The sequence below is a fragment of the Peromyscus eremicus genome, chromosome 1 (genome assembly GCF_949786415.1).
Source record: "Peromyscus eremicus chromosome 1, PerEre_H2_v1, whole genome shotgun sequence".
In the NCBI taxonomy this organism is placed as follows: domain Eukaryota; kingdom Metazoa; phylum Chordata; class Mammalia; order Rodentia; family Cricetidae; genus Peromyscus; species Peromyscus eremicus.
In genome coordinates, this window is record NC_081416.1 from 74,260,406 (window position 1) to 74,332,178 (window position 71,773).

The following is a 71,773-nucleotide window of genomic DNA, read 5'->3' on the forward strand; positions in this document are numbered from 1 at the left end:
CTGCGACACAGTTTCAAGGTTAGCCTGGTCTACAGAGTGAATTCCAGGGCAGTCAGGGCTACATAGAGAGACCCTGTTTCAACAAAACAAAACAACAACAAAATGAGTGTACATGTCATGCCGTGAACGTGAAAGTCAGAGGGCAGCTTGTGGGAGTCGGTTCTCTCTTCCCCCCGTGTGGGTACCTGCTGAGTTATCTCACCCACCCTCACTAAAGTCCTAACATTCCTGGGTAGAGTAAGCCACACTGACCTACAAAGCTCAGCTCTCTGACATTCCAGTCTACCTGAAGAACTCCAGAGCCCCCGCCTCTGGTCTGATGTGATTGTCCTTTATCTGAAGATAAAGCCGGCAGAGGGAGGGATGGAACCTAACCTATTTGCCTTCTTGCCCCGTCAGCTGCCATCATTTCTTTTGAAGGCTTGATTGAGAGGAGCAGAGGGGCAAGACTTGGAGGAGTGATCTCTCTTGGAGGGGGAGAGTCTTCAGTTAGGATTCAGACTGTACCCATAACGCACCTGTGTGAGCACTGTGAGCCTGCGCTGACAGCTTGAGGCTTTTTATTTTTTATTTATTTATTTTTTTGCCTGTTTTATTCTGTTTGTTTTTGAGACAGGGTATCACTATGGAGCCTTGGCAGTCCTGGAATCTCTTTGTAGACCAGTCTGGCCTCGAACTCCTGGAGACCCACCAGCCTCTGCCTCTGCCTTAAGTGCTGGCATCAAAACTGTGTGCCAGCACAGGCTTTTTTACCTCTATTCTTGGTCTCTGTGTATTACACGTGAACACTGGCTCGTGGAGCTACATATATGAGGGTTTTGTCTGCATGTATGTATGTGCACCATATGTGTGCCTGGTGCTCAATGAAGCCAGAGGAGGACATCGGATCCCTGCAACTGGAGTTACTGATGGTTGTGAACTGTCCTGTGGGTGCTGGGAATCAAACCCTGATCCTTAACCTCTGAGCCATCTCTCCAGCCCCAGGCAGCAATTTTATGAGTCTCAAAACAAAAACAAACAACAACAAAAGAAAACCGAACTGTTTACTAACTTGTAAGCTCCAAGCTCACAGGACAGAGAAAAGGGTCTGAGCTGTTAACTTTCCCATTATCCCCCACTGCCTAAGCGTGGAGCACTTCGCTCAGCAGGGTCTCGGAGCACATCCTGGGCCACATCGGGCTTGTTGAGGGCATGGTGGGGTGGACCTGGCTGTTAGTGTTGGGTTTGGCTGGCTGTGCCTAACTTCTACTCTATTGTGTTAGTCTCCGCGTTTTGTTTCCTGTGTTAGCTTTGGCGTATTTATGATTAGCCTCTTGGGGAAGCTTTCAATGGAGGTCGGTCGGGAAAATTCTGTTATTCTTCTCAGAAAGCAGTGATCTTTTGGGATAGTTAAACTCTTCATCTATCTATCTATCTATCTATCTATCTATCTATCTATCTATCATCTATCTATCCATCTATCATGTATCTATCTACCTACCTATCTATCTATCTATCTATCTATCTATCATCTATCTATCTATATCTATCTATCTATCTATCTATCTATCTATCTATCTATCTATCTATCTATCTATCTATCATCTAGCTATCATGTATCTATTGAGAGAGACTCTCTATGTAGCCCTCGCTGTCCTGGAACTCGCTATGTAGACCAGCTGTCCTCTAATTCAAAGAGATCCTCCTGCTTTGCCTGCGGAGTCCTGGGACTGCTGGGATTAAAGGAATGCTACGCCACGCCTGTCGGTTTAGGTTCAACTCTTACAGAGTGCTTGCCTATTACCGAAGAGCCATTTCAATGGCCGGGAAGCCTGTCCCGGGAGTGAGCCAACAGCAGCCGGAAACACTCAGAAAGCCCGGCTTGGAAGCCAGGCTCTCTGATGGTGCTCACCTGCAAGCCGCAGCTGAGGACCTCTGCAGCCTTCAAGGAACGGAACATCCTCTTTGGGTAGCACAAAGGGCCATGTTTGGAAATGACGGAGCAGGAAAGGGTAGGGAGAATAACCACAGAGGACCAGAGCTGAGGTGGCGTTGGGACTGCAGGGTGGACAAAAAGGGAGCAAAATGGAGCAAAATGGGAAGCTCAGAATAGAAGATATAAAGGAAAGTGCCAACTAGTGAAAATCCTGCGAAAGAACGCGCAGGGGGGTGGGGTGGGGGGACTGGGGAATGGTTTAGAAAAATAGCAATTAGCACAGCTAAAAATAAAGACCAATTTCGAGACAAAGCCAGATCCAAAGGAGAAAAATAAAACTCGCCAGAAAGACAATTCCTTGCAAACCAAAATGCTCAAGAAAATGGGGCTAATGACACCCCCGTCTTGGGCTGTTTTGTAGAAGAAATGAGAAACTAGATGAGCGTGAAGCGCGGCGCTGAGCAGGTGACAGGCACCAGGAGAGGAGCGATGAGCCCGGCTCCGGGACCTACGGGATTCTGCTAGTTGAGCGTAAAGGTCCTCCTGAGACTGCACCCAAGTGTCGTCCAAGTTAAAAATGTGCCGGCGCGCTCCGATCTGCGCTGGAACCGCAGAGGCTCAGGCAGTGTTCTCTGAGGTCTGTCGGTTCCAGTGCCTCGAAGCCGGGACACAAGGCGTGGCGTGGGCTGGAGTGGGCACCCACACTTGTCTCCTGGTTTTGGCAACGCCTCCCGGGTATCCGCCGCGTGAGCAGGCGGTGCACCCACAGAGTCGGAGTCGGGTAGACCCGGGGGCGATCTGGAAGGTGACTACGGCCTGGCAGGGACAAGGAACGCTGTGCGTCTCCCAGGCCGCGAGGGGAGGGACCGGGATGCGCGCGGGAGCTGAGGGTCACCCGAGGCCACTTCACTCTACCCTGCGCGGGTAGCTGGAGGCTGGACCCAATGCCCACGGGTACGGGTGATCAGGGAGAGGGGAGCGCCGCGGAAAGAAGGCGGCGGGCGGGGCCTGGAGGGGCGGCGTCGCGCGGGCTCCACCTCCTCTTTGCCCTCCTCGGGTTCTGCCGCCGTGCCGCCCGGCTGCTCCGTCCTCGGGCGCCCGCGGCGATGTTCACCCGCGCCGTGAACCGACTGAGCAGGAAGCGGCCGCCGTCTGGTAAGTGACTGTGGGCGCTGGGGCGCGGGAAGGGTTGGGTCGTGGGTGTCCCCTGGCGCGGCTCGCGGTGCCGCCCGGACAGCAGCTGCGCTCCTCCCGGCTCGCTCTGTCCCAGCCGCGGCGGGAGCGCAGAGCCGGGGAGCCGCCCCGGGAGGAAGTTAAGCTTGAAGCTAGAGCCACAGCAGCTTTTTTTTTTCGGGAGAAGGTCTGAGAGCCACGGGAGACAGAACAGCCCCCTACTCTGAGGCAGCGTGGGAGCCAGGCTCCCCTCTTATGTGCAGCCTCCGCCACCGGCCGAGTGGGAAGGATGCTCCACCGGACCTCTGCATCCCCGGAGCGGCCGGCCCCGCGGCGCCAAAAAGTGGAGTCCCAAGGTGGCTGCACACCAGGGCGGGGGAGTCACTTTGTCTTTTCCCCAGGACCAGCCCGACCCACAGTTTGGGGCAACTTGGCAAGACAAAGAACCCACAGTGCAGAAATGGTGATTCGAATCCTGTCATCTTTTTTTTTGTTCATAATAACACCTAACATTCTTTGGTGGCTTATGTTGTGGCCAGGAGCTGTGTTGACATCTGAGCTTTTCTCTTTTCTTCACCCGTAGACTAGCCGCGCTGGAGGGGTGGGGTTCTGAAGCCAGGGTCTTGGGTGACCTGCTCTACTCCTAGTTGGTGGACCCTTCAAACCTACGTTTGTTGGCTTGCTAGACTCTGGTTTGGAGTTCACCGGCTTGCTTTCCTGTCGCCCAGAGATTCACTCTGTGTCAGCCGGTTTCCTCTTTTCACCTAAACATCAACTGTGGTTAAGCGACTGCAATCAGACAGATTGAATCCCACTGCCATCACTCACCAGCTGTGCAACTTCTTTGTAAGGGGTAGGGATGTGCAAAGTGTAGCTTTAAGTGCTTAATTGGAGCCTGCCCTCCCTCCACCCATCAACTCATGCAAATCATTTCATTAAATATTTAAGGCGACCCTACTAAAGTCAGATTTCGTGCAGTTATTTGTAAAGAGTTTGCACCGTTGCCTAATATGAATTAAAGTGCTCCATTAGTGTCGTCTGTGTGGCCAGATTCCCTTGTGAGTGTTGATGGCTGACGCAGGCAGGCTACGGAGAGGTGGTCAGATTCTAGGCACCGGAGTTAAACTTCCGATTCCAACCTTGACTCTGTCATTCGGCGACACTGAATAATGAATGTCCTTGGACCTTTCTGTGCCACAGAGCTGTGCTGGAGCTGGCTCAGTGTGGCTTGCAAGAGCCAATTGCTAAATACTCAGGGCATCAGGGAACGGGTTGCGCAGTCATAGGTGGGTTGAAATTAGCTGTGGTGGGACATATCAACATACGACAGACATCAGGGCTTGTGAACAGTGGATTTCAGATTTCAAAAAGCTGGAGACTTAACTACACACTTAATTTTTAAAAATTTTAAATTACATTTATCGTGTGTGTGTGTGTGTGTGTGTGTGTGTGTGTCTGTGTGTGTGTCTGTGTGTGTGTGTGTCTGTGTGTGTGTGTCTGTGTGTGTGTCTGTGTGTGTGTGTCTGTGTGTGTGTCTGTGTCTCTGTGTGTGTGTGTCTCTGTGTGTGTCTCTGTGTGTGTGTGTCTGTGTGTGTGTGTGTGTGTCTGTGTGTGTGTGTCTCTGTGTGTGTGTGTGTCTGTGTGTGTGTGTGTCTGTGTTTGTGTGTCTGTGTCTGTGTGTGTCTGTGTCTGTGTCTGTGTCTCTGTGTGTGTCTGTGTCTGTGTCTCTGTCTATCTGTCTACTGTCTGTCGTCTATCTGTTTTCCTGTTTGCCTGCCTCTCTGCCTGTGCACATGCCACAGCTTGCATGTGGAGGTCAGAAGACAATTGGAAATCAGTTCTCTCCTTCTACCGTACAGGTCCCAGTAATCAAACTCAGGCTATCAGGCTTGGATACAAACCTCTTTACCCACTGAGCCATCTTGCTGGCCCTTAACTACAGACTTTAATTCTGATAAATATGTGTTCAAGTTACTAATAGCAGGGCCAGCAGTTAAACATGAGAAGCTCCAAAATGCAGTGCTGGATACGTGATAAAGGCGTAGGAGTTACGAGCTTCCTTTTCTTTCTCTCCCTTGTTATAGAGAGCAGTTGTGAACAGCCCTGCAGAGGTTGCTTGTTGCTCTGAATTATATTTGGCCTGAATAGAATAGAAATAGAGCCACTGAATCATGACAGATGAATGGATTTTGGATGCTTTTGCATATGGCCACGTTGCATTCCCAAGCTGAATGGCAGTTTCAGAAACGTTGGTCGCATGTACCTGTTCCAGGGCAACAGACTTGAACACCGATGACGTTCGCCCACACTGCCGATAGAAAGGCCAGAAGTTAAATAGCAGGGCTTGGTGTTGGATGTCTGGAATGTAAGAGCTCAGGTTCCTTGAAATCTGTGGGTATAAGGTCTGCCACTCTTGTGAAAGGATATGTGCCCCTGCCAGTCTGGTCACTGACATCACCACCGAACAGCAGGAAAAGAAGGCGTCAAGTGAGAGAGGGAGGGTGGGCAGCCGGCAAGCTAGTCCCAGGATGCTTAAGGATTTGAGGGAGGGTAGTTTTGATTGTTTTTTTCTAGTGGTGCTAGGGGCACACCCGGGGCCTGGCACATGTAGGCAAGTGGTCTGCCACAGAGTGACATCCCACCTGATCTTTGCTTTTAAAGAGTTTTTTCCAAAATGTCCAACTCAGGCCCCACCCAAGCTGGAGGTACCTCTGCAAGAGCCTGACTTGGAGCTGACAGCAGCAAGCCTGTCTCCTCCAGAGCATTTTATGTGTGGCCGAAGAGCTAAATCTTATCAAAGATGGTATCCAGAAGCTGAGAGCTGTAAGCTCCACCCATTTCTAAGGTTTATAGTTTGAGGCCCCTTCATTTCTAAGGTCTCTCAAAATATGTTTTGCCTACCAGGTTGGGGAAATGGGGCTTGATAAAACTCAGACCCCGGTTCAATCTTAGGGACCCAGGGGAGCAAGAAGAGTTAACTGCATTTTTAGCAAGTACCCCAGTGGTTTTTTTGCTGAAATGTGAGGACTCCTCAGAGGGTCCTGTCCCCTGCCCACAACCTGCACTGTTAATAACTGGCAAGATCCAGCTACATGGCCTATCAGAGAAGTTCTCTTTACATTATCCCATTAAACCCTGGGAACATTGCAGAGTTATTGCTGGGCTTACGTTTTTATTTGAAGGTGACAATCTGCACAGAAATTTAACATATTTGTTTTTAACAACTTGACAGTGGAGCGTGTTGGTGGTTGGGCAAACTGACTCTTGTAGAGACTCATGGGCTGGGCCTTGGGGCTGCGGGAGAGCAAGGCTAGCCTGCAAGATAAGATGGCCTTTTTGTCTAGATGACATCAGCTCAGCCTGCTTGGGTCCCCCCAAGAGCAGCCCACAGACAAGATGGAGGCGGGCAGGAGGTGCAATGTGACAATATTTTGTTTGTCTTCTTTCCTCAGAACAGAGGACTTAGATGCCCAGGCAGGGTCTGGATTGGCTATTTCCTAGAGCTTTCGTGGGGAACCAGACACTTCCCTCCTCGAGCTGAGTGATCCCCCTGGCCCCCCGCATGCTGGGTTCTAAGAACTTGTTGTTTATACTGTACTAAATATATTCTGGTCGCTTCTGCTTCCCCCAGATAGCTAGCTGTCCACTGCAGCAGCCTGGGGGTGGCCGTCAGAGAAGAGGGGCCTCAGGCAGGCAATAACAGCAGCCCCTTGATAAGGGCCGTCAGGAGGCATCCACTATGGGAAACAGTCCCTCCAGACTTCCAGGGACAAATTTCTCTTTGCGTCTGGTTCCCATCTCTCCAAGGCCATGCATGCCTAGTTGTCCAGGTTTGCCTTGCTGCTTTCACCTGGTCGGTCCTTTTCACCCCCATCCTTCTGCCCCTCACTCTACCCAGAGAGGTATTGGGCATTCCTACCTCCTTAAGGGTGCCCTTCCTCCAAGCCTGACTGGTATTCGGCACCTGACAGTAGCCTGTCTCAGAAGAAGGGAAGTTGGGTCCCCAGGGGTGGGCACTACCTCAAGGCTGCTCCTCTGCAAAGAAGCCGACACCATAACCCGTCTCCGCCTCTGGGCCAGGGCTGCCTGCACACACGACCACTCAGCCGGCTTGTTAGCTATTTAGTGAGTAAGTACGGAGGTGATGGCCTCTGCTGTGTCTTCTCCCCTCCCATCTGAGAGGTCCTGGTCTTATTTTCTCAGTTCATAGTACATTGGTGACTGAAAGTCAGAGTTTCCCTTTGTTGCGTCCGTTACCTGACTTTCCTTCCCAGCTTCTTCCGCCAGCCATTCTGGAACAGACTCGGACCTCCTCCATCCTGCTGCTTGCTTCTTTGTAGTAAGTTGCTCCATTCACCTCCGCGGGCCTTATTTCCTGGTTGGGTACATGCTCAGAGACTGTCGTCTGTTTTCAGTGGCTGTTTTCTTCTCTCGGTGCCTCTGACCCCCTGATCAGTGCCCAGCTTTTAGCTCATTCCCCTGAAAGTATTGATCACTAGAAACTAGAGTCAGGAGTGCTAGATGTGGCGTTAACCCCTGAGGAACACAGCACCTTTGTTCTTAAGAAATGTGTGGGCTGGAGCCGGGAGAGAGAGCACAGTTGGTGAAACGCTGTTCGTTCAACATTAGGACCGCGGCTCGATCCCCAGGACCCCGAGGACGGCGCATGCTTGGAATCCCAGCACTGGGAAAGTGGAGTCGTGTGGATCCCAGGAACTCACTGGCCAGTGAGCCTAGCCTATTTAGTCGTCCTTGGCCAGTGAGAGACGCTGTGTCAAAAGAGAAGGTGGACAGTGCCTGCGGGAGACACCTGTGTCTCCACCTGCACGTGTGCACATGTCCACCGGCACACATGTCCACCTGCACACATGTCCACCAGCACACACAGGAACACACACACAAAAAGCAATATGTGGGCTGGGGCTGGGGGTGTAGCTCAGATAAAAGAGTGCTTATTCAGCAGGCCCAGAGCTCTGAATTCAATCCCCAGCACAACATGGTGGATTCTAACACCAGAGAGGTAGAGGTAGGAGGTTCAGAAATTCAAGATCATCCTTGGCTAAAGGCCAATCAGAGCTACACGATGTCCCCTCTCAACACACACACACACACACACACACACACACACACACACACACACAGACACACACACACACACACACGACACACACACACAGACACACACACACACAGACACACACACACACACAGACACACACACACAGACACACACACAGACACACACACACAGACACACACACAGACACACACACACACAGACACACACACACACAGACACACACACACACACACAGACACACACACACAGACACACACACACAGACACACACACACAGACACACACACACACACAGACACACACACAGACACACACACACACACACATACACATGCACACAGACACACATTCACAGCACACACACTCACAGACACAGACATACACATACACACACAGACATACATGCATGCACACACATACACACAGACGACACACACATATACTCACACATACACACATACATATACACACATGCACATACACACACAGACACACACACATATACACATACATACACACACATACACATATATACACACACACACATACACACACTCACAGACACAGACACATACATACACACACAGACACACATGCATACACACACATACACACAGATGACACACATGCATGCATGCACACACATACACAGACACACACACACATGTACTCTCACATACACACATACATACACACACATGTACTCTCACATACACACATACATACACACATACACATACACACATACACACACAGACACACATGCATACACACATACATACAGACACAGACACACACACATGCATGCACACACACAGACACACACATACTCACACACAAACAGACACACACACATATACACACATATACACACACATACACACACAGACACACATGCATACACACACATACACACAGACGACACACATGCATGCATGCACACACATACACAGACACACTCATGTACTCACACATACACACATACACACACAGACACACACTCACAGCACACACACACTCACAGACACACACACATGAATGCACACACACACATACTCACAGACACACATACACACACATACACATATATACACACAGACACACACACTCACAGACACACATAGACACACACAGACACATATACATATACACATACACATACATACACAGACACACACACATACACAGACACACATGCATACACACACATGCACACAGACACACATACTCACAGACACACACACACAGAGACACACACTCACAGACACACACACAGACACACACATGCATACACACACAGACACACACAGACACACACAGACACACACAGACATACACACATACACACACAGACACACTCACAGACACACACACATGCATACACAGACACACATACATACACACACATACATACACACACATACATACACACATAGACACACACAGACACACATATGCATACACACACAGACACAGAGATATGCGCATGCATGCACACACATACACACAGACACACACACAAACACACATATGCATATATACACATACACACAGACACACACACATATATACACAGACACACATACATACATACACACAGACACACACACATACATACACAGACACACATACATACATACACACATACACACACACATACATACACACGTAGACACACATATGCATACACACACATACACATAATACATACACATACATACACACAGACACACACACTCTCAGACACACACACACACATAGACACACACACAGACACATACATACACACACACACATACACAGGCACACACATACACACATAGACACACACATACACACACATATACACACATACATACACACACAGACACAGATATATACACACATAAACACACATACACACACATACATACACACGTAGACACACATATGCATACACACACATATACACAGACACATATACATACACATACATACACACAGACACACACACACTCTCAGACACATACACATACACACACATAGACACACACACAGACACATACATACACAGACACACACATACACACATAGACACACACACTGACACACACCCATACACACAGACACATACACACACAGACACACATACATACACAGACACACATACATACACAGACACACACATACACACACACGCAGACACATACATACACAGACACACACATATACACATAGACACACACACTGACACACACCCATACACACAGACACATACACACACAGACACACATACATACACAGACACACATACATACACATATACATACACACATATACACACATACATACACACACATACATACACATACATACACACACATACATACACACACACACACACCCAAAACCAACAAACTCAACCAATCAAGGAAGAATGGCTAATTCATGAATGGCGGTGTGCTTGGGAGTCTGAGGTTGCGGTTTGCTAGGAGTCTGAGACCAGCCAGAGCTGCAACGGAAGAGCTCGCCTTAGAACCGGCCACCCCCTCACACACAGAGAAAGATGACTGATTCTGACACACACTTTACAGGTTTGGGATGAACCCAGGGCCTTGTGCATGCTGGGTAAGGGCTCTACCACTGGGCCACACCCCTAGCCCAGAAGTCCCTTATCTTGAAGCGAGTTTGAGGCTGGGAAGAAAAAGTGTGGGGGAGGAAAGGCACACTTACACATAAATGTCGAGCCCCATTCTTGGAGACAAGGAGAGTCAGTGAAAGGGCTTTGGGGCCATTGCCGGGTTTTTTTTTCAAGGCCTCGGGGCCCTCGTTGTTTTTCTGGGCCTCTTGCCGCCTAGAAAGTGGGGATTCTTGGGAGGGCACAAACAACAGTGTGGCATCCTTATTTCCTTCCCTCTAGCTGATGCTAGAAACTGTGGCCATCTGTTGTTTAGTCCACCCAAAAGAGGATGTTGAGGAGTCTTTTCTCTTTGGACCGGAGGGTGTCAGGGAGCCCTGAGCCTCCTACAAAGCCACTTTGAGAAGGCAGCGTGGAACTTCTAGGTGGACCGGAGCATGGAACGTAAGGACTACCCCTTCAGAACACGTTCTTGGCTTGCCCAGGGATGGAGCAGGGCTTAGGGAGGTGGGTTTTATGCTGAGACAAGCGTCCCGGGGACTTCTGTGCACACTTGCCTTTCCTTGAGTCCCGAGCTCTCTGATCAAAGTGTCACAATGCGTGTTCAGAGCCTCGCCACCCTCTGCGGCCTGTTTTCCTGTTCTTACGGGCTGGTTCGTAGTAAACTTGTCTTAAAGCTTTTAAATTTCATCTTCTTCTTTTCTTTTTTTTGCTAACTGCAGTGCATGCCCACCTCCCCAGCTGGGGCCTGGCATGCCTCTAAGGTAGTTCTCACAGGCTAGATACCGGAGTGATAAATATGTAAAGTAATATTTAGATACAGGATTTCCATGACCCAGTTTCTGTGGAACCTTAAGCAGATCACCAGTTCAAACAAACAGATTCTCTGCTTCTATATTGGGATGTAACTTTTTTAAAAAAAAATGTATTATGCTTGATGTGGTGTAGGAGATAGGAACTTTTTGAATAAGTTTTCTGGGTATAGCCTTCCCCTGAAACTTCATGCGAAGGAGCTCATCTGCTTTTCTTCCTTTTTCTTTCTTTCTCATACCCCGTTCCCTTCCTTTTTGTTTTAATTTTATGGGCCAGAGTCTTTCGGAGTTCACACTGGTCTGGGGACTTTGCTGTGTAGCTGAGGCTGGCCTGGTGCTCCTACTTCTCAGCCTTCTAGATACTGGATTATAGATGAGAACGCTGGAATGGAAGTGGGGTGCTATGGCTAACAACTGCTTTGGAATTTGGGGCTAACATCCCTGCCTTTTCCTGGATGTGAATGTCTCCTTTGTCTCCTTCAACGTGCTGTTGAGTTTATGGGTACTAGAGCAGCTCCTGTGAGGATGTAAGTTGTCTCTGCTGTTGAGGAAGTTGGATGTTGAGAGCTTATTAAAATATTATTTGGATTTGGGAAATCGTCTACTCAGGGTCCTTACATGGCTCTCCCTGGGGAGTAATAGCAGAAATCTAAGCTGCAAGCGCTCAGGCCTGTTGAGTGCTGCAGATGCCGTTTGAGTATGGATTTCTAGGGAATTCCTGTCTGGAGAAAGTCTCGATTAGGCGTGACATCATAGCTACTATAAATAATGTATTACGAAATGGATCGCAAGCAACTCGCTCCAGCCATCTGCGTGGCCGTCCTGCACATGTCTTCGGAGACAGGCTTTCACCGAAGTCAGAAACCACACGGAGCAGCCAGCACTGATGGAAACGAAGCTGTCTGCTGCACATTCTGTGTGCTAGATGCTTCTCCCTCAATCTTACAGGACTCCCGCCCCCACCCCCGACTCCTCCAATGTGGAACTGACCTCAAGTTTCTCAACCTTTCCCCACACTGTGAGTGTTACTAGTCTCCCCCTGCTAACAATCTCCAGGATCTTACCACAGAGCTCTGGCTGAACTCTATATAGACCAGGCTGGCCTCGAACTCAGAGATGTGCCTGACTCTGCCTCTCAAATGCTGGGACTAAAGGTGTGTGCCACCACCGCCTGCTGTTGCCAGCCTCTTCAAAGCTGCTCTTTTCTGGCCTCTCAATATAAAGACGAGCAGAAGTCAGCATTAAACACAGCAATAGAGCCTTGTGGGAAGGAACAGGTGCCCTGAAGCCGGACTGTCCGCCTTTGGAGCAAGATTTTCATTTCCTCGATAGGTGACCCTAACAGGTCTCATATCTCAGCTTCTTCACCCATAAAATGGGGATGCTATAAATGTCACATGAGAGTGCTTTGCAAGGCCGAAATGATTCAACCCACATGAAAGTGTGGGGCGCAACCTCACACCTGGCAAGCAATTTGTAAGTGGTCTTGTTATCAGCTAAAGATAAATTTACTGAAAAATTAGGACCAGGCCTGCAAAAACTTGAAGATCTGAAAAGAGGTAGGAAAACAAAACAGAAAACGGTCGAGCAACCATAGAACCCCCTTTCTTCGCTGCAAAATGTAAACAGAAAAAATTGAGGCAAACTAATATTACTGCAAATTGCTTCTTATAGCTTGAGAAATCTTAAAGCTGCTAGAAAAGCACGTTTAATGTATTTTCCCCCCACCTGGGCGTTCTAAGCCTGCTTCCTTGCCTAATCATCTAAAATGGAAATTTGTCGATGAAAAAGGACGAGCAGGCTGGGGAGCGGCTCCGGCAGTCCAGTGCTTGCTCTGAGTGCACGAGGACCTGAGTGTGATCCCCAGGCCCGGGTAGAAGGAGCCAGTTTAGTTGGCGATTGTAATCCCAGTCCTGGGGAGGCAGAGGATCCCTGGGGCTCATGGCCAGCTAGCCTGGTAGAACCAGCCAGTTCTGGGTAAAAGTGGGAAACTCAGACTCAAAAACCAAGGTGTAGAGTGGCTGAGAAAGACACCAGGGACCTCTGGCCTGTTCACAGCACACACACACACACACACACACACACACACACACACACACACACATGCACGCACTCACGCACCCACCTACCTAACCACCCATGAGTATGAATGAGAGAGTACCTGAATTTTGTGGATTTTCAGGCAGTTGTGAAATCTTGGCATGGCGTTATTTTTTTCTGTTTTTATTGTCGTTATTAGTATCAGTCATTAGTATTAGTATTTTGAGAGGATCTCCCCATATAGCCGTGGGCTGATCTGGTGCTGCCTTGGTGAACAAGCCTGGCCTTGAGCTTCCAAGGATCCTCCTGACACTGCCTCTGGGTGTGGGATTACGGACCTGTGCCACCATGTCTTTAAGTTTAGAAGTAAGCTTGCTTGCTATTGAGGAAAGTCATTCTTTCTCTAGTATGTTACTAGGTAAAATATCCCATTTAAAGTGAACTGAGATAGCGTAGGGTCCCTTACTCAGGATATATCAAAAAGTAGATTAAGTCTCCTGAGCAGGGGACACTGAGTCACAGAAATGCCCTGAATTCAGGTGACTTCTATGCCAGATGGAGTGGGCTGGTGGTCCATCGTACCGGAACTTGGGGATGATGGCTTGCTGTGAGCTGGGTGCAGTTTGCATTTGTCTCCAAGTTCCTGTCTTGAAATGCAGTTCCTTTGTGAGGCATTAGGAGGGTGGAGGAAACACTTTCCAGGTATTCTGCTTAGATCTGGAGCCTCTGGCAGCTGAATCAATGAGCCAAAATAAACCTCTTGTTTTATGAAGTAGCCTGCCTCAGGTATGTTGTTATAGAAATGAAAAAAATAGACAAAATATAGATGCCATTAAGTGAATTGTGTTTGCTGATGTTGGAGATCTTTGTTGTAACAACAACAAAAATCTTTTTTGTTTGTTTGTTTGTTTTGGTTTTGGTTTTGGGTTTGGGTTTTTGAGACAGGGTTTCTCTGTGTAGGCCTGGCTGTCCTGGAACTCACTCTGTAGACCAGGCTGGCCTTGAACTCAGAGATCTGCCTGCCTCTGCCTCCCAAATGCTGGGATTAAAAGCGTGCACCACCACTGCCCATCCACAACAAAAATCTTAATCAGACTTGAAAGTCAGGCTGGATCTGATGGCATGGACCTGTAATCCCAGCAACTCAGGAGACTGAGGCAGGAGGATTTCCAAGATCAATACCTGTCTGGGCTACAGAGTGAGTTCAAGGCCAACCTGGGCAACCTTTTCTCAGAATGAAGAAGAGGAGAAGGGAGGGAAGAGCAGAAGAAGGGGGAGGAGGGGGAGGAGGGGGAGGAGGGGAGGAAGGAGACGTGGTGGGTGGGAACGTAGTTCAGTGGTAGAGCACTTGCCTAGCATGTGCGAGGTCCTGGAGTCAATCCCCAGTACTGAAAAACAAACAACAAAAACCCTTAAAGTCAATCTGAAGTCTTGGAAAAGATCCAAACCAGTGTCTAAGGAAAGTGAAAACACATGACAGGAGCTGGGAGAAGAATCCTGTGGGAAAGTTACAGTTGCAGAGATGGACAAAAGGGAAGGCTTTCTTTCAGTTAAGAGAACTGAAGTCCGAAAGAGGCCCAGCAGCTAAGAGTGCATACCACTCTGAAAAGACTTGAGCACTCTGGTTCCCAGCATGCTGACCCAGCAGCTCACAACTACCTGGAACACCAGGTCTGGTGCCCTCTTCTGGCTTCCTTGGGCACTGCACTCACATGTGCATACCCCTCCCATATATACACTTACACACACACACACACACACACACACACACACACACTCACGAGTTCTGAAGTTGAAACACCAGTAACCAGGACTTTTAAGAATACCTTTCTAAGCCTCTCCTGAAAAGCCTCACAGTATTATTGTTATTTCCTGATGTAAGGGATATGAGAGACTACCATTTTCTGTGTTCCAAGGACCCCGGAGTCCTATGGAGGCAATCCTGATGGGGACAGAGAGGTCCCACTGGTTCCATGTGATGATTCTTTAGACATGTCATCCAGGACAAGTCATTTTCTTGGATTTTTGTTTCTAGTCTAAGGAGGCAGTCTAAATAGTGAATCTGGAATTGTACAACACTGTGTGTATGTGTGTGCTTGTGCACATACATTCTGTGTATGTGTGCATGTGCATATGCATGAGCACAGCATGCATGTGGAAGCCAGAGATTGATGTCACATGTATTCCTCAATCACTTCCACCGTGTTATTTTGGGACATGATTTCTCACTGAACCTGGAATTCTGTGATTCAATTTGACTGCCTTGTCGGTGAGCCCCAGCGATCCCTCCTGTCTCTGCCTCCCTAGCACTGGGCTTCCGTAGGTACTGCTATGTACGGGTGTATGTGGGCTTTGTGTGTGGGTGCTAGGGATTGACCTCAGGGACCACAGGGGCCACCTCACTTTTTGTTCAACTGAAAGCTGCCGCAAAAAGCTAATCCACAAATTTGATTAACATCGGCAATAAAGGGGTGGTTTGCATTTCCTCAGCGGTAGAGCCAGCTTTCAACGGCCTGAGTGCAACCCACCAAGCACGTTTGTTTGCCAGAGAGCAAGGCGGTGAAGCCCCTAGCATGGTGTGGTTGATTTTTTAAGAGTGCCAAGAATTTTGGCATCCTTTCAGACCGTGGCTGAAAACGTGGAAGAGAGCGCGTGGCTGCCTGAGGTAGGTGGTCCCTAGAGCAGTGCACCTGTGTCCTGGTGGCTGCCTGAGGTGGTCCCTAGAGCAGTGCACCTGTGTCCTGCTGTTTATTTACTTCAGAGGGTCTGCTGGGGCAGTGGAGTAAATGGTCAAACTGTGTTCTCGAGGCAGAGGACAGAAGGTAAGTTAGAGGGATGCTTGGCGGAATGAGCCCTGCTTCGGGAAATCTCTTGTAATGATGATTTAAAATGATGATTGTAAATGATGATATGTGAGGAGAAACCGTGTCCAGGGATTGACGTTCCATGATGGATAGGAGCCAGGAACTCATTTCTTACCCATGAGTTGGAGAGAGTCACTTCGGGAAGTCAACAGGGTCGTCTGGTAAAGTGATCTAGGGAGTTTGCTCTGACAGAGGAATGGGGCTGCCGTAAATAATTTCTCACATTATTAGCAGTATCTGTCATGATGGTGAGCCTGAACACTGTCCCTAGGTTTCTGATGCTACTTTATGGAGGTGCAGGAGATGGAGCCCCAGAAAATTAAGAGGTCAAGGTGTGGATCTGCATGTGGTGGTACAGACAGGCAACTCCGGCCCTGGAAAGGCCAAGGCAGAAGACTGTGAGTTCTAGGCTAGCACAGGCTACATAGTGAGACCCTCTCTCAAAACAGCCAAACCAAAAAATCAAGATTAGGATGTGTTGTTTTACATCCTAAAAGAATGCCAATTGTCAGTAAGAAGTACCCTCCCTCTCTCTCTCTCACTCTCTTTCTGTGTGTGTGTACAGATAATCATGTAAGTGTGTGAGCACACGTGTTGAAGCTTGTGGACAACTTTTGATTGTTCCTTAGTCGCTGTCCACTGTTTTTGAGACAGAGTCTCTCAGTGGCCTGGGGCTTACCAGTTCAGCCAGGCTCATACGCGGGTGCTGGGAATCAAACCCTGGTCCTCATGCTTGTACAGGAGCCACGTTACCAACCAAGACACTCCTCGGGCCCAAGTCTAGTATATTCTGGTAGGAATTTTCTTAAATAGCTATTTTCAGTGATTAATAAGTTATAAATTTTTTTCAATCATGCTTTAAAAGTGATTTACTTTGTTGGTTTCTTAGAAAGTTTATTTTCTTCTAGATTCAAGCTTTTTTTCTTTTCTTTTCTTTTTTTTTTGTAATCTTATTTCTAATGTTGTGCTAGTTGTAACACAGCTCGCTCGGTAGGTCGTTCTTTCCAGAAAGGGGAGAAAGGGTCTGACAGAGTACTGCTCTCAGATAGACTTCCTATTTTTTGTCCCCTGATGGAGACATAGTAATTCTATATATTTGTTAGCTATGGTGGAGCATTTAAACACATGTTGTATCAGGATCAGGTCAGGGTAATTGCCATATCTACCACTTCAGATTTTTCTCATTTCTTTGTGAGACTCTTTCTACCTGCTGTGGAGAAAATGCACAGTTTGTACTTCCATCTTAAATCCTTAAATAACCTCAAACTCAGAGGACCCTCTTCAAATGCACACACAGATTTTACTATGGCCTTGTAGCTCAAACCAACCAAGCTGGGGTTTGAACTTGGACTCAACCGAAGCGACATGCCAGTAGTTTCCCATGACTCTAGGACCGGGTCAGGTCTGTAGACATGTCTTATGCACTGCTTCTTCCTTCAGCCAAGTGCCCCGGTGTGATCGTCTAAGACCCTCTGTCACTTTTTCTTTGGTAAAGAGGGTGCTAAATGTCAAGCCTGTTAATGTAAGATGTCCCAGGCAGTCACCCATTCACTCTGTGCACTAACAGGTTAGGGGGCTGCCTCAGGGTCAGCGATATTTCATTCATTCATTCATTCATTCATTCATTCATAGACAGTGTCTCATGGTTCTCTAGCTAGCTTTGAACTCACTGTGTAGCCAAGGATGACTGAACTCCTGATCTCTCTACCTCCCAAGTGCTGGGATCCCAGGCAGGGGCTACCATTGCTGCTTTTGTGTAGGAAGGGAAGGAACCCAGGGCTCCGTGTATGCTAGGCAAGCACTCTCCCATCTGAGCCACATCCCTGGCTATAGTTTTAGAGATATGGCATATCAAAAAAAAAAAAAAAAACCAAAAAAAACAAAACCCAAACAAACAAACAAAAAACTAAACTAAGCTGATGCAGAGACCTCCATGATGAACCGGACAACAGAGCTTTAAATACAAACTGACTAAGTGTGATGTGAAACCACACTGGAGGTCCAGATGAAAGGGAGCATGGAGACTAGTGGTGCTTTATTTAAAGTGTTGGCATTTGCTTGCCATGAATTTTCTTTGTTCTGGGACTCGGGATAGAACACAGGACTCTGCACATGCTAGGCAAGCATTCTACCCCTCACACACATCCCTAGTCCCATTATGGATTCTTTTTTTTTTTTTTTGAGACAAGGTTTCTCTGTGTAGCTTTGGTGCCTGTCCTGGATCTTGCTCTGTAGACCAGGCTGGCCTCGAACTCACAGAGATCCCCCTGGCTCTGCCTCCCCAGTGCTGGGATTAAAGGTGTGCGCCACCACCGCCACCACCGCCTGGCCCATTATGGATTCTTTGAGCATTCATTTTGAATTAGAAAAAAAGTGCTACACGGAGATGTTTATCTTGATGCCTGCGTATCTTGACAACTCCTGGTGTGATTGTCCTCATCCTGGCCCTGCTATAAGAAGATGCAGAAGATGCTGCTGTCTTGGAGCTTTCAGACCCATGGAGTCACCATAACTGTGCAAAAGCAGAGAGGAAAGAGTCGATGCTGAGTCAGGGGTCCATGGGAGGTGGGTTGCAGAGAGACTTGGGGCGAATGGACAAACTGGGACATAATAGGATGTAATAGAAATGGCAAGTCCCTTGCTCTGAGCCTCATTTTTTTTTTTTTTTTTTTTTTTTGTCTTAACCTTAGTTGTTGGGTTTTTTGGTTTTTTCTGTCTGAACAACAGAGGGAATAGTGACTCCCACCTCAGTAGACTGAGTCTACGGTGACAGGCCCTGGTACATGTTGGTTTGGGGATGATGGTGGTGATGGCGTTGCAGTATAGATTTACAGTAATATCCTCCGATGCACCGTTTGCACAGGACAGAGCCGTTGGGTGGTGACGCTGTCTGAACTGTGTTTTGTAGATATCCACGACAACGACGCAAGCTCAAGCAGCAGCCAACAAGGCCTCATGAGCACCGCCAGGTGGGCCACCTCCTTGGAGAATCTTCTGGAGGATCCGGAAGGCGTGACAAGATTTAGGGTCTGCCTTTTCATTGTTCACTGGAACTGATGTCACAGGGAAAGCTTAGCTATGTGTATGGTGGGGGGTGGGAGCAGAGGGACAAGGACAATGTTTAACACTGTCTGCTCCAGCTAGAGACTTAGAACTGTTCACCTCCCCTGACCACTTCGGCCTTCCAAAGGGACATGCAGCCTCTGTCTCTGGTTTTCATATAGTTAGTGGGGAAGGAGACGGGGCTGATGGGGGAGGGTGCGAGTGTGGGATCTGGAGGAAGGATTTCCAGGACTGGTAGGGATAATCTGGGTCTCTCTGGCATGAAAGTTTGTTCTCTCCGGTCTCAGACCCTCTCTGGATGCATCACCACTGTTGAGAGAGGCTGGATGGTAACTAACAAAGTGAAGCTGGGGAAGGAATCTCCCAAAGGAGGGCTGGTGGACAGGAAGGGCTGATGATGGACAGGAAGGGCTGATTATCGGTGAAATTATTAAGGCCACTCCACGTAGTTAAAAGGGAGGTTTATTAGTGGCGTAACTTACAAATGGGATAGGTAGGTCGCAGGGTCTGGGGAAGATGTAGTGCAGTTCGGCGGTGTTCTCTGGAGAACTCTGCTCAGTCTACCTCTAGCGTCCAGGGTCCAGGAACTAAGAGAAGGCGGCGCATCTGGATCTCGGGTCTTCAGGGCCCTCTCTTAGCCCCACCTTGTAGGCGTGATAGTTACCAAAACCTCAATGGGGGTTGGAACTTCCAGACCAAAGCTGGAATGGCTACCCACTACAGCTGATGATGGACAGGAAGGGCTGATGGACAGAGAAGGGCTGATGATGGACAGGAAGGGCTAATGCTATCAAGAAATAACTTTTCCTGCCAGTATGACTGCTGCTGTTCATTGGAGGGCCACACCGATCTTTGGCAATTTGGCTTTTTAGGTGATGGGCCAAGGTGTTGCTGGTCCTCATGGGGCTCCTGGGGTGGAGAGTAGAACTGTAAGCATTGTCTAGATACCAGGGAGGTTTGAATGCAGCTGCAGAGCTGACCATGTGCTAACTCTTTACCAGCAGTCCTAGGAAAGCACACCTCCAACTTAAAATGGTCTCCGTCACTGTGATTTGGACAGGCTTAATATTTTCTTTCCTTTTGTTTAAAAAAAGGGCCTGGCTTTGGAGGAATGCACTTTGTCTAAACAGTGTCTGGAAGGGGCTGATAGATCTTCCACTTTAATTTACTTTTGGTAATTTATTGTCAGCTTAGAAATGCGACTAGATTCTCCGCTTCATTTTTATTCTGCCCTGCAATGTCAAAACCATTAAGGTGAAATGCGTAAGAAATTCTCGCTTCAACATTAAACACGTTCTTTGTTTTTCTGGGTGGAGTTTTTTCAAGGGATGATTAAACCAGGTTCCTCTGTCCGCTTTTGCCATACCAGCTTTGAAAGGAAGCTCGTGTTTTCTCAGCGCTGAACGCTAAATGACTCCTCTCCCCCTTTTTTATATGTAGGAATTTCTGAAAAAGGAATTCAGTGAAGAAAATGTCTTGTTTTGGCTAGCATGCGAAGATTTCAAGAAGGTGGAGGACAAGAAGCAGGTACTTCTCTGCCTTCTGCTTTTGTGATGAATTTTTCCTCTCGTTATGCCGTCACAGCTGCCTGTTGCCTGGATCTGGGAACTGCCCAGGCTGCCCTGATTCATACTAGATCTGAGGGGAGATTTCAGCTCCTCAGTTGGTACCTAGTGCTGACCAAATACTAACAGTTTTTTGGTTTTTGTTTAAGAGCACGTTAGCCGTTTCTGAAGAGAGCTGTTCAAGCAGGCCAGCATTCCAAGTAGATGTAAACATTTGTTATTTGTAGTGTGTCATTTCGTTGACTGTTTTCTTCATAAATAAGTCACGAGAGTGTCTCCCCAAGGTGACACTGGTGTTGTCAGGCATGATTAGCAGATGTGTGGCTGTAAAAGCACCCTGTTCATCAGGCGATTCTTTGTGAACCCCCAGGAGCCGACAGGCATTCTATGTAGGAAGTTTCTGACTTCTCCCAGAGGTAGCCTTTAGTTCTCAAGCAGCCACCGAAGGATGGATGCCAGACAGGTGGACCAGGTGGGGTTCGGAAATGACCTCTCCTTCTTTCTAAGGGCTACCAAAGGCCGCAAGTCCTGTGAAAGAGTGCGGATTCTGGGCAAGGCTGTTGAAGTGAGGGGAATGGGGGCCAGCAGAGGATGTCCTGTCCTGCTTCCAGCACCTGGATTCAGTGCTCCCTGAGGGCCTTAAGGCCATGCTTATAGGCTGCTTCAGTCTTCAGCCCTCTGCTGGGAGTGCTCCAGGCCTCGGCTTCACTACCCTTGTTCTTCTGTCCCTGGGACCTGGGGGACCCCTCTTCCCAAAGAGTCTTCTCCCAAGATTGGACATTTGGATTCTTTTTTCCATCTGGTATTGGGGATTTAATCTAGGGTGTGGTCCATGTTGGGCAAGCATTTACCACTGAGACATGTGCCCAGCCTCGTTGTACTGTCTTTTGTCTCTTTTGACAGGGTCTCACTAAGTTGTCCAGGTTGGCCTTGAACTCACTCCCAAGAGGCTACTGTATCTGAGTAGCTATGACTACAGGCCTGTGCCTGTAATTCTAAAGTGAAACCACCTAATTTGTCAACATTGGAACTAATTTTAGTTTATAACCTCACTGTCTTAGTCACTGTTCTGTTGCTGTGAAGAGACACCATGACCAAGGCAACTTACACAAGAAAAGCATTTAATTGGGGGGGGGGGCATTGCTTGCAGTTTCAGAGGGTCAGTATATAATCATCACGGTGAGAAGCAAGATGGCAGGCAGGCAGGCATGGAGCTGGATCAGTAGCTGAGAGTTTACAACCTGATCCGAAATGAGACTGGTCTTGGCATGGGCTTTTGAAACCCCCCAGTAACATAGCTCCTCCAACAAGGCCACACCTCCTAATCCTTCCCACACAGTTTACCAACTGGGAACTAGACATTCGAATAGATGAGCCTATGGAGGCCAATCTCTCTGAAACCACCACACTTGCCCTCCAAACAGAACATCTCTCCAGACAGATGTAGCTTGTAGGCTGCCAGGTTTGGAGGTTCTGTCTCAAAGCTGGAATCTCCAGGGCCAGCAGCCATGAACTGTTTGCCGACAACAGCCTGGAAAAGGCGCCTTCCTGCTGTCTTTCAAGGGTCTCTTCCCAGGACGGAGCAGCCTCTGGCCCTTCCTCCTTGGAATGGACAAGAAGTGAATCTGAGGTGGGTTCCCCTGGCTTCGGTCTCCCAGGCTGGCCTCGCTCTACTGGGAATGACTGTGGCTTCTGTGGCTTTCTGCCATTCTCTCCCCAGAGCATCCTTGTTGGAGAAGGGACTTAGGGAGGGAGTGGGAAGTGGCACCAGCATTGGAAAGGTAGGCTTCAGGGTTGAGGTCCCCTGGGAAGGAGCACACACCGTTCTCCTCTGTCCCCAGCGTTGAACAGGCCTCCGAGAAGTACTGCTGTTTGCTGGCCTTGTGCATCTGGTGTGACCAGCATCGTACCATGAACATCTAGCTCAGAGTAGGTGGCCAAGCGGATGTCCTTCGTCTGCCTTGTTCTTTGATGGTCAGGCAAGAGGGGGACCCACAAGAGAACAAATCTATCCTTGTGCCCCAGACAGGAAGCCAAGGCCCTGAGTAGAGCTGGGCTTAAACCATGATCTGGAGCCAGCCAGCCAGCCCCCTGCACACCTGCCCTGTGTGTGTCTGTTCTCGTGGAGTGCCCAGTCCTTGCAGAGTGCCTGCTCAGTGCCAGGCATTGTGAAAAGCCCTGGAGACACGCACCTCATGGACAAACCAGATAAGCTTCGTTAAAAGCTCTGCAAGTGTGATGCATGTAGACACCAAAAGTGGGAAGCCTAAGGGCAGGGGAGTCACCAAGGTCTACTGGGAAGTGAGTTGTAGCCTGAGACCTGCAATGGTGGTTGGGGAAAGGGAACCAGGGATTCTAGAAGCAGGAACAGCGTATGAGAAGACCAGCCTGGAGACAAGAGCGGGGCGGGGGGTATCCTGTTTGCCAGGGGGTCTACTGGGCTGTGTTTGAAGATAAGGGTAGGTATGGCTGGACCTGAGAATGGGGGTGCATGGCAAGAAGGGACCCCATGCCATGGCCCTGGAGAGTCCCTATGGGACCTTGATGTTGTATGTGGCAGATGTAGTATTGGGTGTCACTGCTCTGTTATAGACTACAGAAATCTAGACTAAGCAGCCCTTCTCTTCACCCCCATGTCCCCATTACTGGGCTCTGGAAGGCTTGTGTCCCCAAGTCTGGAACATAACCTAGTGATATAATGAACGCTGAGTTGATTCCCCGCCTCTGCCCAAGGAAAAAAGATGCGTGTCTCAAACTTTTCTTTGGACCGTGACAAGTCAGGCCTCCATCTTATACATTTCTCAACACTCTTCCAAGCTCCAACAGAACAGCTCACCAAGCTTTGAACACTCGGCGGCTTTTCTAGCCCAAAGTTCCAAAGTCCTTCTACAATCCTCCACAGAACCCCATGGTCAGGTCTGTCACAGTGATACCTCACTGCGGGTATCAATTTCTGTGCTCATTAGGGTTCCTAGAGCCGTGATGAAGCAAAAGCAGCTTGGAGAGCAGAGGCTTATTTGGCTTACACTTCCACATCAAAGTCCATCACTGAAGGAAGTCAGGACAGGACGTCAAACAGGGCAGGACCCTGGAGGCAGGGGCTGATGCAGAGGCCATGGAGGGGAGCTGCTTACTGGCTTGCTCAGCTGGTTTTCTTATAGCACCCGGGACTACCAGCCCAGGGATAGCACCACCCACAATGAGCTGGGCCCTCCCACATCAGTCACTAATTAAGAAAATTATGGTTTGTCTCCAGCCCAGCCTTATGGAGGCATTTTATCAATGGAGACTCCCGCCTTACAGATGAGTGTAGCTTGTGTCAAGTTGACCTAAAACTAGCCAGCACAGCGCTGCTGGGAACAGGGGAGCCACTGGTGACACTGGCATGTCTGGGTCTTGGTCGAGGCCACAGCACTGAGCCTTCATGCTGCTATCATTCACGGATGCAGGGGTGTGGTCTGAGAGGTCAGTGGCAGCCCATGTTAGGCTGCAGTGTGTTGCATCAACATGCAGAGCCAGCCTCTGCTTCTGGCCCACAGGCTCTCCTGGTCCAGCTGCTGGGGAGGCAAAACTAGGCAGTCAGCTCTGAGTTACTGGTTTCCAGGAGTGGAGGAGGAGGAGGAGGCAGGCCCTGCAGAAGGCACCTAACTGAATTTCACAAGCAAACTTACCACATCTGCCCCAAAGAGAGTGTGGGAGGCTTTCTCTCTCCCTGCAGTCAATTGAGGCAGCTGTGAGCTGATGCAAATCAGACTTTCAAACCTCTGCTGGTTTAAGGACGATTCTGATGATTTGTTTTTCTTTTTCTGTTTTTTTTTGTGTGTGTGTGTGTGTTGTGCGTGTGTGAGTGTGTGTTGTGCGTGTATGCATGAAGTTTTTTTTTTGTATGTGTGTGGGTACTCATGTACATGTGAGAACATGCATGTGGAGGCCTGAGACTGATGTGAAGAATATCCTCCTACTCTTCCACTTTCGTCAACGAGATGGGGTCACTCAGTCAAACCCAGAGCTGGTTCAGATGGCTAGTCTCCCTAGCCAGCCCGCACTGACTCTCTTTCCCAGCCTGACATTGCAGGGAAGCAGCATATGGAAGTTCCAGGGATTTGAATTCTGGTGCTCACACTTGTGTGGCAAGGGCTTCACCGCTGAGCCTCTCCTCAGGGAATATCACACTCGTTTATGCTGAGCATCTTGTGTAATTTACTTCTCCATCTTTTATAGTCTGTCTTTCTGTCTCTCATGCTCATGAGTTCAGGCATCTTTGTTTTTCTTCCTTTCCATATTATCCAAGCATCTAGACCTGTGCTGGGCACACCATGTGTCTCTTCCTCTCCGTGGGATGGAGGTGTGACCTCCACTCAGGCTGGACTCTCACCTTGTCCTGAAGCCTGGCCATGACAATGAGCTTGATAGATGAGCATACATTCTAGCTCGACGGGACTTTTAACTCTTTGAAGCCCCGGAGAGTAGAACAGCCCGAGTCTTGATTGTCTTCCCTGGTCTGTGCTCCACTGTGACCTCACAAGCTACTGGGCAAAGAAAGGCCATGGCTTAGGAAGGTCCAACATTGCATGCATCAAGGGAATATTGAGGACTTTGGGAAAACGGGGAAGTGACATTTCTCGCCTCCTGTCCTCAGGTTTTCTTTGTTTCTTACACCTGCCATACTTTCCATGTATCTGTAGTTGGCAACTTCCATCCCTCTGTGGTTGAAAATCCTTCTCTCATGTGCCCTATGAGTTAGCATGGGATGCATGCCTAGCTTCTAGAGCAATTCAGCATTTATAAAACCACAGAGACGGCGTTAGAGAGACGGCTCAGCAGTTCAGAGCCCAGGCTACTCTTCCAGAGGACCAGAGTTTGGTTCCCAGCGTCCCTGTCAGGTGGCTCACAACCATGTGTAACTCCAGTTACAGGGGATGAGATGCCTCTGGCCTCTGTGGGCACCCGCAAATATGTGCACAACCCCCCATACATATACAGATAATTAAAGATGAGAATAAATCTTTAAAAAGAACTCCAGAGAAAGCTCCAACATGGCACTCATTTTTTTTGGCTAACTCTGAATTCATCCATCCATTCATTCATTCTCTCATTCACTCATTCATCAGTCAGCTCATGTACACTGAGCCTGTTTACTGTGTGGTAAGTATTGAAAAGTACCTGGCATCGTACAGACCACATGGAGAATGGGGCGGGGAGGTAGGGTAGGGACCAGTGTCCTGTAGCTAGAGTTTTCCTGCCTGGCCCACAGTCAGGACAAATCTCTCTCACCTGCCAGCCCCACAGCCCCTCAGACCTGACCAAGTAAACACAGAGACTTATATTGGTTTCAAACTGTATGGCCGTGGCAGGCTTCTTGCTAACTGTTCTTACATCTTAAATTAATCCATTTCTATTAATCTATACCTTGCCACGTGGCTCGTGGCTTACCGGCATCTTCATATGCTGTTTGTCATCATGGCAGCTGACAGTGTCTCTCTGACTCAGCCTTCCACTTCCCAGCTTTATTCTCCTCCTTGTCCCGCCTACACTTCCTGCCTAGCCAATGGCCAATCAGTGTTTTATTTATTGACTAATTAGCAACACATTTGCCATACAGAACATCCCACAGCAGTGTCCAGTGTTCACAGCTCTGAGAGCTGTGCCAGCATTTAAATATGACAATCCCTTGTATTTTAATAGTATTTCAAAGCTTACAGTTATGGGAGTCTGTGGTAGTATTATTATTATTATTTTGGTATATTTTGTTTAACTCTACAACTTGATCTCATACCTGGCTATATTTGGGTGTGATTTTTTTTTTTAAAAAGGTGTTTTAAAAGAGTTTAAAAGGTTCCTTAAAAGAAGTTTGTTCTCCATGAGTGAGTGGGTTACAAAAGAAGGGCACATGGCCTTCACCCTCAGTACCCTCCAGAACTCAGGGGCCATCTAGTTTGGGTACTGTCTCTCTGACCACAGCCTGTGATGTGAAATTTTAATCCATTTTCCCCATGGGAGTAGCAGGGTCCACGCTGCACCTTAGGAACTCAGTGTGATGCTGGCCCCTGTGCTTGCTGCCCGCTGCCTCTGCCTCTCCCTGCAAGATGGAGTTGCCGGGTGCAGGCCTGGGGAGCCCAGTCAGTGAGCTAATAAAACAGCAGCTCCCCCTCCCTCCTCCTTTCCCCCCTTCCTTCCACTGGAGACAGGATCTTGTAGTGGTGGTATGTTTGACGAACGTGTGGGACCAGAGAAGGATGCCAGGTGCCATCATTCTCCGCCTCATTCTCTTCAAACACGGTCTCTCACTGGACCTGGAGCTCATCAGTCTCCAGCTAGGCTGGACTGCAAGTCCCAGTGATCTTCCTGAGACAAGATCTTACTCTACTGCCCATGCTAACCTTGAACTCTTGGCCTCAAGCGATCCTCCTTTCTACGGGTGCCTGCCACCATATTTTTGTTTTTGTTTGTTTCCTGTGAAGGCCCTTTTCCCCTGAGTTGAGATCTTCCTTGCAATTTTTTCTTTCCTCCCTTTTCATCTCTTTGGATCTTGGTTCCTACATTTATATTCATTTATTTATTTTTAAAGATCCCAACTTTATCTTCAGATGGTCCTTTTGGACTTGCCCTGCTTTTGTGTTTTTTCCCACAGACAGGGGCCCTTCAGTCCCTTCCCGGTGGGCTGCAAGCCTGATACGTTCGTAAACTGGGCACATTTCCGTTCAGTGGGCCGGGAAGGCTCTGCTGGGGGGTCTGTATTTGGAACTCACCTTGACCCCTGTATTCATCCTGGCAGCCCCTCCTTGCTCTCATTTTCTGGGGCCCCCCTCACTCCATTTATTTTATTTTCACTTTCGGAGCTGAGGACCCAAGTGCTCTACCAGCCCCGAATCCCATCTTTAAAATTATCTTTATTAGACTTGTTCACTTGATATGTGAATGTTTTGTACCCACATATGTAACTGCACCACATGAGTGCTTGGTGTCCGTGGAGGTCAGAGGAGGGCCTCAGATCTCCCGGAACTGAAGTGGTTATGAGCCGCCGTGCGGGTGATGGGAATTGAACCTGGAGGACACACAAGTGCTCTTAACTGCTGAGTCATCTCTCCAGCACCCCTCGGCCCCCCATTAAAACAATTATCTCTATTTCATGTGTACGAGTGTGTGTCTGCCTCTATTTTATGTGGATGAGTGTGGGTCTACACGTGTGTTTGTGCACCATGTGCACACCTGGTACTCACGGAAGCCAAGAGAAGTCGAATCCTGGAATAGCAGTTAAAAAGCTGTTAGGAGCTTTCACCTAGGATGAAAATTTCTTTTTATGTATTTATATGAAGCCGTGTGTGTGTGTGTGTGTGTGTGTGTGTGTGTGTGTGTGTGTGTATGACTGTGGAAGTCAGAAGGGGACATTGGCTCTCTGCAGCTTGAGTTACAAGTGCTGTGAGCCACCCACGCTGGGAGCTGGGATCCAAACTCCAGTCCTCAGAAAGGGCAGGAAACAGTCTTTTTTTTTTTTTAATTTTTATTTTAATCAATTAATTAATTAATTTGAGAAAGTCTCACCAGAGAGCACACACAGTTACAGAATCCAGGGCAGGACTCAAATTTAGGGAGGGGCTAGGAGAGCACAGGACCCGGAAAAAGAGAAAGACAGAATCGGAGAATCTTGAGAGAGCAGGCCTCTCTGGTGAGGGAGCAGGGTGAAGCAGGCAAGCAGGCGAGGTAGATGGGACTGGAGCCAGAGAGGCATCCCGCGGAGACCCCCGGAGGGGCTTAGCAATCAGAAGCAGCCATGAGCCCCCAGGCACCATGGCCTGAGACACAGGTTTCAGCTGAGAAGGGGGAGAGAGTGGGTGGGAGGACTCTTCTCTTGAGATGCATCTGTTGAAATTGGGAGTGAGGAGGCTGTTTGCGATGATGGGGAAGTGGAGTAAAAGCTTTTACAGCGGCGGAGGACCAGCATGTGCCCTAATGGGGGAGAAGAGACCACACTGCACCTCCTAAGTGCCGGGCAACCCATTACTTTGCTGTTCTGAGCAGATGGGTGTCTGGGGCTGTGAGGGAAGTGAATTCACTTCTATTAAACCGACTTTGGTTGGGAGTAGAAATCGAGGGCCGACGTCCTACCCAGCGTGGCTGCAAACCAGGCATTGTGGAACCTGAAGGAAGGCAAGGCGCTGGCTTGTGTCTGGAAGGAGCTGGCTTCGGTGTCAGAGACTGGACACATCTGTCTTTCTCAGGGAAGGGAGGACTAGGGTGTGGGCGGCGGCTGGACTAGAGCTGCCTTCACAGACCTAGGACTGCCTCCACCTTCTGTTCTCATTCTTACAGCAGTTAGAACAGGGTTAACACAACTCTGGAAAAACCTACCAGAATAGCTCAAGTGGCCAGTTCTTCTTTTGTGCTCGGTGTTCTCAGCCTGGACACCAGGCCTTCCCGTGACTGGCCTGTGGTCAGCAGCCCCAGAGCTTCCCTTTTCGGTCACACTTCCTATCCTAGCCCAGATAGACTCTGCAGCTCACTCATTCGATTACACTCGCTGGGTCAGCACAGGGACTCATCCTGTTCTCAGAGGCCGACGAAGGGCAGCTGATAGGAGAGCGTTGGCTGAGAGCCAGGGTTTGGACATCTGCAGCCCTGGCACCTGCTTCCTCTCCCCTGCGCCACCTGCCCCCAGACTGGCGTCTCAAGCTGCTCACTTGCATGTCTCATTTTCAGAACCACTCAAGATTGCCTGAATTCATGCGGGCCATGTGTGTGCATCCACGCATGGCAGAGCGTCCGCATGCCTGTGGATGTCTTGGGGAGGGGAGGCATGCAGACTTTCACATGCAGTTTGCTCTTCTGGCCGACTGAAATTCTACTTTCATGAAGTAACTTTAAAACAGGAAGTGGGTTTCCAAAAATGCTCCCTTCTGACAGAATGCCGGTGGCGGGAGAGGCTCATGGCTCTGGAGAGCCAGTGGGTCTTTGAGAGACGTGAGGTTCCAAACTGCTCCTCCGGGCCTCATGATGGTCCCCAGACCTATCCTAGAAATAGTCGTATTTATCTTAAGAGGCTCCTATGTCTTTGAGTTTGACATTAATTAATTGCTCCTGTAGTCAAGAAAGAACAGACACAGGGCTTTGAGTGGTGACCCCACCTAGGCACTGTTCCTGTACCAGCAGAGGTATAGTCAGGCCTCGGCCTCATGGGGTCTCTTGCCTTCTAGCCTCTGGCATGGAACAAGCTCATTTTTTTTTTTTCTGTTGTCAAGCACTACTAATTGGAAACTTCCAGGGATTTTCTGAAAACCCGAAGTTTTCAGAGTCTGTTTTTCCCTCAGCCAAGCTCTGCAAGCATCCTTAGAAGCTGAGGGCCTCTCTGGGAGAGAAGTGTTTTCTTAGGGCCTCCTGACCTCCCCCATCTCCTCCACAAACCACAGCTGTGTGCTGCACACTAAAGGCATCTCTCCACTGCCTTGCTCCATGGGGTCAGACGGGGCCCCGAGAGCTGAGGTTCACACGGTAGCTGTCTTGGCTGTGGGGAGGCAGGTGCACACACATGTCCTTCCTTTTCAAGAAAGGGGGCCTCAAGGGAGGTTCTGGTGGAGAGTCTGCTGCACTGCCTGAGGCATTTGGAAGATGGTGCATACTGTAAAGTCTCCTTCCATCAGAGAAGGTCACGGCCCTGTCAGGGTTCTCAGTGGCTCCCGCCATGGGGTGGGTCACCACCCTGCCAGAGTTCTCAGAGCCAGGAGAGTACAGATGAGTGAATACCTCACTGGCGCTGCCTCTGGGATACCACCATGCTTTCCAGGGGGGCTGCACTAGGGACTTCTGGGCACACAGTGAGTGTTCTCCGCATTACTTACACTTAATGTTTAGTTACTTGAAGGAAAACGCCCTCTTCTGGAAGACTGACAAGCCATGTACCCTGGAGAGCTCATGGGACCTGAGTAGGATTGAAGTCTGGAATTAGATCGTCCTGATGTCACCTGTCCTGGCCCTGGTTCTCACCAGGAAACTGGCATTAACAGGAAGACCAAGAAGTTAAGGGGAGGGAACAGGCCTATTGTGTCTGCAGTACAGCAGGTGCTGGCCATGGTGTGTGTGTGTGTGTGTGTGTGTGTGTGTGTGTGTGTGTGTGTGTGTGTGTGGTTTCACGGGACTTGGTTTGTCCTGGAGAAACACATGTAATAAAAAACTTCATTTGAGTGTATTCATAGTGCTGTACAGACACAGCCACTTACTGATTCCAAATCCTTTCAAAACTCCAAAGAAAATCCTCATGACCATCACCCTTTGTTCCGGGCGGTCAGAGTCTAGTCCAGGTGTTTCCAGGTTCTCAGCCGAGGAATTGAAATAAAGGTGCAGAAGGACTGAGAAGTAGCAAGGAAACCACTCCACAGTGGAGCTGTAGTCCTGCTCAGAAAGAAATGCTCCGTCCAGAGTGCCAGCAGAGACTGGGCATGGTGGCGCACACTTTTAATCCCAGCACTCAGGAAGCAGAAACAGGTGGATCTCTGTGAGTTTGATGCCAGCCTGGTCTACAGAGTGAGTTCTAGAACAGCCAGAGCTAGATTGAGACTCTGTCTTGAAAGAGAGAGGGAGGGAGGGAGAGAGAGAGAGAGAGAGAGAGAGAGAGAGAGAGAGAGAGAGAGAGAGAGAGCAGGTCACATGAGTGAGAGTGTATTCAGGGGCCCCAGGTTACTGCATGGGATTACTTTGATGGGGTCTAGAGGAAGGAGGGGCTGGTTACTAAGGGCTGTGTCATGGGTGGTTCTCTATTTTGATTGACATGTTCTAAGGTACAACTTTTACTGTGCTTATCTCTTCCCATAATGCATCTGATCTGAATCACATGCACACTGGGTTGTACATAGGCATAAGATGGTAAATAGAGGATTCTCTCTAAAAATTCACTTTGAGGACACAGTCTGCTCTTTTGCTCATCTGCCCAAAACTAGTTCAGGACAGAATGGCCCCCGACCAGTGTCCCTGGTTATGACTGGAGTGTGAGTGAACGGAAACCTGAATGAAGTTTGGAGGTTGTTTGTGTAGCTCAGTGCAGGTGGGGGTCCTAGGTCACTAGGCACATTGTTAGGATAGCGGTGTGTGTGCACAGAGCACACGTAGGTGAAAGCCCTAGGCTGCCAATGCGTTATTGGAAGAAGGGTGTGTATATATCTCAAACTGAGTGAAGTCCCAGGTGGCTAAGCTGTTCCTTGTGCTCATCCACCTCACCTTCATCCCCATTTCTTCCTCCTACAATCCCTGAGCAACTACTAATCTTTCTGTTTCTGGGGCTCTGCACATTCTAGGTGTTTCCCCATGAACAAGATTCCACAGTATGCAGCTCTGTGGTTGCCTTCCTTCATGTAGCTAATCAGTTCCAAGGTTCATTCGGGTTGGAACTTTGGCCAGCAAGTACTTCGTTCCCCCTCAAGACCAAGTAACGTTTCCGTGAACTCTGAATTTGAAGGCTTCACAGGATAGTCCCAAGTCACAGTCGAATGTCATTTTTTTTTTTTTTTTTTTGTTTTTGAATGATCAGTGTAGCAATTTTGTTTCAGGAGACTTGGCTGCAGATGCGTTAGTAGGTATGGGATAGGCATTAGTAGGTATATGGGATAGCATTAGTAGGTATGGGATAGGCATTAGTAGGTATGGGATAGGCCAGGCTGCTCTGGGCCCTCTCAGGGAGCTTGGCTCTGGACAGCAATAGCTCCCAGCTGCAGTTCTTCCAGGGCTGGCTGGAGGGTGGAACTGGCTTCAGGCCAGGAAAGGCTGTTCTAATGGGTAACAGTCCAGCTTCTCTGTCTCCTCCAGATGCAGGTAAAGGCCAGGGAGATCTACATGACCTTCCTATCCAATAAGGCCACTTCGCAAGTCAACGTGGAGGGGCAGTCTCGGCTTACTGAACAGATCCTGGAAGAACCGCACCCTCTGATGTTCCAGAAGCTCCAGGAACAGGTAATGTGACCTTCTTGCTCGTGCCTTGATCTGAAAAGCTACGGATGTTCACTCTAGGCCTGAGGGAATTCTTCAGGGAAATGCCACATTCCCCAAGAAATACCTCATCCAGCTGTGGTGGCTGAGGTTACTGAGCCCTGATTGGTGAAGGTTGGGGAACCCTCGGTTCTGAATTTGGACTGGATTGACTCTTGCTCTGTGCACCATTTGAACCACTGGGTGGGATGGGAGGCTAGGTCTGTCTGAGGGACACAGGTTAAAGAAATGTTGTGACACCCACTGACGGGAGGGACAGCTGGGCAAGCCTCGAAGCAGCGGCAGGGGATCTACGGCTGTGTTTGTACGAATGGCCAAACCGCTCCCTCACAGCCAGTGGCCCAGAGCTGTCAGGAAATTTATAATGCGGCCTCTTGGTCATAACGACAAAAGGAAAATTTTGCAGTATATTCCACTTAGAACCAGAAGAGGTAAGTTTAAAAAACGGACATGTTAAAGAGGTAAACCTTAAGTTTTCTGGCAGAATTTCTTATGAGGAATAGTCAATAAATGTCCCTAGACACAAGGGATGTGACCTGAAATTCAGACCTGGATTTAAAAATGTGTGTGCACATCTACAGTCTGCCGTGAAATGTGACGTCCACACGGGGTCAAGGCTACACTTCTGCCAGGAAGGCAGATTGAGGCTAAGGGACCCATGTTGAAGAAGTAACATGGGACAGCTGTTGAAGGTAGAAATAGAAGATGCTGGAAACATCCACGAGGATTCAAAGTAGCTGGGAACTTCGAGCTTTTTTTTTTTTTTTAAAATTTGGTTTTTCGAGACAGGGTTTCTCTGTGTAGCATTGTGCCTGTCCTGGAGCTTGCTTTGTAGACCAGGCTGGCCTTGAACTCACAGAGATCTGTCTAGCTCTGCCTCCTGAGTGCTGGGATTAAAGTCATGTGGGATTAAAACAGCCTCGAGCTGTTTTTGTACAAATACACAAACACCTGCCTCACTGCCTGTCCTGAGGAGGCCACTCACATAGAGGCCCCTCCAACGTGAATAACCCAGTCACGTGAAGGGTGCGTTAAAACTGGTGGTGGGTCCCACTCCCAGGGTTAACTGTTCAGAGCTGTAGGTCATGTGTGGTGTGGGACCACCTCCCCGTGTTCCCAGGGAAGGCTGGTTTTGCAGGTCTAAGGCTGTACAGTGTGGAGAGTTCTGTGTGTTGGCTGAGCCTTCGGGGAGGGGCTTTTTGATCACCTGATGCCTAGAGCCTGGAGTAGCGGTTCTCAACCTGTGGGTCACGACCCCTTTTTTGGGGGGGCTCACATATCAGATATTTACATTATGATTCACAACAACAGCAAAATTACAGTTATGAAGTAGCAACGAAATCATTTTATGGTTAGGGATCACGACAATATGAGGAACTGGATTAAAGGGTCGCAGCTTTAGGGAGGCTGCGAACCACTGGCCTAGAGAATGTCCCAGCCACCGTGAGGCTTCATCTTTGCTCATCATCTGATAGAAAACAAAACACCTGGCAGAAATACAAGCAGAAGCACTTTGAGAACAGTTTCCAACTGACACAGTGGCGATGTAGATCCACGTAAATTCTGAACCAAATCTGGGTGTTGAAGGAACTCTGGGTCTCTGGGGGGACTTATTAAGGCCCTCTGCAGGAGTAGCTTTGAGCTATGGGCATAGGTTTGGAGAGAGAGGCAGACAGGGAAAGGCAGTTTTTGTGACGGTAGCCATGTGGGCACCTCTGTCTATGCTGGCCCTCAGGATCTTCTAAAAGGCTCTGTCGGGTGCTTTAAAATACATCCGGTGTTGAGAGCTTGGCCAGCTATTAAATTCTACATTATCTGCAGCAACAGTGCCCGTTCCTGCTGGACCACCCCGAGAGCTGTTGTCTCCCTTGGCGTGAACTCTCATCTATTCTCCGACAAGTGTTCTTAGCCTCGTTTTGTTGACAGCAGAAGCAAGGCTCAAGGAGTTATAATGGCTTATTAGTTAAGGCACTCAGATAGTAAAAGTTGCTAGAGGCCGATTTTCCATCCACCTGCCTTCCAAAACCACGGCTGCTCTGCATCCCTCATAGCCTTCACGGTCTTCTAGTTCAAGGGCAGCTTCTCTCCACCTGGCAGAGGCCCATGATACCCTGGGGACAGAGGGAGTTCAGAGAGCATGTGAACCCAGGCAGTTGCTTAATGGGGCTCCAGAGACCAAGGTGGGAATTGAGAGGAGAGAGGCTTGTGGGATTCCACACAGTGGCCTGCACACAGTGTCAAAGATCCCCACAAGACATCCAAAGTGGAGCCAGCTGCTGTGATCCGCACACAGCCCAGGCAAATGTCTGCTGGGGGGCTGGCTGGTACAGACAGGAGACACGTGGCAGAAAGGGCGATTTTTTTCTTTCTTGAATGACAACATAGTTGTTATTCTGAGACATAGTTCGGCCTCAAACTTCATTCCTCTGCCACACAAATGCCAGGGTCACAGGTGTGTGCCACCACACCTGGTAAGTGACAAAAGTTTTAAAAATACTTTTCTATCTACCTGATAGTAAAAGGCACTTGGGAACAAAAGTCTATTGAAGGCACACCCCCCCACCACCACCGTGATCTCACCTGGAGATCGTCACTAAACAGCATTCCATCTCGAGATGCCCATCTTTCATGTTCTATAAATAATGCACGCCACCACACTCGTTACCAGTGCGGTTCAAAGTTTGACTGTAAAGGAAGTGCTTTTATATCCTGTTGTGAAGCACTGTGAGAGAGAGAGAGAGAGAGAGAGAGAGAGAGAGAGAGAGAGAGAGAGAGAGAGAGAGAGAGGGAGAGAGGGAGAGAGAGGGAGAGAGAGAGACACACACACACTAATTGTCCTTCTAAGGTATAGATGGGTGGATGAGAAAAAATTGCAGCCATCCCATCCCTTGGTATCTCTGGAGACTTGTTTGTTTTTGCTCTTTTACTCTTTTTTTGTGGGGGAGCCATCACCCAGCTCCCAAATAAATCACACATGGAGGCTTATTCTTAATTATAAATGCCTGGCCTTAACTTGGCTTGTTGCTAGCCAGCTTTTAACTTAAATTATCCCATCTACCTTTTGCCTCTGGGCTTTTCCCGCTCTCTTACTCTGTGACTTGCTGTGTAGCTGGGTGGCTGACCCCCGGAGTCCTCCCCTTTCTCTGACTATGGCTTCTCTTTTCACTCCTATTTATTCTCTCTGCCTGCCAGCCCCGCCTATCCCTTCTCCTGCCTCACTATTGGCCGTTCAGCTCTCTATTATACCACCAGGTGTTTTAGACAAAGTAACGCAGCTTCACAGAGTTAAACAAATGCAACATAAACAAAAGTAACACACCTTAAAATAATATTCCACAGCAGCAACTGGTTGCAGGAACCCTCCTGCTGCACACATGCGCTTAGCATCTTCCTATCAAGCAGTGGTAGATGATGTGTAACCTGTACACATCTCCCCACGTGGTTTAAATCCAGTCTGCCATAGTACCATGCCTGCCATCACATTCTGTTTCTTAGGGAACTGTGACAGGAAAGGACAGCTTGGTACATGGTCAGCTTTTGTTTTCTTGGGGAAGCAGAGCACTGCTTGTGCAGCCTGTGCTGATTTCCTGAGGTGGGGAGAGCGCTGGAGGCACCTGGGCTTTGCTTCATGTTGGAAATCTCTGTCGGGGGGGGGGGGCCGAGGCACAAAGGGGCTCAACATCACCCACAGTCTTTGCTCCCACAAAGCCTCTTTGAGGACCCTGCTTTCTTAAGCGAGAGACATTAGAGGGAAATGTGATGGAGACCCCAAGATTTTAAAAACGTTTTTATTTACTTCTTTACACATGCGCGCACACGCGCGCGCGCACACACACACACACACACACATTTGTGTATGTGTGGCATGTAGAGGCCAGAGGTCAACGTTGAGTGTCTTCCTCAGTTGATTCCCTCCTTATTTTTTTTGCAAGACCTTTCTCATTGGCATGGACCTCATGGATTGGACTAGATTGGCTGGCCAGGGACCCTCTTGTCTGCACTTCTCCGGTGCTGGGCTTACAGACATGTGTCACCATGCCCAACTCTTAGGTGGGTGCTGGGAATCGGAACTCAGGTCCTTGTGCTTGTTTGGCAAGCGCTTTATTGACTGAGCTCTCCCCCATTTATAAATTCAAGGTCTCACTAAGCCTCAGTCACAGTTTCGGCTTCGCCATGACCACCGTGTGGCTTAAGGTAGGCCTATCTGAATAGGCTGCTAACCTCTGCTTTCAGCCATTGTCACCAGGAAAGCTTTAGGTGGCCAGCCACTCATAACGTGGCCTTGTTCTGATGCTCTCGGGGAGCATGGTGGGGCAGCATGGCTTTCGTGGGACATAGCTGGAGCTAAAAGCAAAGTGAACATCCTCCAGCTCAGATTAGATGGCCCCGCATCCCTGCACCCTTAGAAGAAGAGCCTCTTAGGTCCTTTACTCGGGTTCTGCTAACTCTTGGTGTATAGACAGTTCTAACAGGTTCTCTAGTTCAGAGCAGATTTGAAGTGAAATACTGGTAGGGGCTGGATGGCAGAAAGCAAGGCCTACAACCAGGGAACAGGCAGACAGTGCTACTGAGCATTAACCACAGCACAGTGATCCGGGGCCAAAACACATGGGGCCCATGTTCCCACACACCCAATGTGGGCTTCTCTGGACTCCAGGATGGTAACGGCGCTCACAAGACACCAAGCAGAAGCCAGCGATGGTCAGTGTATTGTGTGAAGAGTGCACTGTGCGTGTTAGGAAGCTGAATTCCAGTGAAAGCAAGAGAAGTGAAGGGCTTATCTCTCTTATCTAGGAAAGTCCCCCTTGGAATAAGGGGAGAGATGACTTCCTGATTTAATTTCTAAGTTTGGCTCAGCTGTCTGCCCAGTGGTGACTGATCAGGAGAGGTGGAGGTTGTACTGTGTGCATCTCTTGGGTACTGTAGTCCAGTGCTGGGAGCTGTGCTTCACAAGGAGCAGGAAGGGAGGGAGAAGCGGGAAGGAAGGTGGTTCCCTTTCAGTCACTCGGCTTCTTTAGTGACTACGCTAAGAGCTCTTTGTGCTGCAAGGAAGTCAGCTCCTGTCCATCCACGAGGACAAAGACAAATGCCGAGAAGGAAACACAACACCCGAGAGATGGGCTTAGAACGTCTGGAAGGGGCTAGGAGGGTCCCTTGGTCCCTGGAGAGGCCAGAACCCTGAAAGGCAGCAAATACCGGAATAGCTCTGGGAGGCAGGATGTTCCAGGAGAAGCCAGTGCAAAGGCTCTGAGGCAGGTGTTGGCTGGGTGTGTTGTTGGGAAGGTCATTGTCCCTGCAGAGTATCTGAGTGATGGGGGATGGGGTGGGGGCTTGTTGGATCCTGGGCTATGGTAATTGTTGAATGGAGGAATTTTGAAATTTAGCTTTTTTTCTTTTTTAATCATGTAGGTTGGTTGCACTAAGAAAGTTAGATCTTGAAAGCTGGACTGCTTGGCCCTGATGCCCAGCCCTGGTTGTCCTGCCCTCTCCTATCTAGGCTAGAGAGTACACAGGACTCAGTACAGAGCCATCCATATCACTAGAGGGTCAACTGGTGGCTTTGGCTTCCTAACCATGGCTTATCATTGGTCGTTGGCCTGGTGCTGGCCCTCCTCCCCATCCCAGTCTCAGCCCATCACTTCCTGGATGCTGGGCTCAGAGTCATGGTCATGATCACTACATGATAGATTAACTCTTGGCATCAGAAGAGGGAAGTAGGGGTTCAGGGCCCCCGTCCTGCCTCAGACCCCACACAGGTTCTGCTTCTTAGTGTGGCTTCTGTGTCCCCACATGTAACATAAGGACTCCCTGCTACACCTCAGGTGAAGCTAACATGCTTCTCCTCTTCCAGAAGGAACCCTAGGCTGCTACCTACAACAGCCCCAGCGTGCTGCCAGGATGCCCTCATCCTAGGAAGTGCCAGTGTCTAGTCAAGGCTCAAACGCAGCAAAATGACCTCCACAAAGTGCCAGGTTCCCAGCTACAGCCTCAACAGAGGAAGGAAGCAAGAATGGGCCCTTTGCTCAGTGCTGTTTCTGAATCCCCCTAAAGTGTGTTTCTCATCCTCTTATTCCACATCATTAGAAAGGGAGTAGCAGCCGGGCGGCGGTGGCGCACGCCTTTAATCCCAGCGCTCGGGAGGCAGAGGCAGGTGGATCTCTGTGAATTTGAGGCCAGCCTGGCGGTCTTTAGAGCAAGATCCAGGACAGGCACCAAAATTACACAGAGAAACCCTGTCTTGAAAAACAAAACAAAACAAACAAAAAAAAACAAAAAGAAAGAAAGAAAGAAAGAAAGAAAGAAAGAAAGAAAGAAGGAAAGAAAGAGAGAAAGGAAGGAAGGAAGGAAGGAAGGAAGGAAGGAAGGAAGGAAGGAAGGGAGTAGAACGGTGATGGGAAGGGTTTCCCACCTGCTGGAGATCACCCCAGCTCCCCTGTTTCTCCTGCTGGAGTTCACCCCAGCTTCCCTGTTTCTCCTGCTGGAGTTCACCCCAGCTCCCCTGTTTCTCCTGCTGGAGATCACCCCAGCTCCCCTGTTTCTCCTGCTGGAGATCACCCCAGCTCCCCTGTTTCTCCTGCTGGAGATCACCCCAGCTCCCCTGTTTCTCCTGCTGGAGTTCACCCCAGCTCCCCTGTTTCTCCTGCTGGAGATCACCCCAGCTCCCCTGTTTCTCCTGCTGGAGTTCACCCCAGCTCCCCTGTTTCTCCTGCTGGAGTTCACCCCAGCTCCCCTGTTTCTCCTGCTGGAGTTCACCCCAGCTCCCCTGTTTCTCCTGCTGGAGTTCACCCCAGCTCCCCTGTTGTTTCTCCACATAGGGCCTTGGTCTGAGCTCCCTGCACCACCATTGTCCTTTCTGGGCTGTGGTTGGCAATCAGAGCCAGAGTGTATGGCATCTCTGTCTCGCAGGTACTGTTGACATTCACTCCCAAAGATCAAACCCAGCCTAGAGACGCGCAGTTTCCAGGGTGGCCATGAGTTTTTGTTCCAATGGAGAGTAAAGGGTTCCACACCTGTGTGGCTGGGCGCCTTCGGCGGGGTGGGGCGTGAAGGACTTTCAGACTGACCTTATAACTTTACGATAAGTGACCCCTTGTCATGGCAGAGATGCAGGTTCATTGCACTTTCAATTTGAGTCTCACAGACTCTAGGGAAGATGGGATAGCCCATACTGCAAGAGCGGATTTTGCCCTGTGCAGAGGGTCCTTCCGACTTGATCTCTGATCTTCTTGGAGTTCTGACCCACCCTTGGCACGTTTACGTGCCTATGAACTAGCTGTGCTGTCCAGATCAACAAAACCTTTCTAGGGACTCAATCATGCTTACAGGGCAGGGTCTCCACTCTGCCTGGCACTATCCTGCCATCTGCCAGCTACGCTCAGACCTCCTGGGTGCACCCAGTCCTTCTTCAGAAGAGGGACCTCCATTTCACAGGGTGGGCACATCAGTTCTGTAGGTACAAAGAGAGAGACAGAAACAGAGACGAAAGAGACAGAGATAGACACAGAGAGAAACAGAGATAGACACACACAGAGAGAAAAAGAAAGATTGAGAGAAACAGAGAGACAGAAATAGACACACACAGAGACAGAGAGACAGATTGAGAGAGATAGAGAGACACAGAGAGATAGACACTCACACACACACACACACACAGAGAGAGGGAGAGGAGAGAGAGAGAGAGAGAGAGAGAGAGAGAGAGAGAGAGAGAGAGAGAGAGAGAGAGAGAGAGAGAATGCTCTAGAAAGAGAAATCCCATTAGCAAACTTTGTGACACTGAAAGATTTAAGTTTTTCCTCCTTATGTGGGTTGAAGTGACCTAGAGAAAAAAGGAGGTAGGTATTTTGTTTAGCCCTTCTAATGTACTCGATTCTGAGGTGATCCAATATTTATCAGGCTCAGAATACAGTGGAGGGAGGCAGTGGATTACCCCGGAGTGGCCCCTGCCCAGAGGCCGAGGGCTTCTGCAGAGTCCTTCCCTAGAGCAGCTTGTTGGGCACTGCAAGGGTGGTTTTTTTCCCTTGCAGCTCCATCTGGGGTTTGAGGAGGCATGGTGGGTGTCTGGGTGATGCAGGGACCCCGCACTGCAAGGTGAGGGGCAGGGCACAGTGGCCCAGACGCAGGATGCGCCATCGCTCTGTCCTCCCAGTCTGTAGCAGGGAATCCCAGGCAATGGGGCTGAACAGTTTATAGTGCAGGCATGCAGACGTGAGGCCTGAAGACCAGAAACCCTTGCTAAGCCACATCTGTCTTGGAAAAAAAAAAAAATCCCAGGAGCAGCCCAGCTGCCTACTCACGGCTTCTGCTTTGCCCTCCGGAGACTAGTCACCCTTGGGCTGTGCTCAGAGGCCTTCAGGCCACTTCCGCCTCTTCCTCTCCGTCTGGGTTGTTTCCATTTTCTCCTCTTCCCCGCAGGTGTCTGGGACTCCGACCACATTGTTTAGGTCCTGGTCAGTTGGGCCGGTGGGGGTCAGCTTTGCCTGTCAGAGGCCTGGTTTTATAGAGACAACTAAAGGTCCTGGGGCCCAGCTCATCTCTGCTGGAGCCGATGTTCCCTCTCACCTTGACCTTGAACTGCTGTCTTCAGAGCTGTGAGGGAGTTCACGTCTGTGCCTCTGTTTTGGCAGTTCCCTGGTGTTGTCCTAACTGTCTGCCAATCTCACGTGTTTTCAAACAGCAAAGCCTTCTTGCACAGCTAGACTAGGAATCTGAAATCATCTGTGGGCAGGGGCTGGGCTCCCGATGAAGGATCCAGAAGAGGATCTTACCCTCCCCTTCCAGCTTCTGGTCAGTTGCTTGTCGTCCTTGGAATCCGTAGGCTGTGGCTATGTCACTCCTGTCTCTGTCGCCGTTGTCAGATGGGCTCCTTCTTTCCAGGTCTCTCTGTGTGTCCTGCCCTCTTTGGGGAAGAACCAGTCTTTGGATCGGGTCCCCCTACCCTGTAGGGTGACATCAGCTTGCTAGCCCTAACTAGAGCTGTTTCCAAATCAGGTCATGTTTTGAGGTTCTAGATGTATAAATGTTTTCAAAAACACCGTCCAACCTGCTGCTAGTTTTTGCAACTATTCCTTTCCCTCCAACATATTCGAGGTCATTGTTTGAAATTCAGTGCATTTTTGAAATTAGATATTCAATCACTTAATGCTTGGGTTTTTGTTTTGTTTGTTGGCTATGTTTTTTTTAACCCCCCAGGCAGGGTTTCTCTGTGTAACAGCCCTGGCTGTCTTGGAACTTGCTTTGTAGACCAGGCTGGCCTCGAACTCACAGAGATCCCCCTGCCTCTGCCTCCCGAGTGCTGGGATTAAAGGCGTGCGCCACCACACCTGGCCTCAATCACTTAATGCTTATGGGCAAGTCTTTGCAAATCTTGATTTTTCTTTTTTTTTTCTTTTTTTCTTTTTTTTCCTCCCCATGTAGTGAAAGACAGGAGCATGCCTGTGGGGTCCAGGCTGGTTTTGAACTTGAAATCCTCCTGCCTTGCCATTCCAAGTGCTACCCATCACGTAGACTTCAGTTTTTTTTTTTTGTTTTTTTTAACATTTACTTATTTGTTTGGGGGTCAGGGAACCTGGGTGCCATGTCACGTACATTAGAATCATGGCGGCTTGCAGGAAGGAGCTGGTTCTCTCCTTCCACTGCGTGGGTCCAGGAAGCAAACGCTGGTCTTCAGGCTTGTGTGGCAAGTGTCTTTACTGTCTGAGCCATTTTACCGTCTCATTCTTAAGGACTGCATAGTGTTCTGCCCTGCGAGTGTCGGCATATGGGCGGTGTAGCATCTGGGATAGAGAGGTAGCCTGCCAGGCTTGGCCTCCCTTCTGTCCCTTGCTCGCAGTTATAGACTGAATTGTGCCCTCTACTCACGTCCCACTTCATATATTGCAGGCCTAACTCACAGTCCTCTGGATTGTGACTACATCCGGAGACAGGGTAATTAAGTTAAATAAGGTCATATGGATGGGCCCTGATCCAAAGTGACAAGTGTTTGGTTGTTTTAAAGTGTTCTGTTTATGTGCGTGACAACATGTGTGTGGAGGTCAGAGGGCACCTTTGAGGAACTGGTTCTCTCCTCCCGTGTTTACGTGGATTCTGGAAATCAAACTCTGGTTAGCAGGCCCTCATGGCAAGTACCCTTGTCTGCTGAGCCATCTTGCTGGCCCCTGATGGGTGTTCTTTATAAGGCATACATGGGGAACAGCCATATGACACAGAGAGAGGCCCTGGGAGAAATCAGCCTGCTGGTAGCCTGACCTCCGATTCTGGCCTCCGGAACTATGAGGGAAAGCTGCCCGTGGTTCTGTTTTGCCAGGCAGAGCTGAGCAGCCCTTGCTATCCAGCCAAGCACTAGCCCCAAGTCCCCATTTTCCTCCTCTGAGAAACCACAGTCCCCAGGGTGCTGTCATAGTGTCATGGGAGAATGCTCTATCAGATGCCTGGAGTGTGTGGCCACAGACGTCTCAGTCATGTTGGTCCTCGCCTGACCATCTGCCGAACACCCGGCAAACATGTGCTAGGCTCTGTCGTGGCCGTTTGCCTCGGGATAGGCTGTGGTCAGCCCCTGGCTAAGGATTCCCAGTCAACTTCTACATGTTCTCTGTCACCCTGCTGCATATCACCACGGAGGGGGCTCTATCGTGGAAACTCTGGGGCTCAGCCCTCTCATGGCCGTGCGAGGAGGCCTTTGCCAGTAGCAGCGGGAAACTGGCCTCTGGATCCCATGCAGAGCCACAGGGCTGTGAACAACCAGGAAGAGGAAGTCTTCCTGGGCCTGCTGCCCACAGCTGCTTCCTAGTCCCTCCAGCACCTAGAGGTGATGACAGCCAGACACCCAGAAGGCATAGCCTAAAGACTTGGGGGCTGGCTGGGCATTTCACACCTGCCCACCACAGGGAATGGCCCTGTGCTCTTGTTAAATAATAATAATATGTGGCCGGGCCAGCAAGCTGACTCAGCAGGTAAGAGCATTTGCCCACAAACCTGAGTTTGATACTTGGATCCTGTGGTGGAAGAAGAGAACCAGCCCCCAAAAGTTGTCCTCTGACCTGGGTACATGCATCCTCATATTCCTCCTCCCCCAAACCCACAATAATAAAATAAATGCTTTGAAAAGATTTATTTTATTACTTTATTTATAGGAGTATTTTGCCTGCATGTATGTCTAGGTATCTCGTGCATGCCTGGTGTCCTGAGAACTCAGAAGAGGGCATCAGATCACCTGGGGCTGCAGTTACAGGTGGTAACGCCGTTGTGAGTTACCGCGTGGGTGCTGGGAATCGAACTGTGGGTCCTCTGCAAGAGCAACAAGTGCTGTTAATTGCTGGGTGAACTCTCCAGGAGCTGAGTGGGCAGAGGAAGGGGAGCCTCTGGGGCTCTGGAGTACTGTCCCCACATGAAGCAGCCTTCCTGATTCAGTCTCTCAACTCCGCACACCCAGGTGCCTCCAACGCACCCCCTTCTCCTCTCTCTGAAGTGTGAGCTTCAGAGTCGCAGAAGGCAAACAGGATACTCCCCTCCCACCCACAGAGACTTCAGAAGAGAGGCCCTACCCCGCTACTGGTGCTGGCTGGCTTTGCTAGGGACCTGGGGGAAGTGACAGGGTTCAGGACTGCGTGCCCGGAAAGGCCTTCATGGAGCTGGCTTCCTTAGTCACACCCCAAGCATCTGCTCTGGTTCCTGAGACTGGTGGGCACCTGTAAGATCCCCTTGGGGGACCATGTACCTGCAGGGCTGAAGGATGGCCAGGGCTGATGGGTGTCGATACCTGCTTAGCACATTTGTGGGAAGCCTAGGGAAGAGAATGAGGTTTCTTATCCCCAGCCTCCCCCCAACCTCCACTGTTGATTTTCTTGATTTCTGGGGTGTTATATTTTCATAAAAAGTGATGTGTCCAAACCTTAGATGGTTATAATCACTTGAAAATTACAAAATCAATACAAAATAAGCAACTACTCCAGAGCTTGGGTAAGAATAGAATGGCCTCAGGGGCATGGCCGACACAGGGTTCAACAGTTTATGGACAGCCCAATGTGCCTGAAGTCAAGTCTCCTGGGTGTGGTCTCTCCTGGGGGGTTTGGTTCTCCTGCAGCCCTATTAAGAACATGAAAGTGAAAGATAGAAGATTCTGGTCCTTTCCTGAGGCATTTCCCACCTTCCAAGCAGATGTCCTGAGGCCTCACTAAGTGTGTGTTGGGAGAAGGCAGGTTTAAAAAAAAAATGTCAGGATCTTACCACCTACTTGACAACCCTGTCTGATGGTGTGCGGCATTCTGGAACTTTCCATTCAGCCAAGCCTGAGCTAGTGCTGTACAGGAAGGCACCTTGGTGTGCCTTGTGGATCTTTTTAATCTGAAGTCAAGAGACACAGACAGAGACAGTGACAGACAGACAGACAGACTATGTCTTGAGAAGAGGACTCTCTCCCAGCAGGAAAACGCACCCTTTCTTTCCTTCTCCATGTTGTGGGATGAAGGAAGGTGAGCAGGAGTGAATCTGAGGGCTTCTGTGTGGAGACAGCCTCCACAGAGCGCGTGTGTAGTGTGTGTAGTGTGGTGCCGCTCTTTCTGGTGCCCAGGACTCAGGCTCCATCAGGGGTCGGCCTCAGCCCCAGTGTGCCCTGGGATCTCTGCTTTCCAGAGATCTCAGCCTGCCTGTCTGTGCAGGGTCTGCCCTGCTGCTGACTTCCATGTTCTCTGCAACTGAGACCTGGTCCTGAGGCCTCTCCTGATGGAGACTACGTGTGCACTCCCTCCCCTGCATGAGATACGCTCCCTTGGTCTCTTGGCGTGGTGATAGGTTTGAGATCTCCAACACCAAACTTACTGGGCCTTAATATCAGGCTTTAAAAAGATTTTTTTTGTTTTTGAGACAAGGTCTCATGTAGCTCAGGCTGGAGCCACGCTCATTATGTAGCTGAGGCTGAGCTTCAACTCCTGAGTGCTGAAATTATAGACGTGTGCCACCATACGCAGCCAGTGAAGATTCTCGAAGGGCCATTCGAGGAGGGTCTGACTCAGGCTGTGTGCGTCTGTTCGTCCGTGGAAAACAAAGACCTGTTCGTGCACGTGACTCTCTAGTCAACAGAGTCCACTGAGACTGTCACACGGTGACCAAGAATGCCCAGGACGTCTGCCTTGTCCAGCACAGCCCTACCCTAGTGTTCTTCTTGTTACTATTATCAGTGTGTGTACGTGTGATGTGTGTGTTAGTGTGGGCATGTGCATGCCATGGCATGTGTGTAGAGGTTGGAGCACAACGTCCTGAAGTCAATTCTCTCTTTTTATTGTGGGTCTTGGGGATGGAACTCAGGTCATCAGGCTTGGATGGCAAGTACTTTTACTGCTGAGTCATCTCATGGGTCCTACACTAGCATGTATTGTGTGTGTGTGTGTGTCTGTGTCTGTGTGTGTGTCTGTGTATGTGTGTCTGTGTATGTGTGTGTCTGTGTGTGTGCATGTGCACGTGTGCGTCTGTGTATTTGTGTGTGTCTGTGTATGTATGTCTGTGTATGTGTGTATGTATGTGTGTGTATGTATATGTGTGTGTCTGTGTATGTCTGTGTATGTGTGTGTGTGTGCTCATGTGAGTGCACAAGGTGTCACTCTTTGGCCTGTGGTGGGTATTTGACACGGTGATTCACATCTGAGTTGGTGGTAGCTCTCAACCTCTCTCTTTGCTCTTAGATCTTCAATCTCATGAAGTATGACAGCTACAGCCGCTTCTTGAAGTCCGACTTGTTTCTGAGGCATGGGCGAACCGAGGAAGAGGAAGAGGAAGAAGAAGAAGAAGAAGGAGAAGAAGAAGAAGAAGAAGAGATTCCCGACACTCAGACTGCGGCTAAGCGAGCTTCCCGAGTTTACAACACCTGAGCCCTGAGAGCCGAGACTCCCACGGAACAGAGGGATTAACTCTTGGAACTGTGCAGGGTTGTCATTGTCTTGTCGTTTGAATGTTAGAGGACTGAAGTGTGCAAGACCTTCCGCGGGAGGTGTGTGTCCCATTACCCCTTGCATGCTTAACATTCCATTAAAAACAACAGCAGCAAGAATAAAAAGTGGCTTTGAAGTTTCAGTTCACAAAACAAAGAGAGTCTGCCAACCCTGGACACTCAGCATTTTAATCTTGCTTAAATTTCCCATGAAGCCACAGGTGAAGCCTTTAGCTTCATCCTGCCTTGCTGGCCTGGGCTGTGTGTGTCCACAGACTCTCTCGGCAAAACGATCTGGGACACAGGTTGTTGGTCTGACGAGCGCAGGGGTGGTGGGCATCACTTGCTGGTGGCTTTGGGGTTAAATAGTCTCGAGAGAAGTTCCGCTGTCCAAAGCAAGTCTCCGACAACCGTTAACGCTTTGGGGAGTTGAATGACAGCATTAGGAAAGGGCCATTATTTCTCACATGGGGGTCTGGCCCCTTAATCCATGTCATTTCCCGCAACACAAATTTAAAGTTCATTTCCACAGAAACGCTGTCTCAGCCAAGGGGAAAACCAGAAACATTGTTCAGGTGTGATGGTTGCTCCCAGGGGACCTCAGTGGGACCTCAGCGCAGGCTATGTGCTGAAGCTGGGGTTGATGGGGCGTTCCCCCTTTCCCGTCGACCACCTAGGGTCAAATCAACCCTGTACCTTCTCCTGCCTTTCTCCATTTGTGAACTCTGGCTTGAAGTTCCAATTAGGGGAAAGAAGTGCTTTCTACAAGGCCAGCCTAGTCTACATATATAGCCTGCCGCAGCTGGGTGGAGAGGCTGGGAATGACCAATTACCCTCTTTTACAGTGGAGGCCATTGGGTCCCAGATCAGGCTCAGCTCCCTCCAGCTAGTGTCCACACCTCTTGCAGGGCTCAGCGCTATTGCTAGACTATCCCCAGAATGTTTAATAGCTCTCGTTTGTACCCACAAAACAACTAGACTCTGCTGCTTGTGGGCCTCCTGGACTCAGGCTCTATCATTTGCCAAATCCTCTGCCATTGAGGCAACTGTACGACTTGCCACTTAAACTCAGACACTTGAGAGACAAGGTGAGGTACATTTTAAAATTATAATGGCTAGGCACGTTGTAATCCCAGCTCTTGGGAGGCAGAGGTAGGTGGATCTCAGTGAGTTCAAGGCCAGCCTGGTCTACATATAAAGTTCAGGCCAGCCAGAGATACATAGTGAGAACTTGCCTCACAAAACCATCAAGAGCTGGAGAGATGGCTCAGTGGTTAAGAGTCCTTGCTGCTCTCCCAAAGGACCTGGGTTCGGTTCCTAACATCTTCATGGTAGCGCCCAGCTATTTGTAACTCTAGTTACAAAGGATCCAATGCCCTCTTCTGGCCTCTGTGAGAACTGCAAGCGCATGGTGCACATTTATCCATGCAGGCAAAACACTCATACAGATAGAATAAAAATAAATTTTAAATAAAAATAAAAAAGAAATATTTAAAAAATACAAGAAAAAAATCCCCCAAAGAATTGTAGTGTCCTGACATCTCTGACAAACCATTAACCATGATTCCCTGATGATTATCCTCTGGTGACCTTGCCATTCTGGGCTCCCTAGTCTTCTGGCTGCTTCCTGTCCTTTCCTCTTGGTCTTGGAGGAGGAGGCCTTTGGGGAGCTATTCCCTGTTGAAGAAAGAGCAACCACTGAGTATCTGCTGGCAACTACAAACCCAGGACATTGCACACCCCTCAGGCACATGCCACCTATCCATGTATTCTCTCCACCTATCTCTGGAACCTGGGACTGAACCATGATACTGAGAATGACCCCAAGGGCCCTGTTATCAGAGCCATAATGTCACTGTGAGCACAGCAGATCAGTACATTTTAAAGAGTAAAAGTTAACAATTGTGGGTCCTCTAACTCCACCTTCGCTTGGTTGGCCAGGGGCATGTAGGGGATCAGGGCTATGCAGGGGATCAGGGGTATGAAGAGGATCAGGGGTATGCAAGGGATCAGGACTATGCAGGGGATCAAGGCCATACAGGGGATGGGGTATGCAGTGGATCAGGGGTATGCAGGGAATCAGGGGTATGCAGGGGATCAGGGGTATGAAGAGGATCAGGGGCATGAAGGGGATCAGAGCTATGCAGGAGGCCAGGGGTATACAAGGGACCAGTGAGGGGTATGAAGGGGATCAGGGGTATACAGGGGATCAGGGGTATGAAGAAGATCAGGGCTATGCAGGGGATCAGGGCTATGCAGGGGATCAGGGGTATGCAGGGGATCAGATTTATGCAGGGGATCAGATCTATGCAGGGGACCAGGGGCATGAAAGGGACCAGGGCTATGCAGGGGATGCAGAGGGCTGCCTACATCACTGAGGATGCAAGGACCAGGCCAGCACCTTTCAGAAAGCCCACCATGGGCAGAGACCAGAGTAGCTGGAGGCTTCTCTCTGACTTTTCCTCTTACACCACTGGGTTCAGAGACTATTTTAGAAGACACAACAATGGGATAAAGGAATAACCAAAGAGAGCCAGTAGGCTGTCCATATGAAGAAAACTGCCCTCTCTCATTCCCTCTCTCCTTACTTATTGACCACCAGAATCTATACCAAACTTAGGTACATACAGAATCTGGTACCTGAAGAAGCAGTTGCAGTGAGATTGAAATGTAGGGAATCCAGGCAGCCAAAGAAATGCTTCTATCCAGCCCCTCACTTTTACCCTTGTGTCTGTCTGTCCTGTCCACCCACCAACTGTCTACTCACCCATCTGTCATCATCCATCCACCCACCCACCCTTCATCTATCCATCCAACATCTGTCTACTCACCCACCCACCCATTCACACACCCATCACCCACCCACCCACCCACCACCTATCCACCCACCCACCCACTCACACACCCATCACCCACCCACCCACCCACCACCTATCCACCCACCCACCCATCACCCATCCACCCATCCACCCACTCACACACCCATCACCCACCCACCCACCCACCACCTATCCACCCACCCACCCATCACCCATCCACCCACTCACCCACTCATACACCCATCACCCATCCACTCACCCACTCATACACCCATCACCTACCCACCCACCCACCCACCCACCCACCCACCCACCACCTATCCACCCACCCACCCACCCACCACCTATCCACCCACCCACCCACCCACCCACCACCTATCCACCCACCCACCCACCCACTCACACACCCATCACCCATCCACCCACCCACCCACTCACACACCCATCACCCACCCACCCACCACCTATCCACCCACCCACTCACACACCCATCACCCATCCACCCACCCACACACTCACCCACCCATCACCCACCCACCCACCCACCCACACACTCACCCACCCTCCATCTATCCATCCAACATCTGTCTGCTCACCCACCCATCACCCATCCACCCATCATGCATCCATTCATTCATCCGTGGATTAGTATCTAAGTGACTTCTGCAGTGTTCTGTGGATTGTTAGATGCCAGGACTGAAGGGGAACAGATGGACAAACAACTGTGACAATTCACACACCATTGACATCTATATAGATGTAGTTTTATTAGTATTAAGGTCTAGTGAGGCCAACAAGCCAGAAGACAGTTTCTATTTTAGGGACTTGGTTGCTCTCAGTTCCGAAGAGGAGGCATGGACAGTTATGCAGGGCCACGTGGGACTGGTTGCACAAAGGTGCTGTCGGGAGACAGAACAAAGAGCGGGCACAGAGCAAGCCTTTGTTGTCATTTCCTGGGTAAGGCTAGCAAGGCCAGGATGTTTGGGATCGGCTAGCATGCACATTTTTACTAGGCTCCCGGATATGACTGTCCCCAGATATCTTGTACCTGACCGTGGGGCGGTGAGGGTGGGTAGACAGAGCCCAGCATGGGAGAGGCTGATAAAGGTATAGTCTAGTTGGTATGCTCCAACGTGGTTGCTTTGACTATGAAGGATACAACCCAGTTGCTTATGGCTTAGAAATTGGCTAGCCCTGGGAGGAACATCCTCTCCAGTGCCAGCAAGGTCCCAGATGTCACAGCAGCAGAATAAAAAGACATGCTTAGTACAACGGTCTCCAGAGACCTCATCACTCAGCCTGCAGGCCACTGGTGCTTTGTGCTGTCTGCCTGGGCATCTGTTTAAAATCTTGCTACGCCGATGCCTCAGGCAGTGAATGGCATCACCCACAGGCTCTCCAATTCACTGTTGCCCCGTCTCAAGCCACTCACATGCCTCTGTTACCGGCTCATTCTCATGTGCGCCACACCTCCATTTCCCACCTGCAGAGAGCACAGCCCAGGGGACCTGCTTCTCTGATTTTATGGTCACTCATTTCTCTTCCCTATCCGCTCCACTGCCCTGCCTGGCTTTCTGCGGTGGTTTCCTCCCTGGGGGTTCTGCACTGTCTGCCTCCTTTTTATTGTTAAAATTATGTTTATTGTGCATCACATGAGGGCATACATATGTAGGTCAGAGAACAATTTTCGAGAGTTGGTTCCCACCACCTGGGTCCCCGGAATTGAGCGCAGGTAGTCAGGCGTGGCAGGGAGGGCCCTATCTGTGGAGCTGTCTCACACTCCTGCTGTGCCTTCTCCATGGCAGACTCCTCTCTAAAGGAACCACTGGTGCTTCTTTCTCTTAGCTCCCTACCCAAAGAGATTAGGGGCGAGAACATCAAGTCGAACGGTAAATACAAATGCGTGCTTGTGAGAGGCAGAATCTGAGGGCGCAGCCACACCTGTCTTCTGACCCAGTTCCCCTTTGGCCCATCCCCTCATTGGACAGAAGCTTTGCAAGGCCAGGCTGGGGTGAACTCTGGCCTTTAAGCAAGCATGTTCGTTTCTCACCCAACAGGTATTTAATGAGCACCTACTGCATACATCCTGGGCCAAATAGTGGGTACAATGAGAATGCCATGGGGAAAAGTGCCGTATTAATCCTGTTTTCGGGCAGGTGATGATGGGACTGGCCCCAAAGAGGGACTGACGGACATGACTGGCCGATTGTGCTCAGCCCTGGAGCTCACAGGCTCAGTTGTATTGGGGGTGTTAGTCTGAGATGGGCAGTGGTTGGTGAGCTCTGTTCTTTTGGCAATGAGCTTTCCATTTCAGCCTCAGAGGAGAAGAGTGGGTCCTGAGCTAAGCTTCTTCCTATAGTCGTGCTGACTGGGACGTGGACATGCATTGTGTCATGTGTCACAGAGTTAGAAGCTGATTAATTGATAGCCAGCTCCCAGGCCCCAGCTCTGCCTTGGGGAGGATTCTTTGTTTATAAGCTTTGCAAACTATCATGAGAGTACAGTCCGGATTCACATCCGCTGCTATTTACTTTCATTTTGCCTGTGGATGTCCATTTGTCTGACTGCTCCAGGGTCTTGTACCATTAGCTTTTGGAGATTCTGTTCTTAACTGTCTTTCTTCACAAGGTTGGCCTGGTACAGGGCAGTGAGTGCTGTAAAGAGGCCAGTGGCCAGCAAGGGCATGAAGAAACTTGAGTTCTGAAATAAGCCCTAACCTTTGAGCAGCCACTGTGACCTCTCAGGATTCCCACCCACACTGCGAGTCCAACGTCACATGGAAAGCTGTGCAGCCCTCTTGTAGGAGCCTGTGGGTGAGAGCCTTGCAGGTGGTAACTGTGCTGGGGGCCGGAGGGGTGGTCCCAAAGCTGCCCACCTGGAGAAAGGTGGTCCTTTTCAAATTCTCACCAAGCCAAAGGATAGAGGCAGCTGGGTGATCACAGCATCTCTTCTTTCCCACTCTATCACATGTGGCATATCACTAAGTCATCTTGAGTTTCGGGGTTTTTCTTTGGGTGTGTGTGTGTGTGTGTGTTCATGTGTGCATGTATGTATGGAGGTGTGCAGGCATGTGTGTATGTATGTTCATGTGTACATGCATGTGTGGAGGTGTGTATATATGTGTGGAGGTGTGCATGCATGTGTGGAGGTGTGCATGCATGTGTGGAGGTCAGAATTTAATTCTGCTTCAATTGCTCCCCATCTTGTCTTTTTGTCCCGCCTCCCCTGCTCTAGGGTTTCAGGTTCAGCCACCGTGTCTGGTGTTTGTGTGATGATGAGGATCTGAACCCAGGTCTTCATGCTTGTACAGCAGTACTTTACTCACCAAGCCTTCTCCCCAGCCCAAGTCTTCTAGATCCTCTTCAAGATGCAGCTGTGCTATGTAGTTGGTTTTTTTTTTTTCTTTACAGTTTGGGGGGCCCGCCATGCAGCTCCCACATAAATGCACAGACTTATTCTTACTTATGAATGCCCAGCTTTGGCTTGGCTTGTTTGTAGCCAGCTTTTCTAATTTAAATTATCCCGTTTCTCTTTTCCTATGTTTTGCCTCTGGGCTTTTGCCTTTCTTTATTCTATCTCTCTTTCTTCCCTCCTTACTCCATGGCTGGCCCGTGCACCCTCCTCGTCTCCTTTTTTTGCTCCTCCTTCCTTTCTTCTCTTTCCCTGGAGCCCAGACTTCCCCTCCTGTCTATTCTCTCTGCCTGCCAGCCCCGCCTGTCCTCTCTCCTGCTTCGCTATTGTCTGTTCGGCTCTTTATTAGACCATCAGGTGTTTCAGACAGGCACAGTGACACAGCTTCACAGAGTTAAGCAAATGCAACATTAGAGAATGCAGCCCATCTTTGCATAATTAAACAAATATTCCACAGCATCAACGAATGTAACACGTCTTCAACTAACGCTCCACAACAGCGCTACATCATGCTTCCATCTCCACAGCCCTGATCAAGTGACCTTGTTCCTACCAGTGGCCGCTCCAGAGTCCCTTGTCCCCATTCTGTCCAGCATCTGTTAGAAGAGCAAACCGGGACAGATGTGCTCACCCTGTTTAAGTCGCGTCTCATGTCTCCTCCTCCTCCTCCTCCTTCTCCTCCTCCTCTCCCTTCTCCTCCACCTCCCCTTCCTCCTCCTTCTCCTCCTCCTCCTCCTCCTCCTCCTCCTCCTTCTCCTCCTCCTCTCCCTTCTCCTCCACCTCCCCTTCCTCCTCCTTCTCCTCCTCCTTCTCCTCCTCCTCCTTCTCCTCCTCCTTCTCCTCCTCTTCCTCTTTCTCCTTCCCCTTCTCCTCCTCCTCCCTCTCTTCCTCCTCCCCTTCTCCTTCTCTTCCTCATTCTTCTCTTCCTCCCACTCCTCCTCCTCCCCTTTCTCCTCCTCTTCCTCCTCCTCCTTCTCATTCTTCTCTTCCTCCCACTCCTTCTCCTCTTTCTCAGAAAGAAAATTCAGGCCACAACTGTGGTTTTGGGGCTACAAGACCAGAGAGATCTGAGTCCAGCTGGGCCTCACCTCCTGTAATCCCCAAGGCTTACTCTTTCCAGCCTCTTGGACCTTGTACTTTTGGCTACCTTCCCTAGTATTCTCCTCTGCTTAGGGTGGCCTCCTCCTGGCTTGGAGGCCCGTTCCTCCTCGCACTGACTGCTAGCTCCTGAGAGAATACGTGCTAAAGACCCCTTGAATCAGCCCCTCACTTGGGGCCTCTCCTGGCTTCTTTTCACGTTTGCTCGTTCTGTCTCCCCAGGGGCAGGGACCAGGTCTTTTCCTAGTGAACACTGTGACCCGCTCAGTGGTGCTTCTTGGCCAGAGAAGCCACACAGAAGGCACTCCAGAAACACTCCCTGTGTTGAGGGTGTGAGTGTGGAAAGGCCTGGAATCTGAAAGTTTCAACTGGTCTCATTCATAGCCCATGCCATTGACATAACAGTAAAGCCTGGAGGACCAGAGGGTCACACCTCCCACATTCTCCTCCCCTGTCACAGGTGATACTACAGTGTAGCAAGTGTGATTCTCCAGGGCCTGTGGAGATCTTCAGGTTACCGAAACTATCATGGGTCACTGGAACTGTACTCAGGAGCACCAGAACCAGAATTAGGTTTTCTAGACATGGTAGTTCAAGACTTTTCCCTGAACCAAAACAGGCCAGCTTCCAGCTTGAGCCACGCTTAGGCTACATTGTCTAGAAAGTGTGTCTCCAGAGGCTGGGGAGATGGTTCAGTTTGCTAAATGCTTGCTCCATAAGCTTGAGACCCTGAGTCTGATTCCCAGAACTCACTTCAAAAAGCCAGGTGGCAGTGCTTGTAACCCTAATGCTGGGAAGGTGGAGACCAGAAGATTCCTAGGGCTCGTCGGCAAGCCTGCCCTAGCCTACCTGGTGAGTGCCAAGCCAGTGAAAGACACGACCCAAAAAAAAAAAAAATGGTGGATGCAACATGAAGAATGTCACCTAAAGCTGTCCTATGACCTCCACGCACATGAAAGAAAGAAAGAAAGAAAGAAAGAAAGAAAGAAAGAAAAAGAGAGAGAGAAAGAAGGAAAGAAAGAAAGAAAAAGAAAATGTGTCCTGTTTCTCTGGCCTCCACAGACATGTGCATACATGTACACACACACACACACACACACACACACACACACACACTACACACATGAAAAAGAAAATGTGTCCTGTTTCTCAAGAAGAAGGCTATAGGACACACAGTCTTTGTCCTGTCTTTCTTTTGGTCTCCAGGACACACAGAGGGGTCCTGGCCCCTGCCCAGTGGCAGAGGCCATGTTCTTTCAGAAAGTTCAGTTTCATGTTTACAACCGATTTTTTTCTTTATTGATATATAGTGAATTCCTTTCCATGCCAATAAACATAATTATGCACCATTCCCCCAATGTCTTGTTTGGAGATTAGATAGAAGATAAATGTTTCCCTTGTGCTAATTCTAGCTCAGTTTATATTACTGTTTTGCAACGTAGGCAAACTGTTTTCTTCTTATTTAAGCATCTAAACTCTGTTTTTTAAACTGTTATGGCATACAGATCGCCTCAGAATAACAGATGTCTGCTTGATAGAGTTGTTTCCCAGGAAAAGATCTGGCTGCTTTCTGGTCTCCAGAGGAAGGGTGACGGTGCAAATATGTGTCTTGTGGTCTACTTGTCACCCTCTCAAGACTGAGGAAACAACCAAGTGCCTCAGGCTGCCTTCTAGCTCTCTGCACTTACAGATGGGGCCAGAAGACAGAGGCAAGACTTTGGCACCTCAGGAGGGTGATCCTGTCCCCTCCCTCTTGGAGGAAGGACATCTCTTAAATTTCCTAGGTGGGCAAGGTCATGACACAGAGACACCAAAACGTGTGTGTACTTTTACTGAGTTTGCAAGTTTCCTCAGAATCTTAGTAGATAATCTATCAATTATAACCACCACCGTCATCATAACTGTCATCCTGATCACCACCACCACCACCACCACCACCACCACCACCACCACCACCACCATTGATGACATCATTCCCTTGATATTGAGAATTCTGGTTCATTCATGTTGTGATGTTCCAACTGCCTAAATTCCAACCCAGCTCCATACCTTCCTAGCTGTGTGACCTGGGGTAAGTCACACATCTTTTTAAAGCCCATTTCATCTCTTGTGAGATGGCTACCATGGGTGCCCTTTGCTGTAGTCTGTTTAGGTTTCCTTTAACGAAACGCCCTAGGCTGAGTAACTCATGAACAACAGACATTCACTTCCAGAGGCTGGAAGTCGGAGGTCAAGGCACTGGCAGGTGGGGCAGCTGGTGGTGGGGCCAGCTTCCCCATACAGGATGCCTCCTTACTGTGTTCCCATATCCTGATAGGGGCAAGCAGACTCCCTCAGCCCCTTTTGTAAGGGCACCGATTCCATTCTTAGGTCAGAACCCTCAAGACTTAAGCTCCCTACTCAAAGGCTACCTTTCTTAACCAGACCACACTGGAGACAGGGGTTCCCACACTGGAGACAGGGGTTCCCACACGTCACTTTTGGGGACATAAAAGTTCAGACTCTAGGACTGCGTAGGACTCATAAGAGAGTACATGTCATGTTCAACACACAGTGCCTGGTACACAGCGGGATAACGAATATTAGTGTGTTGGGGACTCGTGGGGTCACCAAGGTTGCCTGGTTCGTCCGAGGCCACACAGGGAAGGATGGAGGTTCCTGGTCTGAGTCCTAGACTGGGTTTCTTCTCACTGTCACTGTGCAGGCCTAACACATGCCGCTCCTGGTGTTGGTGGAGCAGCCACAGGAAGCACCCCAGGGCCAGAGCTGGGTCTGCATGTCGCTCAAATGATTAGTGTCCTAATCAAGCACATCTTCAGAGCGGGATCTGCTGAGGCCCAGAGGAGGGCCAGCCAAGGAACGACTAGGGAAGAGACGGAGAACTAATGGCAGTGCTCCCAACAGCTGGGACACAGCTCTGTTTCCAGTCTGAAGCCAGCTTCCTCATCAAGGAGGGCGGCGAGGCCGAAGGCGGGGGAGTTTGAGGGCTTGGAGGGCCACGGGGGAAGGATCTAGGAAGGTTGGAGTGTGAGTCTCTAGACATTCTGCATCTGAAGGAAGGAAGGGGGCCCCTGGGGTCTCTGTGTCATCTGGCAGGGCTTGGGGGACGGCTCAGTTGGTGAAGTCCTTGCCACACAAACGTGAAGACTGAGTTGGGCCCACAGTACCCAAATGAAGAAGAAACCTCGGATGGTAGTCACACCTGCAATCCCAGTGCTGTGGAGGCAGAGTCAGAAGGGATCCCTGAGGTTCGCTGGCAGTCAGTCTAGCCAGTCAGTTAGCTCCAGGTTCAGTGAGGGACCCTGTCTCAGAAAGTAGGATTGAGGGTGACCAAAGGTATCTGGCGTCATCCCTGGCCTCCAAAAAACGACCATGCGCCCAAAGGGAAGGCTGCAGGGTTGCAGTTCACAGCTCTACCTCAGGGGGGCGATAGTGAGCTATGGAGAAAGAAAGCCACTTGGCTCCTGGCAGAGGAAGTTTTTGCTGAGAGAGGACCCTCCCCGGTACGGATCACCAGCCCGGATAGATTTTTTTTTTTTATACCAGAGGGTGCCCTGAGAGGTCCCTTCCCCAGGTCTGGTTGTGAAGGCTCTTGTGCTAATCTTCAAAGACCTGCCAGGTCCCGTGCCAGGTGATCAGGGCCACTAACCAGGCAACCAAATGTGAGTGTCTAGAAGATGCACAGCTGCATCTCTCTTCCGGTCCCTAGGTCCAGGACTGCCCAAATAGGAGGAAGAGGCTCAAGGCACTTCCCACACACTGAGATTTCCCTCAACTCTTGTTTTTAATTTTGATTTCATCCTATGCTTTGGACTCTGTCAACCTCAAAGACCCCACATATTCCCAGAAGGCTGTCAATGGGAAGCTTATGCTCATTTTATTAATGCTGATTTATTTGTAATGTATGGAAGGAACATATTGTGGGATTTTTTTGGTTTTATTTATTTATTTATTTATTTATTTATTTATTTATTTATTTATTTATTTATTTATTGGTACTGGGTTTTACGTATATAGCCCAGGCTGGTCTTGAACTCATGACAGTCCTCCTTCAGTCTCCCAAGTGCTGAGATTACAAGCATATATCACCATACCCAACAGAAACATTGTTTCAATGCACGTTTGTTACTTAAAAGGACTGCAGATTTTAATTTTATTTAACAGTACACTGCCTGACCCCAGAGCTACATTAATAAAGATCAAGAAATGACTGGCTGGGTACACAGAAGCTTAAAGGTTTAAAACAGTTGAGATATTAAACTTCTTTCTTACCCATTACTTGACTTGAAAAGCAAATATTTAAATCCTCGTCTTGAGCAGAAGAGATGAGTGAGCAAATCAATTTGCCTGCTGCCATACCTGATGACCTGAGTTGGATCCCCAGATCCTACATGGTGGAAGGAGAGAGGGCTGTATTCTGACCTCCACACACGTGCCATGGCCTGGGCATACCCCTCCCCCATACGTACATACAGGTCCATACATAATAAAGCAATACAAACATCTTTTTTTTTTTTTTGCCTTGGGTGTTCCTTCTAAACTATAATTATTTCTTAAACTTCAGAGACAAGAGGCTAAAATTCAGTTCTTTCTACTCCTGCTGGTTGGGGTAATTTTACTGAATAGATGAAACATTTTAAAAAAAAATCTTTCAAACCTCACAGCTAGATTGACATCGCCAACTCATTTCCTGTTTCACAGACTCTTTTTTTATTGTTACAGCATTTTAATTATACAGACTAACGGATTTTAATTAATACAGACTAATAGATTTCATTGTGCCAATTTCATACATAAACGTAACATGCTTTTGTATTGAGCTCCCTCTTAGTCATAGCGACATGAAAATTCAACTTTGCAAAGCTCTGACTCCGTCTGAAGGAATGTCGGGCTAGTGCCAGTGGAGGAACAGGCTTGCCAGTGAGAGTGAGGGCGAGGGCAAGCAGGCGAAGACAGCAACTTCCTTCTCCCATGTCCTTTATCCAGGCTGCCAGCAGAAGGTGTGGCCCACAGTATAGGTGGATCTTCCCTTTAAAGGTGTATTTTTTTCCACCCAAAAAGATTCAGATTAAAAGTGGGTTATCCTACTTCAAATGACGTAATTAAAAAAAAAAATCCCTCACTGGTGTACCCAGCTGCTTGGGTTTTAGTTAATTCCAGATGTAGTCAAGTTGACAACCGAGACTAGCCATCACAGATTCACTGCCTCTTTCTTGGTCAGGAGCCCCATGCTCACTCACGTCTGGTGCCTTCCTGTCAACATACCGCAAAACAGAAATCTTGTCGGAAAAAAAGAGGCTATTAGAATGTCAAGGCAAACATCTGTGATCCCCCCCCCCCCCGTGTGTGTGTGTGTGTGTGTGTGTGTGTGTGTGTGTGTGTGTGTGTAAATGTGAACGCATGGGGGTGGGCAGCAGTTGTTGGGTATCTAACTCAGCTGCTTTCCACCTTGCTTTTTGAGGCAGGGTCTCTCCTGTGTCCTTGTCCCCACTGCTGAGATTATGTGCCCCTGTGCCCACCTTGTATTTGGGTTCTGGCGATCCAACAGGGGTCTTTATGGCTGCATGGAAATCATTTTACCGACTGAACCACTTTCCCAGACCCCAATCCGTAATCTTTAAACTCATCTCATTTCTCATATCGCCATTATGTGTCAGGACGATTCCTCTAGGTCGCCTCTGACAGAATTCACTGTAGGGGAGAAAACAGGAAAAGACCTGTGACAAAGCCCGCTCTTCACCAGCCAGCATGGAGCTTAGCTACTGTCCTTGGGTAACTTGCTCTCCGGAATGTGTTCTGGTTGAGACATCATGGGACGGCCACTGAGCCCCAGCTGAGCTGCCGGGGTTGAACAAGCCCAGTCCTGTCCATGAGTTCATCCTGCAGCTGCATAGAGGACAGTAATAGTGTCCATCAGACTGAAGATATAACTCAGGGTAGCACGCTCTCTTTGCATGCAGGAGGTTGTAGGTTCAGTCCCCAGTATGGAGTGTCTGTCAGAGCTGACTTGAGTTGGGATGGATCTAACAGTATGATTGCAGTTTTCCAGGGATATGGATAGAGATGTCATTTTATGATGCCCCTCCCCCTCCCATACTTAACGAAGCCATTTTTGCCAAAATCTCATTAGGTAGAAGGAGTTTGGGACTCTTTTTCAACTAAAATACCAGTATTTCTCTGATGAATTATTAAAATTCTAAATTGGAATGTTGGAGCATTTCTAGTTTTATTATTCCTTAATAATTAATAATAATGATCTATTTGTATGAAGTCCCCCAACACACACACACACACACACACACACACACACACACACACACACACACGTTTGCACTAAGACTGAAAGTGTCTGGTGAGGCCCACAGAGCAGCCCCGTCCTCCAGCTGGCGTGGATCTGAGGCAGAGAGCTGCTTCACTTCTCCATGTGGTACGGTGACTGCAGAGTTGTGTCCTGGTCCAGCGTGAGCCCTAGCATGACCTCTGCTGCCTTCACACCCTTAGCCACAGCACTTTCCCCAAACCTGTGTCAAAAGCAGCTTCAGCCTCTAGTCTGCCAAGAAGCCGTCGAAGTGTGATCAGGTTTCAATACCTTTCCGTATCAATTTCCATCGCTCACAGTTTGGGCACTTGCTCTACACAAGACAGGTTGGGGGATATTTGCTCTTCATCTCCTAGGTCCTCCGCAGCCCTCACTGGGGGTAGGGGTGGAGGTGGGAAGGAGGCAGGAGCAGGGGTAGGGGCAGGGGCAGCGGTAGGGGCAGGGGTAGGGGCAGGGGCAGGGAGGCAAGCACCCTTCCAGGAAGTTTACCTGGGAGGGAGTCAAGCATAATCTGCTCAGCCTCAAGATGCAGCAGAGTCCCAGCTGCCCAGAGCATCCATGCGGGGCGAGGCCACCATCATCCTAAAGACTCCAGACCTGATTTGGGAGGAGCGGAACCCAAGGGTTCTCCAACTCTGAGAGCTGGCTTATGGAAGATGCTTGTCAAGAAAAGACAGGAACTCAGGTAGCTCAGTCTATGTGCTTACCTAGCTCGCACAAGCCAGGCACAAACCAGGTGCATGCTTGTGATCCTAGTACTTGGGAGGTAGAAGTAGGAGAATCTGAGGCCAGGAGCAGCCTCAGCTACATATTATATTTTGCATTCACCTGGGCTACATGAAACCCTTTCTGCGCGCGCGCGCGCGCGCGGGGGGGGGGGGCTGGAGAGATAGGTCAACAGTTAAGAGCACTGGCTGCTGTTTCAGAGGATCCAGGTTCCATTTTCAGCACCTACATGTTGGATCACAGCCATCTGTAACTCCAATCCCAGGGGATCCAATATCCTCTCTGGCCTCTACAGACAGCAGGAACGCACATGCTGTGCAGCCATAAATACAGGCGAAACACCCATACCCATAACGTTAAATAACACATTTGAAAAAGATAGGAACCTGAATTTTCATTTTACACAAAGGAAAAGAATGAGCTAGGAAGGGAGACTGAAGAGAGAAAAAAAATGCCCTTAAAAACCTGACTTACTTCAGTCTTGGCACAACATTTTAGCCCGGGCTCTGGAGAGCTTTGAGGATGCATCACTCAAAACAATTGCAGTGGGATAATAAATATTAACCAGTTCCCTGGTTCCCAGCAGCCTTTGAAGCTTCCCATTGCTAGCTGCTCCACCACCCCACTACGGTGGGAGGATTCTGCATGACTCAGAAAGGCCAAGTTCAGCTCCACTGCACAGGAAGTAGGAGAAAGAGATGGTTGAAGGGGCTGGAGAGAGGGCCAGTGATTAGGGGCCTGCTGTTCTTGCAGAGGACCAGAGTTTGGTTCCCAACAGCCACAGAAACTCATAACTGCCTGCAACTCCAGCTCCAGGGGATCTGATACCTTCTCCCGGGCTTGGTGCCACCTGCATGCCCGTGTGTGTGTGTGTGTGTGTGTGTGTGTGTGTGTGTGTGTGTGTGTGTGATGGGACATGTACATAAATAAAAACAATAAAGTAAATCTTGTTTGGAAGGCAGCAGGAGATGTCAGGGCAGCTGCCTGGGTGAGTCAGGCTGTGGTGAAAGAGAAACAGGGTTGATACTTAGTCCCCAGAACTTGGAATTTGGCTTTTCTCGGGGATGGGGTGTGGGGGGTGTGGGGGTAGAATACATCAGACTATGCCTGTTCAATGCCAGATGCTAGACTGGTCCTGGGTTTTATGATCGTTACCCTATTCGCCCTTGGGCTACACGAGAGTTGGATGCACACTGCCGTGGAGTGCGGACTGGATCACTCACATCTTGCTCTGCTGATTTGTCCCTTGAGTGGTGGGCTGCCTTTGTAGTTCCCTGAGAACCCCTCCCGATAGGTCACAAATACTTCCACGTCTATCTCCTTCGAGACCCACTGCAAGTCCAGGGACCAACACACGGGGCCCCTCGGCCCACTGAGTGGATCGGAAAAGAATCCCCACGGGAGAAGCTGCAGAGGAAACCTCGCTCTCTGTGCTTCCTTTTTCTGACCCGGCACCGATGCTCCTCCCGTCATGCCCTGCTACAGCGCTTGTGAACGCTGGGCTCCGTCCTCTGGCGATTGGCTTGGCCTCACTATCCTCAGAGAAACTCTCAAGTAACTTTGGGACTTGGGCTGAATCGTCAGTCTGGGTTTTTTCCATGCTTTCATTTGCTTGTTACAGTTTTCAAAGCTCCATTGAATCGTTTGCGAAAATGAGTGATGGTACATCTGCCAAAACAGAGTGTGGGTGGTGGCATCCTGCTATCTATTCTGCACACACAAAGAAACGATGCTGCTAATTACATCTGTCCCGTCCTCATGTACCCGTCTGCCTGCCTCAGCATGGTCGCCGCTTATGGTGTTCCAAGCGCAGGCGTGAGGGAGGAGGGTGAGGCAGCCAAGGCTTTCTTCTCTCCATGGTGCGAACCCCAAGCCGAGGAAGGGTGCTGTTGTGAAGTTCTGCTTTCAACCTTGGTTGTGTTGGAGGGAAGGAGGGGAGACCTGGGGTGCCTCTTGGAAGCAAGCCGAGGGGCAGAAGGAACGGCAACCAGGAAACGACATCTTCTACGGGTTAACTTGTGGCCAGTTCAAAGACTGGGTTTGGAAAACTTGCAGGTGCAGTTCTGGAGTGTTTGGGGTCGAGATGAAAAGGAAAAATCAAATAACCTGACTTGGAAGCTCATCTGAGTGAGACTGCTCAAAGGTTACCCGTTCTAGAAGGAACCGCTATGGGCCCAAGGAAGTCAGTGTCGGAACAGGACAAAGGGAGGGGCGACAGGGGACACGAAATGCAGCTTTGGAGACAGCCTTGTAGGGAGCTCCGTCAAGGGTCACCCTGTGTCCCCAGACCCCTGTGTGGACTCAGAGTAGGGAAATAACCGTTCTTTGCTGATTTTTGACGTTCTTTGGGTGACCTTATGAACTGACATGGAAGCAAAGGACGCTCTCCTGGGCCGGTTTTTTCATATTCAGGCTTTAGAACCAAACCATAGCTTCTTAAGAGATCAAACCAATCTGCTGAACCCTTTCCTCTCACGGTGTAGGAACAAGACTGCAAGATGCTGCTAGCTGTGCAGAACCTGATTCAAGTGTCTCAAGCTCTGGAGGTTGGTGTGGGGGAGGCTATCTCCTCATTCTTTCAGGACAGAAGCCGAGGGGCAGACGTCATGTGACACGTCTCCCCACCTCAGCAGAGACCTTCAGTGAGCGTGGGGCCCTGACACGCAATTCTGAACCCTCTCCACTGTACCCCTGTTCCCATGTAGACTTCAATCTTGTGTACACTTTGTTCAGGGCTTTCCTATATCACCAGTTCGGCGAGTTTGTCTCCAAAGCTGGCTGGTGCTGCCAGTCCACAGCCCTCCACGCTCTCCTGCTGCTGCTCAGCTGTTGGCTAAATCAGCCTGTGCCCTTTCCAGTGGCCATCCTTGTTGGCAGGTATTTCTTTCCCAATCCTGGCTGCCAGTCCCAAATAACTGACACAGAGGCTTAATATTAATTAGAAATGCTCAGCCGGTAGGTCAGGCTTATTAGTGACTAGCTCTTACACTTAAATCAGCCCATAATTCTTATCTATGTTTAGCCACTCGGCTTGGTACCTTTTCTCAGTGCAGTATTCTCATCTTACTTCCTCTGCATCTGGCTGGCTACTTCTGACTCTGCCCTTCCCCTTCCCATCATTCTTAGTTTGGTCGCCCCGCCTATACTTCCTGCCTGGCTACTAGCCAATCAACGTTTTATTAAACCAGTTTGAGTGACAAATCTTTCCAGTGTACAAGAGGATTATTCCACAGCACATTCCTTCCACCATTTGTGTTGTGTCCTGTAGAAGAGTTTTGACCTGTAATGGATGTCAGAGCCTCTATAGGGAGGGATACGTGCCACAGAACAAAAGGATGTGGTGTGACAGAAGAAGTTCAAAGGTTTGACCAGAGGACTATTATACTGTTTAGAGAGTCTCATGTAGCCCAGGGTGGCCTTAAGCTCACTTGGTAGCAATCCTGCCTTTGCCCCCAGCCTAGCAGAAGTCTGAACATGTCTATAGATGAGAAAGGTCTCCTGAGTGCCCCATCATTGTGTCTCTGGATAATTCATCCCCCATTATACATTCAAGCTCTGCAATGTGCACCAAACACAGCAGCAGCCTTAAGGTGAGCCGCAAGCAGGAAGCCCGACTTCTTCCCTCAGATCCTGCAGGCCAGAAGGAAGGCACGCTGGAGGGGAGGGGAAGGTGCTGACTGCTGTTAGAAGCACATGCTAACACCATGCAGTGTGTCTTAGAAGAAAATCCAGTTGATAAGTTTTTGTATCCTGAAGGCCTCTCTGCCGACGCAGCAAACGGAATCAGACCGAATCAGGAAAAGCCCAGGTTTAATGGGTAAAGCATTCCTGGGTGATTCCTGGCCCCTCAGAGAGCAGACAGGATGAGAGGCTGGAAGAACCATGTGTCTGTTTTTTGGGATGCAGCTTATATACCCTGTGGGAGTGGTCTTGAGCCTCTCTGGGGGAGGAGTTGTGTTTGGTGGGCTTTGAAGGAGTGGGTTTGGGGAGGAGCTGTGTTTGGTGGGCTTTGAAGGGGTGAGTTTAGGGAAAGAGATAGGGGAGGGGAGTTGAGGTGGATCTTCTACCAGACTCCTTCCAAACATTCCAGAGTCTTTGAGTATAGGGATGCCAGGGTGCCAGGGCTTGAGGTGGAGTTCCCACCCAAACACCATTCAGTGGCCAAATGGAGTCAGCAGAGCTGTGGCAAATGGAAGTCCCAGAGAACTAGAGAAACTAGCAGTTTCTGTGACTTGGGTTCCCAGACTGCCTTCCTGAGCATCTCTAAGGGCCTGGGCTTGGCACGTGGTGGAGGATGGATGTATTTTCAGAGAGAATTCCAAGGTGAAGGGGGCTGCTGAAGGGAAGTTTATCTGGGGAGGAAGGACACAGAGTCTGACAGCCCTGGGGAGACAGAGACACAGTCAGCATCGGGAAGAAGAGTGTGAGCGAGCTGAGGTAGGAGATGCTGAGGCTAAGTTCCTCAAGCTGTCCTTCTGGGCCATGTTCTTCCCAGAACCAGCCTAAGGAAGCAGGGGTGATGTCTCCTGGGGATGAACAGCTGTCCACATCAGGAAAGAGGAAGAGATTCCCTGCCTGTCCTGTCTTCCCCAAAAGCTACTAGCCGTGAAGGGTTTCAGAGGCCCAGACACCAGTCACTCTGGTTCAGTTATCTATACCACTCACTATGAAACACACACTCCCTGGTGTGTCCCAGGAGGAAGGAAAAGATTGAGGATAACATTTTCTCTGGTGGCCTTGCATACTTTCACGGGAAGGCAGGTGTCAGCCTCCAGGCCCTTGCTGGATCTCTGAGTCCTCTCGACATCTAGATGCACAGTAAGGGTCTTCTTCAGGCTCAGGACCATGTGAGTGGCCCCAGGGAGAAGCTTGGGGTTTCCCTGGTGAGCTGAAGGGCCCCACATCTGCACCAATGCTGCCTCCGATTGGGGGTGCTCACCACACACGCACATTTCTCACAGTAGAAAAAGGAACGGTTGCTGTGAGAGCAGCTGGATGGATGAGGACCCAGACTCAGAGAGATCAAGAAACGTGTCCAAAGTCACCCAGATGGCAAGTGAGGAAGGGAGTCGGGGCTCAAGAGTTTGTGGAATACATGTTGGAATGTTAGAGAAAAAGAGGTTTGGATACTCTGCTTTGTGTTGCTGTCACACATGTCAGAAGCTGGGCAAACTGTAAAGAAAAGTTCATTGTGGAGCATGGTTTCGGAGGTCAGAAAGTCCAAGCCACATCTGGTGAGGGCCTGGTGCTGTCTGTAAAATGGCTGATGACATGACACATAAAATGGTCGAAGATGTGGCAAGAGCTGAAGCAAAGACAGTGAACAGAGAAAGCTCAGCTTCCTTTACAGCAGCTGTTCCGGAGGTAGCCAGCCCAGTTCGGGCGACCTACTCACTCTTTATTATTTTAGTGCCCCCCCATGTGTGTGTGTGTGCGTGTGCATGTGCATGTGTGTGTGGGGGGCGTGTATTGGGGAAGGGCATCCACACATGCTACAAAACATGTGGAGGTCATAGGACAACCTCAGGTGTCATCCTTGCCTTCCACCTAGTTTGAGACAGGGTCTCATTGTTTGCCACAGCATATACCTGGCTAGTTACCCATGAGCTCCAGGGACTCTCCTGTCTCTACCTGTCTTCCCATAGGAGCACCGGGATTACACGTAAGTGCTATTGTGTCTGGCTTTGATGTGGGTTCTGGGAATCTGAATTCAGTTCACTAGGATTGTGTAGCAAGCCTTTTACCTGCTGAGCCATCACCCCAGCGCCTCTTACATCAGGGGGTGACATTAGTTCCTTCCAAGCACGGAGCCCAGGGAACTAGTGTCCTTTCACTAGGTCCCACGTCTTAAAGGTTCCACCATGCTTTGATGACATTGCACTGGGGACCAAGCATCCAGCACATGGACCTTGAAATGACAAACTGTGGTCAGAATTTTCATGTCCCAACCACCTGCTTCCAAATAACCAGCAGCTGCTTCCCAAATAACTGACTCGGAGACTTAATATAAATTATGAATGCTCAGCCAATAGCTCAGGCTTATTACTAACTAGCTCTTACATTTTAATTTAACCCATATTCCTTATTTATGCTCTGCCATGTGGCAGTACCTTGATTAGCATGGCATGTTCATCTCCTGGTCCCTCTGTGTCTGGCTGGCATCTCCTCTGATTCTGCCCTTCCTCATCCCATCGTTCTCAGCTTGGCTTTCCTGCCTAACTTTATCCTGTTCAGCTATTGGCCAGTCAGATTGTTTATTAAACCAATCATAGGGACATATGTTTACATACTGTACAGAAGGATTATTTCACAGCAACACAACCATATCTAAAACAACAGGAACATTAGCAGCTTGCCCCAGTTCATGGAGCCAGAGGGCTGCAGAGCCTGGTGATACACCAGCTGTCTTGGCTCAAAGCCCTGCCCTGAACACCACACCTGGGCCCTGATCATTCTTTTCTCTGGCCAAGAGTGGGTCAAGCAGGCACCCTGTGTTTGCCTTGGCTTGCTGGGCACTGACAGGGGTTTTCAAATGCAACTTAACTAAAAATCTACAAATTCCAAATGGAAATAAATAAGGGAAACATGATGACTTAGCAATAAATATTGAGCTTATAAAGTATAATCCTTTCTTGTTTAAAGGAATATTGTTTTTAGCTTCCTATGGCTACACTAACAATTACCACAAATTTATTGGCTTAAAGCTACACATTCATTCTCTTACGGCTATGGAGGTTAGATGCCTAGAATCAATAGAGTTGGACAGGGAAGTGGAAAGGTAATTTGAGAACTCAGTACTTTTTGATTTCTAATGTACTACTGTGATCAAACACTTAAAAATAATGACAAAAATAAGCTTGCTTTTAGGAGTCCCTACAGCTGGTCCCCACAGCTCCACACAGTCACCTTTCTAGCTGTCAGAGAGCAGAAGGGAAACAGGGAAGCTATGGGAAAAGCACACACATGCCTGTGTTGAGAACCTGCCCACTGCTCCGACAGATGATCCAGCCTTGGGTGAGCACAGACACAGTGTGGTACTGGCAGCATCATGGGCACCATTTGGTACCCATTCCCTTCCCATCAGTGTGTTGTGGACCATGAGGGGCTGTGCCCACCACAGACCCCTGTCTAGGTTTGAATGAGAAATACCTCTCACAGCCTTGTGTAGGTAAAAACTTGGTGCCCCAGCTGTCTGGAGGAGGATATAGAATCTTGAAGGGGTGTAACCTTGCTGGAGGAGGTGTGTTTCTGGGGACAAGCTTCGAGGGTTCCTAGCCTTGCCGCACTTCCTGCTCTCTCCCTCTGCTTCCTGTGTGTGAGTGAGAAAGTGGATCAGATAGCTGACACCAGGGCATAACCTCTCTGCCATTATGGACTCTCCTGAAACTTCAAGCAAAACCAATCTACTCCTTAAATTGCCTTTGTTCCGAGTGTTTTTATCTCCACGGAGAAGCAAACCAGAACTCCTAGGGTTGTGTGCTGGGGTTTTGGTCTTCAGCTTGGAAGGGTACTGGGAACTGAGAGGTGGCACCTGGATGGAGGAGGTAGGTCACTGGGGGTGTGCCTCTGAACATTGTGTTTTGTCCCTTGCCTTTTCCTATCTCCCACTACTTCCTAGCTGCCATGATGTTGGCAGCCTTCTCTGCCACAGACCCCCACCCCCTTCATGATGTCCTCCTCACCTCAGACCCAAAACAGTTCGGTCATCCATGGACTGAAATCTCTTTTGAAGCTACAAGCCAAAGTGTGGGAGCCCACAGAGGTCTTGAGTGAGAATCTGAGCTTGCTTCACGCAGCAGGGCTGCATTAGAGGATGCCTTGACCACGTGTGTGGTCACCAGGTGTCTGAGACGGTCTGCACTTGGCTGTGCTGCGGGGAGGTCTTTTGCTCTACCCCTTGGCATTCCTTTAAAAAGCCCTTTAGAAGAGGCAGAAGGGGCCGGTGGATAAGGATCCAGGCCCTCCCGAGGCTAACCTGTGTTTCTATCTGTCTCTCTCCCCTCTATATGCCCCTCACTCCTCGAGAGTGCCCTGGGGAAAAAAGTGGGAACAGATCCCCCACACCAAAATAAATCTCTCCCTTGACTTACATCAGCTGTCTTGTCTCATTGAGAAACTAACAGAATCTCGGGGATGGGTTGGCAGCCCTCTGACAAGACCTGGGCACCAATTTCTACCCAAGCAGAACCACTCTGCCCAGCAGCCCTCATCCCCTGAGAACTCTCACTCTCCGACAGAACCCACCTCGCAAGCAAGTGCTAGGCAGGTGCTCTACCACCTTCTGACAGCCCCCCACTGGGATTTGGAGTGGGATGTATGAATAGCTCTGTGATTGGCAGGAGGGGCAGAGGCTGAAAGAGCTAGGCAGCCTTGTAAGACCAGGCACTGTTCAGGCAGGAGGCTGCTGGGACCCGGGATCTGTAGCTCAGAGGAGAGCCGCTCTCGTGAGGTCCAAGGCGAGGTAGACGAGCAAGGAAATGCCGATGTTCATGGATAGACACTGCCAGGACAGTGGAGTGGTAGAGGAAGCCTGTGCGGACCACCTGTTGCTCGTACTTCCCAGCACGGTGAGTGCTCCGGCCTCCAGAGAGGACTCTGAGCCCAGTTCTAATGCTGCTCCTTTGCGCTCTGAGTCACAGTAACTTTCCAGAAGGATTAGCGGAACCCTGCTGAATGCTTTGCCAAATACTTTAGAACAGAAATGGACTTGCCATCGTGACTGAGGTGACTCCACCCTGCTACAGCTTGGAATGGTCACTCTGTACTCACATTTTTACAATGGAAAGAACTACACGAGGTGCTTGGAAGTATGGCTCCCACATGATGAGTGTGGACCCGAATTAAATGACCACCCCCACACTGATTCTGCTGGGCCAGTGCCACCAGTGTGGTCACAGGATGTCAGACTAAAATTTGGACAGTCTTTGAGGAAAGTCTGCCCTGCCTTTAAAACAGCAGATGCCCACTGTGAATGCAGACAGGACAGCCCTTGTTCTTAGGACCATAGCCATCCACCTATCCATGCTTGAATCATCCATTCATCCAACTATCCACACACTTGTACATTCATTCATGTATCCACACATCTATCCATGCTTGTGTCATCCACCTACCCATCCATTCATGTATCATCAACCTACCCATCCACTCATGCATGCATTATCCATTTGCTCATCCATCCATCCACCCACCCATATATGTGTCCATCGTCTACCCATGCATGCATGATCCAACCACCCATGCATGCATGCATGCATTATCCACTGATCTATCCATTCACCCATGCATCTGTGCATCCATCCATGCACCATGCATGTAATAGATCTCTCCCACCTACCCACCGTTTCATCCATATATCTACATATAGGGGATGTCTTGTTCACAGGACCACGGCCACACACCCATCCATCCACACATCTAATCACTCACCTACAAGCTGTCATCAGTCTCCCAGGCCCACTAACACCCAAAGAGGGCCATTCACAGATCACTCTTTCCTCTTGGAGCTCATTCATTCAGGGTTTTTCTTCACACTGGGCAGGTGAATCAGTTCATGGTATTCCCTGTCACTTCGGGCCCCCATCTCTGTATGCAGACGGTGTGGAAGGATGATTGATTAGCTTGCTGTCTGGGCAAACTCTTGAGATGGTCAAGGAAAAGGTTCATGTCCCAGTGATGAAGACAGCCTGAAGGTGGCAGAATCTGTCTCTTTAGCACAAGGGTTCGTGGGAGCTCGAGACCATGGCGAAGCGCGTCTAAGCACAGCTCTGTGCTTTTCCACTCAAAACGGGGCTAGATTTACAGGTGCTGCTGTGCACTGAGCCACCTCCATTTTGCTGTTGGGCAGGGCTTGTAAGAGTGTCCCCTCTCTGCTCTACCAGGGATATCTTTACCTCTTGAAGGACGCCATCTGAGGAGTCTGTGTAGAAGAGCGTTGCCTACCCATCCTGACCTACCTTAGTTTGCCTGTTTATTTGTTTTCCCACACCTCAAAGTGCCTTTCTTCATCTTGTCAAGTCTCTGAAAATTAAGTGTTCTCTGCTTAAGGTGCTTGGATGGAACTGGGCCAAATTCTAACTTACTCATTGGAATGCTCCTGTGTGTAGGGTGAGGTGCCCGTCCTCTGGTGTGTGCTTTGTTCTTATTCATCCCTCTTTCCTCAATCAAACTCACAGAGCCTTCACTGGCAAGCCCAGGAGGGTCAGAGGAAAGGGTTGTTTGGGGCTTGTGCTTCCCCACAAGCTCACAAAAGGAAAAAAGCTTGAAGTGAGGTAGAAACTCTCCCTGGGCCTTCTTGAGCCGGAATTCTAAGAGGGTGGTCTGGGGTAGAAGATCTGGCACCTCCTCCAGCCCCATGGTGGGAACCCCAAAAGAAGGGGACTC

At 49.5% G+C, this 71,773-nt stretch overlaps 1 protein-coding gene across 2 annotated transcripts; it reads left to right on the forward strand.

The window, feature by feature from the left end:
* Window positions 1-2,973: 2,973 nt before the first annotated feature.
* Rgs10 (regulator of G protein signaling 10) lies at window positions 2,974-47,122 on the forward strand. 2 transcript variants are annotated; one of them, XM_059250705.1, is made up of 5 exons: window positions 2,974-3,070; window positions 19,410-19,528; window positions 21,005-21,091; window positions 32,920-33,063; window positions 46,773-47,122. In XM_059250705.1, exons 1-5 carry the CDS (start codon window positions 3,022-3,024, stop codon window positions 46,956-46,958), a joined length of 585 nt encoding a protein of 194 aa, XP_059106688.1. In that variant the 5' UTR covers window positions 2,974-3,021; the 3' UTR covers window positions 46,959-47,122. The 2 variants fall into 2 exon arrangements, with proteins under 2 accessions (XP_059106688.1, XP_059106694.1); XM_059250711.1 differs by lacking the exon at window positions 2,974-3,070 and adding an exon at window positions 11,119-11,229.
* Window positions 47,123-71,773: the final 24,651 nt, after the last annotated feature.

What these genes read in the sequence shown, in the direction of transcription:
- Rgs10 (XM_059250705.1), top strand. Translation starts at nt 3,022, where the DNA reads ATGTTCACCCGCGCCGTGAACCGACTGAGCAGGAAGCGGCCGCCGTCT. An exon ending in CAGGAAGCGGCCGCCGTCTG is followed by an intron (nt 3,071 to 19,409) that starts GTAAGTGACTGT and finishes TGTGTTTTGTAG; the next exon opens with ATATCCACGACAACGACGCA. An exon ending in AGGTGGAGGACAAGAAGCAG is followed by an intron (nt 21,092 to 32,919) that starts GTACTTCTCTGC and finishes TGTCTCCTCCAG; the next exon opens with ATGCAGGTAAAGGCCAGGGA.